General features: G+C 47.0%; 1 protein-coding gene across 2 annotated transcripts; it reads right to left on the bottom strand.

Moving 5' to 3' along the window:
* Positions 1-10,370: 10,370 nt before the first annotated feature.
* COPB1 (COPI coat complex subunit beta 1) lies at positions 10,371-52,523 on the bottom strand. 2 transcript variants are annotated; one of them, XM_068261416.1, is made up of 23 exons: positions 52,365-52,523; positions 50,235-50,381; positions 45,445-45,674; positions 44,059-44,228; positions 42,940-43,054; positions 42,706-42,798; positions 39,962-40,099; positions 38,464-38,583; positions 38,191-38,298; positions 37,954-38,100; positions 35,133-35,278; positions 34,952-35,048; positions 32,284-32,444; positions 27,027-27,147; positions 25,253-25,480; positions 21,015-21,194; positions 20,153-20,297; positions 17,714-17,833; positions 16,343-16,488; positions 13,398-13,487; positions 13,196-13,291; positions 11,627-11,782; positions 10,371-10,698 (listed from the first exon to the last, which is right to left on the bottom strand). In XM_068261416.1, the coding sequence occupies exons 2-23, from the start codon at positions 50,323-50,325 to the stop codon at positions 10,639-10,641; spliced, it is 2,958 nt and encodes a 985-aa protein (XP_068117517.1). In that variant the 5' UTR covers positions 50,326-50,381; positions 52,365-52,523; the 3' UTR covers positions 10,371-10,638. The 2 variants fall into 2 exon arrangements, with proteins under 2 accessions (XP_068117517.1, XP_068117518.1); XM_068261417.1 differs by lacking the exon at positions 13,196-13,291 and having other exon boundaries at positions 52,365-52,520.
* Between the last annotated feature and the right edge of the window lie 19,566 nt (positions 52,524-72,089).

Here is a 72,089-nt window from a genome sequence, read left to right on the forward strand (position 1 = left end):
GCCCTTAAAGGACTTCCGAGGTGAGGACAATAATCTATGTTTACTCACTTGGGGCTTCTTCCATCCCCCAGGAGCCGTTTCAGTCCCTCGCCCCAGCTCTGGTCCTCCTCAATGGTCCACTGGATGCCCATAATGATCGGCAACCCGCCAGTGGGCCACCTCTTCTGCGCCTGCACAGTACACACCAGATGACGTGGATGCTCTGCACGAGAGCCCGCGCAGGCGCAGAAGAGGCGACCCGCGATCATTACGGGCATCCAGTGGGATACCAAGGAGGACAGGGGCTGCGGCAAGGGACTTAGGCCTCTTCCATGAGCAGTTGATAGGCAGTGAAATGCGTTTCAAACTCTCACAACTGCTCACTGCTGCCTGGTAACTGCTTGCTGAGCACACAGTTGAACAGTCCATGGAAAAGAGGCCTTAAAGGGAACCTGAACTGAGTAAAATTATTTAAAATAAACAGATGATGTAGCTACAAATGAATATAACATACTTACCTCACCATCAGTACCTCTCAGAGGCTCACCATTTTCTTCTTACAGTGATCCCTTCCAGTTCTGACAATATTTTGTCAGAAATGAAATATACCAGTTGCTGTCAGTTATATATCAACTGCTGTCAGTTACAACTGAATGTGCAAGGTAATGTCTATGCTTCCCTATGGCTTAAGTGGGTGATATTACAGTTTAACAGCGTGCTGACCAGGAAGCGGTTATGGGGTAATGGCCATTTTCAAAATGGACGACAGAGAATTCCATCGATCACAGTGGACAAACAGGATGCAGGAGAGGAGATTGATGAGCAAACTACATGGGAGGTAAGAATGACCTGTGTGTGTTAATTTTACATTTTTGTTTTCAGTTCAGGTTCTCTTTAAACAGCTGCTAGAGGCTGGAAGAAGCCCCAGGTGAGTAAACAGATGGTTATCCTTGCCTCAGAAGTCCTTTAACCACTTCACTGCCATGTTGCTCTTTGCTGGGAGATGTTTGAAGTCTCTGTAAAGGCTGAAAGTCTATAAAGGCAGGAAGGTCAGCTTTATAGGAAAAGGTTACAGAGTCACTTCTGCTATGTCAGCTTTCATGTCAGACAAAGCAAAGGATGACATGAAATATTAAAAAGCTGCTGTACTTTTGGGGGTTTGCAAAGCATAAACTATTTGCCGATCCTCTGGGCAACGTCTTCTATGCATCCTGAAGCTTCCAGCGGCTTTTTGACCTCCATGTACGGCTGCTGGTGCTTCACCAGACCCAGACTTTTTGCCGCCTGAGGCAAAATTGTAAAAAGGCTCCCCCACAGTATAATAACCCCCCCGCCAGAATAGGTAGCCTGGATGGGGTAGCAAGCAGGAAGGGGGTATTGGGCACAGTGGCATGGAGGAGGGGGTCGGGGGGTCGTACCTCATCTGGGTCCCCCACCTGCGCTCATCCTCTGGCTATTAATTGCAGCAGCGAGCATAGCGGAGGAGGGAGGACTCACCTCTTCCGCGTTCCAGTGTGCGTTTCACTCTCGCCACTTCCTGCAACGCCGTCCACTTACAGTGCAGCAGGCAGCATTGCAGGAAGTGACGACAGTGGAATGCAAAAGAGGAGACCTCCCTCCCCACCCGCTGCCTGACAATAAACTAGTACGCTCGCTGCTACATTTAATAGCTGAAGGGGTAGCGCAGATCGGGGGACCCAGGTGAGGGAGTGGGGGGGTCCGACCCCTCTCCCCACCACTGTGCCCAATACCCCCTCCAGCTCGGCGGCCCCCCAACCCACGGCGGGTGCCACCCCCTGAATTTGTCGCCTGAGGAACCCGCCTCACTCCACCTCATGGGCGGACCGGCCCTGACCAGACCTGAAGCAAGTCAGGTGATATGTCAGGAGCCGTACCCAGAGGATGTTGGAAGGCGCTGGGAGCTGCAGGATGCGATAAAGATGGCGCCCAGAGGATTGGCAAGTAGTTTATGCCCTGCAAACACACTAATGTTCTGTCCCAGTTATCCCCTTAGGCTTGCCGGTTATTGGAGATTTACAGATAGCGGGGACTTTGCTGCATATCTATGCAATATTTGTAACCTGGGAGTCTAGATCACATACTGTTTAGACTGTGGATTGTTGATAGATGGGTGATTGATCAGTGCTCCACACACTGGGATATTCAGTAGATGTGGGCTGTCAATAAAAATACTGAGACTCTTCTTCACTCCACCAAGCTGACTTGTACAATCGAAAGAAATTTTCCATCCTGTTCAATTAGTGTATTTTCATTATGTGGCAGATATCGAATGTTTTGGATGACCTGCAAAATGTGAATCGTCGATTTAGTAACAGGATCAACTCTTTTGGTCGATTGAACACCAGAATTGATCAGCGTATGGCCACCTTTATGATATTCAGGCTTCCATTGTTATGCTATACAGCAGTGATCATTTGGATGTCAAAATTACTAATCTAAGGCCTCTTTCACATTGGGACGTTGCGTTTGATGTTAAAGTCGCACAACGTGCCCCTAACGCAGCGCATGTAGGTTATAAAATTAGACGTTATTTTGCACTGCGTTGTGTCTCTCTGTGTGCCGTTTTCGTTGCATACTGATGGAACGAAAACAGCGCATGCGTTACATTTAATAAAAAAAACACCTTACTGAGCATGTGCAACACACATAACGCAGCAAATGTATTGCTAAACGCACAGCATGCGGCACTTTCTAAATATTGCTACACGTTACACACAACGCAACGTGTGCACTGTGAATGGCGCACAGACTTACTATTGCTGTGCGTTAGTCTGCGTTATAAAATTTTCTACGGTGCGACTTTAACTTCACACTGTGAAAGAGGCCTTAATGGAACTAACTGTTGTTTAAAAGAACTCCATAAAGAACAGTGTGCAAAGAATTGCCCCCCCAGATGTCCTCTTAGGTGTATTGTCTGGTTTGCTTATGCCTAGAAACATCCCTGGGCTGCTAACTTGTATTCTGAACGGTAGGGATGATATATTCTAAGCAACAGCCCAAAGCACATCCATGCTTCTGGTCATGAGATCATCAGAATTTCAAAACAATATGTAACTGTACGACACACATTTCACACAGAAAGGTATGATCTGACTTGCTAAGTTACTAGATGGAATTTTTAGATCTGTGCTTGGAAATAAGTTGCGGGGTTAAATACTTACCTGTCCTGGCATCATTTTTTCAGACAGGTGATCACCTCCCAAGTTGGGCCTTGGCTCTGATCACGCCCACCTGTGTGGCCACGGTCCGCCTCTAGCTTAGCAGCAGTGGCCCAATTGGTGGCTGCCAAGCTGGGGGCAGCCATGCCGGCAGAGGTTTCTGAAAAGCTTTGGCAGTCTTCAGAAACATGGGCACCGCTGTACTGGCGAGGAGGTGGGTGGAGCATCGCCAGTGCCCTGCAGACAGCAGGATAAGTACGTATTTAACCCCGCTACTCCCCCATCCATCTGTATTAGGACAGAGCCGGTCATTGACAGGCTTTGTAATTTTTACCTTAAAGAGACTCTGTAACAAATTTTTCAGCCTTAGTTCTTCTATCCTATAAGTTCCTATGCCTGTTCTAATCTGCTCTGGCTTACTGCAGTCTTTCCTAACTGCACTGTCTCTGTAATAAATCAATGTATCTTTCCTCTGTCCTGTTTGTCGGGCTAAAGCTTGATTGTGTGGAATGTGCAGGGCTGCTTGTGATTGGTAGAAGCGATACACACCCTCTGCAGGCCCCCTGCATACTCTGAATGACTCACACACTATGCTTAGCTGAGCCTATTAGAAGCTGGTTAGTCTGTTTGTAAACACTGCCTAAAACTGTTAATTACAAGCCAGGATTGCAGCAGAGAGTGGCAGAAACAGCACAGAGGGGCACAGGAGAAAATAATGAATAGAATGGTATGCTTTTTATTGTAAGAATATTAGAGTACAGATTCTCTTTAAGTACTCTTTAACCACCTCGGCGTTCTGTTAAAATCGCCAGGGTGGCGTGCAGATAGATTTTTTTTTTCTGTGAATCATTGCAGCTAATTTTCAGTTAGCTACATGATTCACCACTAGAGGGCGCATCTGCCGATCGCCTCCGGCTTTTATAGCAAGCAGAAAATCCTGTTGTAAATGGGATTTTCTGCTTGGCTTCCCTCATCGCCATGGCGATGATCGGGATGACGTCATCGACGTCATGGCGTCAGGGGGTGTCTGATCCAGCCCCATAGCGCAGCCTGGCACTGATTGGCCAGGCTGTGCAAGGGGTCTGGGCGGGGGGGGGGGTTCCCACCGTTAGCGGCGAATCGCCGCGGAGCGGCAGCAATCAGACCCCACACGCAGCTTAGCAAAGTGCTAGCTGCGTGTATGAAAAAAAAATTATCAAAATCGGCCCACAGGGGCCGGAGATATCCACTGCAGCGGTAATGGACGAGCTGAGCTCGTCATTACCGCTAAGGTGGTTAAAGGGGAACTGAAGAGAGAGGTATATGGAGGCTGCCATGTTTATTTCCTTTTAAGCAATACCAGTTGCCTGGCAGCCCTGCTGATGCTCTGCCTCTAATACTATTAGCCATAGCCCCTGAACAAGCATGCAGCAGATCAGGTGTTCCAGACTTTAAAGTCAGATCTGACAAGACTAGCTGCATGCTGGTTTGTGGTGTTATTCAGATACTACTGCAGAGAAATAGACCAGCAGGGCTGCCAGGCAACTGGTATTGATTAAAAGGAAATAAATATGGCAGCCTCCGTATACCTCTTACTTCAGTTCCCCTTTAATTATCCTGGTTTCAGCACCAGAAACACTTCCTATATCTATATACTGCTTTAATAGTATACAGACTTTAAATCAGGGCTGGACTAGATTGATTGGACTAAATAATTTATAAAGTAATATTGTAAATAGTGATGAGTAGAAAGTACATCTATGCGTAATTCCGCATCATAATCGTAATGCGGAATGTTGGGGAAAATCGTAATTCATTTCACATGCAACTGTAATCATTCGTAACGTTGCGTAATTTTCATGTAATTTTGTGCCAACTTTAGCTAAAGTTATTCCGCCAAGCATGACTGGGTCATGCCCGGAATTGTTTTTGGCACAATACATCTGGCTTAGAGAAAAACATAGAGACATAGATGGATAGCAGCGAGCCATAGAGGCATCGGTTAGCGTGAGTTAGCATTTCATTTCATTGCAATTCCACTGCACATTGCATTGCTCCATGCAATTGTATTTCACTATACGTAGTAATGCATTTGCCTATAAATCCTTAAAGCATCACAGTCCCTAGTGTGACACCGCGATGGTTAGTCTGGTGGGTTGGTTGGTGTAGTTGAACGTTCTGCCATGGCACAGACCGCCCCGCAGCTCGTCCGGGCTTGCATTGATGGTAGTATGTGGAGGGAGTTGAGGAGGTTGACCGCCGAGGGGAAGAACGAGTTCCTGTGTCTCGTGGTCTTTGTGGAGATGGCCCGAAGCCTCTGGCCCAGTGGCAGCAGGCTGAAATAGCGGTGGCCTGGGTGAGAAGGATCATTGACAATCCTCAGAGCCCTGGACTTCAGTCTGTTGTTGTGTAGCAGGGCAAGAGAGGGGAGGGGGCACCCAACGATCCTCTCCGCTGACCTAATGACCCTCTGAAGTTTGTCCTTGTCATTTGCGGTGGCCCCAGCATACCAGATCAAGATGGAGGAGCAGAGGATTGACTCAATGGTGGCGGTGTAGAAGCTGGTTAGGATTTTTTGAGTCATGCCAAACTTTCTCAGCTGGCGGAGGAAGAAGAGTCTTTGCTGGGCTTTCCGTTGGGTGGCAGTGATGTTGGGCTTCCAGCTGAGATCACTGGAAATTATAGTACCCAGAAGCCGGGCACATGGCACCCTGGCTACCTCGGTGCCGTCAATATAAATAGGGGGCGGAGGGGGGGGGGGGGGGGCAGACTTCCTGAAGGCAATGATTAGCTCAACAGTTTTTGCAGTGTTAACCTTCCTGGCGAAGCCGCGCAGGAGGTTTTCTCCGGCCCTGCTCGGCGGATTTTCTTAATTTTTTTTTTGCTGGACGCAGCTAGCACACCGATCGCCGCCGCCCCGCGCCCGATCGCCGCTATCTGTTGCGGCACGCGCCCCCCCCCCTAGACCCCGAGCGCTGCCCGGCCAATCAGTGCCAGGCAGCGCCGAGGGGTGGATCGGGACTCCCAATGACGTCACGACGTCGGTGACGTCATCCCGCCCCGTCACCATGGTGACGGGGGAAGCCCTCAAGGAAATCCCGTTCTTTGAACGGGATTTCCTGATCGGAGATCGCAGAAGGCGATCGAAGCGGGCGGGGGGTGCCGCCAAGCAGCGGCTATCATGTAGCGAGCCCTGGGCTCGCTACATGATTTGACAAAAAAAAAAAAAAAAAAAAAAAGGGAAAAACTGCCGCGCTGCCTCCTGGCGGAATTTTTCATACCTCCAGGAGGGTTAAGCACCAGCCTGTTCTCCTTGCTCCAGTTGCAAATTCTCTCCACCTGTTGGCAGTACTCTTGGACGTTATCCCTGGTGACAAGGCCAATGATGGTGGTGTCATCGGCGAACTTGATGACCTTTACGGAGTCTGCCTCCGATCTGCAGTTGTTTGTGTAGAGGGAGAACAGCAGTGGTGACAGGACGCAGCCTTGGGGAGCACCTGTGTTCGTGATCGCTGCTTGTGAGTGGATATCGCCCAGTTTGACGACTTGGGATCTGTTGGTGAGAAAGTCTGTGATCCACAGTAGTAGGCTTGGGTGGAGTGCAGCAAGGTCCCGTTGCAGAATGCGTGGGCAGATGGTATTGAAGGCCGAGTTGAAGTCCAGGAGAAGTATTCTAGCATGCGTGTCCGGCCGGTCCAGGTGGTCGTTGGTGAGCTCCAAGCAGATATTGATCGCATCATCAGTGGACCGGTTTTCCCTGTAGGCAAACTGGTAGGGGTCTAGGACGGGTGAAGTGAAGAGCTTGAGGTAGGCTAGGACTGCCCACTCCAAGGTTTTCATGATTACAGACGTCAGGGCTACGGGTCTAAAGTTGTTGAGATTGGAGATCCCTTGTTTCTTAGGGACAGGTATGATGGTAGACCTCTTAAAGTAAGTGGGGACCTTGCCTTCCTCCAGGGACTTGGAGAAGATGGCGAAAAGGATGGGAGCAAGTTGCCGACAGCAGGTTTTCAGGCAGGCTGGAGACACTCCGTCGGGGCCGGAGGCTTTCCTGGCATTAAGTGTTGATAAGAGGCGCAGGACCTTGGCTTCGCTCACCACCGAGGGAGAGGGCAGGTTGTTGTTTGCCAGGCACAGGGGTGGGGTAGCCGGTGCCGGGTTTCCCTCCGGTACTCCCTGGTTCTCAAACCTGCAGTAGAATCTGCTGAGTTCTTCTGCTAGTGTCGGGCTGGGTGTTGCCTACTGGTGTTGGGGCTTGTAGTTAGTGGCGGCCTTTAGCCCCTTCCATACGGCACGTGAGTTGTTTGAGCAGATGTTGTGTTCCACTCTTTCAGCATACTCTTTTTTGGCAGCTCTCATTTCGTGATTGAGGTCGTTTCTTGCCCTTCTATAGTCCTCTCGGTTGCCGGACCTGTGCGCAATCTCCTTGCGCCTTCGCAGCTGCCGTAGCTTGTTGGTGAACCACGGCTGCTTGTTTGGGTACAGCTTGAAGGATTTTGCTGGTACACAAGAGTCCTCACAGAAACTGATGTATGAGGCAACGTTATCTGCCCATTCATCCAAGTTTGGCGCTTCCAGGGCCTTCCAATCGGTGCATTCAAAGCAGGCTTGTAGTTTCAGTTTTGCCTCGTTCGACCAGACCTTGGTGGACTTGATGGTTGGTTTAGCTGATTCCAGGCGTCTCCTGTAGGTTGGGATAAGGTGGATGAGACAGTGGTCCGACGAGCCCAGAGATGCTCGGGGGACTGCTTTGTATGCATCCTTCAGTGCCGTGTGGCAGTGGTCCAGGGTGTTCGGGCCCCTGGTGGGGCAGGTTACATGCTGGTGATAGCGCGGCATCTCCTGGCGCAGGTTGGCCTTGTTGAAGTCACCTGCGATGATGAACAGTGAATCCAGGAGGGATGTCTCCCACTGTGAGATGGTCTCGCTTAGGGCGAGAAGGGCAGATTTGATGTCTGCATCGGAAGGGATATACACTCCGGCAAGGACATAGGAGGAAAACTCCCTTGGTGCGTATGGCGGCCTACAATTGATTAGCAGTAGTTCCAGGTCTGGAGAGCACTTCCTAGCGAGTATCGTTGGAGGGGGGCACCATGAGGAGCTGATGTAGAAGCAGATGCCGCCCCCTCTCTTTTTCCCTGAGAGGACAGGGTCCCGATCTGTTTGTATGATGCTGAAGCCCGGGAGGAGGGCGCTCTCAGGGATGTCCTCATGCAGCCATGTTTCTGTGAGGCAGAGGGCCGGGGTGTTACTGACGAGGTCCCTCCTGTCGCAGAGGAGGCGCAGTTCATCCAGTTTGTTTGGGAGGGATTGGGCATTTGCCAGGAGGACTGAGGGGATGGCTGAGCGTAGGCCCTTCCTCTCCAGCCTCACGCGGGCACTAGCATGGCATCCTCTCCTAATTGGTAGCATGTATGGGGGATTTACTATTTACAGCTTAAGTTGGCACAACATTTCACATAATCGTAATTCACTGATTACCATCATCACTGATAGTAAAAAAAAAAATCTGTCATTTTATTCAGAATATTCAGTTAAGCTCCCGTTTAGACAGAGCATGCAGGCAGCGATGATTCTCAGCCCTGGTTCCAAGTTTCCATACAAATCTCCAATGACTTGAAACTGGGCCAATCCAATCAGTCAAACAGAGCAGCAGTGCCTCGATTACTTTGTCAGGGGAAATTTGCTCGGCAAGTCAGGATTGAAGTTCATCTCTTGTGTCAGACAGAAAACCGTAATTAACCTGGTGATAGCCCCGAGTCAGGCTTGACTCGGAGTAGCCACCGGAAGGTATGCAGAGACAGTGCAGCATTTCAACCCACCTCTCCCGGGATCCAGATGGCAGCCACTCTTCTTCCGTTCCTCTGAGGCTCTGGATCCCTGGGGTGATTTCACCGTTTACGACAGACAGCAATCTCACTAATGTGGTACAGCGCCACCTGGAGAACGGAGGGAGAATTGCAGCGCTGGATCCCAAGGAGGTAGGTGCAGGGCTGCTGCAGATCTCACTGTGGTATGTTTTTTTCCTGGATTTAGGGTCTAAAAGCATGTGAAAAAAATTGCACCACTTTTAGACCCTATAATCCAGAAATAATTATACCGCCAGAGAGGTTACAGTGGTCTGAAACCCAGCATTTCCTCTTTGCTCTAAAAGATTATTTTTACAGCATAAAATCTACTACTACTACAAAAAAAAAATTGTAGCAGAACAGCATTCAAACAGTTAAACACAGCACGTTATTTTTCAGTGGAAAGCTCCTTGCTTTCTGGCTATGAGGTGGTAACATTATCTTGTTTACATTCCTCTGTTGCTACAATTAGTATACAGTTAGCAGCTTGTGCTCACACTGAACTGTACTGAGGTGAGAAGCAGAGAGGTGAGAAATGATCACTAGATAGATTTTCATATACAAATACAGCTATGCAATAAAATGCAATGGCAGCTTTCAGAGCAGATAAGCTGTATTTTGGGAACATGTAATTTGTAAACCAGCAATATTACTTGAGCACAAAAGCAAACATGATAACTGTAAGGGTGATAGAAAGTAGGAAAACACATTTTTATAGACTGTCATGTCAGAGCTTTATCCCACTTTAAACTTGTGCTCCATTCTCGTTTTGCAGGTGGGAGGAGGAAGCAGAGGTAGAAAGACTGTTGCGATTAGAATAACAGACATGTGTTTAAGAAAGTGAAAAAAGCTTAAAATCCTTGCAATAGCGTTTACCTCCATAGGGATTTGTCAATGAGATGCAAGTAGTTTTCAGCTAAGTATGTCAGCAGGGCTGTGGAGTCGGTACAAAAATCATCCTACTCGTCAGTTTATGAAACCACTCACTCAGACTCCAGTTACCCAAAATTGCTCCTACTCCACATCCCTTGCAGGGCTATCCAGTGGGTACAAAAATCATCTGACTCCAACTCCTCAGTTTATGAAACCACAGACTCCAAGTACCTAAAAATTGCTCCGACTCCACAGCCCTGTATGCCAGAGCTATCAAAATGTATAATAGTGCATGACTGGCGAAGACAGAGTGTAAGCTCCTATGGTACAAAGACTGGCTGGAATGGAGTGTGTACAGCGCTGTGGACTATGTCAGATATATATGTATTTGCTTATATAATTTGTTTTTTTAGATAACCTTAACTTACAAAGTTTTATGAATGCCTCCAAGGTTAAGCGAGCGGAGGATAGCTCACCAAACAACAGATTAATTTCATTCTAAGTCTTAAAATTAATCAAAATTCATATTTATTGTTGAACGCCATGAACAGATATGAAATCTCGGTCTTTGTTAGTGAACAGCATGAATAGAACATATAGAGAAATATCTGGAACGATGAAAAGAATTATCCGCCAGGAATTCTAGCCTCTACAAAGCACACAGCGAGAGGACAGGTTAGTAAAATGGGGCCAAATCCTGATGAATGTAAAATTATGGCTGGCTCCTCGGGGGAGGGACTAGAGTCAAATAAAAACTGGAATTTTAGGTACAACTCTCTTTATACAGATGACTTCTTCTGGGACATATTTATCTTATCACCAAGGCTGAGGGCCATTCCCTGTGGAGGAAAGAAAAATAAAGTTAGAAAATGAGATATATATATATATATTTTACCACAATCCCTTAATTTCAAGGGCTGAAAAGTAAACCTCAGTAAAAGCCTCATCTCGCTGATTCACAGCTGTTTTAGCCTCTATTTACTTCTCTGGAAACTAGACTGAATTTGACAAGCTGTCGGCAAGCTCTTTTGCATAGATATCAACTCTAGTGTTTTTACCTCATGCTGTACCAAACAAGCATTTGTCCACATATATGTAAAACAAAAGTTTGCTTTCTTAAAACAAAGAATTTGTGATAATTCAGGTTGGAGTGAGCTCTGAGATGTCTCCCAGTGCATCACTGCTGAATATATGCAAATTAACTGGACTATTACATTGTGGTGAAGTGACCACTAAAATCTGAACTTGAACGTGAATGGCAATACTGAAAAAATGCTTTAAAGGGCAACAAAAGTGAGAGGTATATGGAGGCTGCCATATTTACTTTTAAGCAATACCAGGTGCCTGGCAGCACTGCTGAACCTCTGCCTCTAATACCTTAGGCCATAGCCCCTGAACAAGCATATGCATATCAGGTGGTGTTTCTGACATTACTGTCCGATCTGACAAGATTAGCTGCATGCTTGTTTATGGTGTTATTCAGACACTACTGCAGCCTAATGGATCAGCAGGGCTGCCAGGCACGGCCACTATAATCGCATAAAAGCACAAAGCAATTATATTTTAATGGATCTTTTCACATTGGTAGTTTTGCGTTGCGGCGAGTCCCGATGGAACAACGCACTGCCTGCAATGCAAGTCTATAAACTGTATGCGGCACTGTACATGCCATATTGCACTGAAACCAATGGATCTAGTGTGAAAGTAACCTGATGCAGACATCTCTCACTGTGTTACCCTTCCCATCAGGCCGCCATTTCCTCTTACCTGGCTCTTTGCTCTGATACGGATGTGGCCAGTCACTGGAGCATCAGGCCCCAGGTGAATTGGCTTCTCAATGCTGACATTAGCAAGGGCATCCTCGCCGAAAATGGAACGGGCGTAGAGATTGGCTGCCATGAAACCACAGGAACCAGACAAGGCCTGCAGGGAAATAACACTTAATCACTATAATTATGAAAAACATGACATACATGATGGTAAACGTCATTTAGAAAAACAAAAATGCTTCAGCAGACAGCTGTCATGAATAAAAAGTAAACGTGTGTAAGATGTTGTAATCCCGCATCAAAGGGAGCTAGGAGGAGGTTTTCCCTATATTTCCTGCCTATCTGCCAGTCTGAGTGAAGCCTTACTATCAAACCCGGGTTTACATCACAGGAGCCTGTATGCACAGATGTCCTGGTACCCTAAACTTCACCCTCCAGGAGCCACAAACCCCCACTGAACCGCACCGCAAGTGTGTTGGCTGGCCCAGCTGTCACTTCTTCCCTTACTTGTCATAGGTAGATACAGGTGTCCCTTAGCATTAGTTAGCCAGAAGTACCCTCAGTATTAAGTAGCTAGTGGTGTCCCCAACTGAAGAAGAGAGATCTCATCAGTGGAAGGACGAAAGCCAGGTGACTAAATTCTCATTTACACTGCTCGGGACACAGCATAGGGAAGGAGTGAGGCGCTAGGGGAGTGAGCCGCCCCTCCATCTTCAGGCGCCTGTAAGCACGTGCCTACAGTGCCTTATGGTAAATCTGGCCCTGCTTACTAGGATAACAAACTCCAAATGCATGCCTCTCCTGATAGGGTTTACATTAGATGTTGATATTGGCATATAGGGTGAGGCTTCTCTCTTGCTTCATTTGGATTTTCACACTCTTCACAGCTGCTTTAGCGACTGGAAATATGAACAAGCAGCATGAGTCGCTTCCATAAGTACTCAAGATAAGATAGGTGTGAAGCAAGGAAGCTGTCAGTAATTCTATAGCTGCTGGCTTACAAACACTTAACACATGTACACTTTACTGTAAATACAAATGAATTGTTTGCTGAAGGATTTTTATTGCCTGGAGTTCTGCTTAAAGTGAAACTGAACTCTTGCACAGGACAGATGAAACGAGAGAAATCCACCCTGTATGTATTTAGAGAGTTTAGCCTGTAATTCCTCCTCCTCTGACTAATCACAAGTGTAATTTGATCTCTCCGTTGTATCAGCTCAGGAATCTCGTCAGCCTCAGCAGAGCAGCTAATATGTAAACACAGAATGTTAACCCCATGTCTGCTTCCATGAAAGCAGGAGGAAAACACACTGCAGATTTACTGCAGGATATCTATAAGCTGTAAATAAAATGTTTTTCTTTCAAGGTTATTATGCTGTTGCTTATCTTTTAGAGCAGAGAGGAAGTTCTGAGTGCAGGTCCGCTTTAAAGCTGAACTAAACAATGTTCTTCATGAGTGATATCAAAATTCCTAATCTACAAATCCACAATCATCTTAACGCATTCAGATTTATTGCAAGTACAAGTTTCAAGTACTTAACAGAAAATATGCAGGATCTCCAATTACCAATGATAAATTCTGTTCTTGGGATGACATCTTGGCCGCACAGCCGATTTCCTGTTCGGCACTACTGAAGGATGCCGCAGGTGGTCTGCCCTCAGCCTGTGATATCATAGTGGTCATACCATGTGCCCAACAGTCTGACTGGATTGTGGGAAGGGAGGGGGGCGGGGATATGGGTGGGGGGGGGGGGGAGGTGGTCACTTACCTTCTCTGGTGTTAGACACTTCATGTTGGTAGACTTCTGAATGTGCAGTAAATACTCATTTAGATCTGCAATGTTTGTGTTCACAGTCACCTGCAGGGAGAAGAGATGAGGGTCAGTGCGCTGCAGTCACTCATTAACGCCGGTTCTACTACATACACCGTCCCATCTGGACTGCTAATACAAGGCATGCTTGCTCCATAGATTCATGAAGTGGTCACCAAGTTCTGACCCCACCATGTGTTTCTCTACAGCAGGGATGTCCAAATCCAGTCCGAGGGCCGAGGTCCTCACACATTTTTGGCACAGATTAAATTGATGGGACAATCAGAAAAGGAGTGGTTCATTTTTCAGTCTATCCTAAATATCTAACCCCAGTCTATCTGGCCGTTCTGGCAGCCTATCGGGCTTGCGCCTGCGCGGTAGCAGTGACATCACTCGCGCAGTGAAAGCCAATTCCATTCAGCTCCGTGCTACTGCGCAGGCGCAAGCAATGTGCGGCGGGGCTCCATCATCAAGGGCTAGCATTGGGGGGTTTCCACACTAAAATGGCAAAAGCCTCTTTAGGAACCAGTCTACTGAAGCAAGTACTGTCCTCCCCACTTGGCACTTTTTCCTCTTCAGGTACAAACAGTGACCAAGAATTGAACTTCATCCCAATCAGTAGCAGATGCCCCCTTTCCCATGAGAAATCTTTTCTTTTTCACAAACAGATCATCAGGGGGCTCTGTATGGCTGATATGGTGGGGGAAACCCATCCCACAGTGTGATGTCAGGATCATGGTTCTGACAGTTTCCTGTCTGTGAACCTCATTGCATTGTGTATAATAACAGCTGTTTACAGATGGGTCCAACTGCCAAAAAAAAAGCAAGCAGCATCTCCTTCCACTGAAATCATGTGCCAGCAGTAAAAATGTCATCAGAGTTACTCTTTAAATTAAAATGCCAGTCAGTTACCATGTAAGTTACTATAGCCTTTTAATCATCTCAATCCCTTCCGTAGATGCCATAAGTTGAATGAAGGGAAGGTGAGCACTGATAATGTGATCAGATGGACAGTCATTTAGTATAGATACGTACAGTAAGCTGCTGTACACAACTGGAATGTGCCGCTATGGATTAAAGGCTCTAAAGTGAACAATGTGGCCAGTGTAACTTGCATAGGGCTTCTAGCCCCCTGTAGTCATTCTGGTCCATCGCTGTCATTATCCCAGCAGCTGTGCTCCTCTGAAAGTTGTATGCACGCCCCGGCCATGCACCTCCTCAACCGTGTCCCTGTGGCTGGGTGCATTATACGCTTGCGCAGTTCCCAAAAAATTACAACTGCACATGCGTTGTCAAGGGAACGTGATCGAGGAGACGTTTGGCCCAGGGCTGCGGATTCCCGATGCACAGAAATTTTGGGTACCTGGAGTCGGAGGTTTCATAAACTGAGGAGCCCGAGTTGGCTGATTTTTGTACCAATTCCACAATCCTGGTGCGGCCAAGGGGCGTGCGTGAGCACTAGCTGGTGACTGGCTGAGTCAAACAGGTTTCAGGGGGGCACACCTGCTGAATGGAGCAGTGTGCTGACACAGGAGACCAGGGCTCGAATCTCGGCTCTGCCTGTTCAGTAAGCCAGCACCTATTCAGTACGAGACCTTGGGCAAGACTCCATAACATTGCTACTGCCTATAGAGCACGTCCGTGTGGCTGCAGCTCTGGCGCTTTGAGTCCGCCAGGAGAAAAGTGGGATATAAATGTTCTGTGTTTGTTTGTTGTGTGGAACGATAGTGAGGGACCAGAACGCCTACAGGGGGCTTGAAGAAGCCCTAGGTAAGTTAAAATGAGCATGTTTTATTCACTTTAGAGTTCCTTTAGAGACCCTTTAACCACTTTACCCCCACGCGTACGGATTTCTCCGCCCCTTTTTTCCCTCCTAAAAAAACAGGGACGGAGAAATCCGTACCTTCCGCGCTACCGCCGCTGTCCGCGCTCCCGCCGCTCGTGCGCGCGCACCCGCCGCTCGTGCACGCCGCCGCCCGCTCGCCCGGAGATCAATGAACGGGAAAATCCATTCCCGTTCGTTGATCTAAGCCCCCGCAATGATCTGCTGCTTCTTTCAGAAACAGCGAGATCATTGTGAGTCTACCAGCCTCCTACTGCTTCCTGTAAGCGTCCTTCCGGACGCTTACAGGTCGCATGTAAACAAACACTCTGTGGCCATCTTGTGGCCAAATAGTAAACTACACCCTAAAAGCATTTTACATATACAAACATTACATTTACACAATAAATTAACTCATTACCTCCCACACTCCCCAATTTTTTTTTTATTTTTTTTTTGTAATTAAAAAAAAAAAAAAAAAAAAAAAATACAATAAAAAAAAAAAAAAATAGTTACCTTAGGGACTGAACTTTTTAAATATTTATGTCAAGAGGGTATAGCACTGTTACTTTATAAACTGCGGGCTTGTAATTAGGGATGGATGCAAAACTGAAAAAATGCACCTTTATTTCCAAATAAAATATTGTCGCCAAACATTGTGATAGGGACATAATTTAAATGGTTTTATAACCGGGACAAATGGGTTAATACATTTCATGGGTTTTAATTACAGTAGCATGCTTTATTTAAAAACTATAATGGCCGAAAACTGAAAAATAATAATTTTTTCCCACATTTTTTCCTATTTCCCCATTAAAACACATTTAGAATAAAATAATTCTTGGCATAATGTCCCACCTAAAGAAAGCCTAATTGGTGGCGAAAAAAAACAAGATCTAGTTCATTTCATTGGGATAAGTAATAATAAAGTTATAGACGAATGAATGGAAGGAGCACTGAAAGGTGAAAACAGCATTCATTCTATGGATAACAGCAGCAATAGTCCCCCATAAATAGACGGGGGAGGGGGGGGGGGCAAGGGGGGGGGGAGTTGAGAAACACACTGCCACTAGGCACCCACCTTATTCTCCCACTCAAACTCTGCCCACATCTGCCTGAACTCTGTGTCTGTGCAGGAGGCTGGCTGGATGTAGTCCATGATGTCGATGTGGATGTCGCTGAGGACCACGCAGTTCCGGTCACTGGCAGCCCCCGACACGTCATACACTGAAGGGACACAACAGAGGAGGTATAAATAGGAAATGCACTGCACGCAAAAGAACAAGCACTTATTCATCAGCCTCATAATTATGATGCATGAAGGACTATTACAGTGGGAAAATCCCCTTTCTCCTTCCTCTCCATCAGTGTTGTCAGGGTGCTGAACACTCACTTTCATTTTTAAACTACCGCCCAAAACAATCTCCAAGGTTCGGTTTGCGAGTGAATAATAAGTCTGCACTTAGCGTAAAGGTAGTGCAGGAGAAGAAAAGGAGTGGGCCTGCACTAGAGGGCTGGCTGACCTGTAGAGGGTAAATGGTGCGTGAAGCTGTGCCTCCGGAAGGGTACCATTCAATATGGCTACAAAGAGGAAAACAGATTCTGGGCACCAGCTGCGTTCCAAAATGTCACCTTTATTCCATCCTCAAGAGATAGATATACGGCCTGACAGCCTGTTTTGCAGAAAAGATCTGCTTCTTCAGAGGCAAAACATATGATATGTTTTGCCTCTGAAGAAGCAGATATCTTCTGCGAAACAAGCCGTCAGGCCATATATCTATGCAACTTTGTAATGGAGGATGGAATAAAGGCAACGTTTTGAATGCAGCTGGTGCCCGGAATCTGTCTTCCTCTTTGATGCCGCTTAGCTTAAAAGGTGTGCAAGTGTGTACTGAAGCTGGTGAATTTACCACCTGTCAGCTGCTGTCACGCACCAGCCCAGCGCTTGTTAGCGCTCCATACCAGCGATGGACATACAGTCCCCCCAATGGAGTCACATCTGGCCGTAGCTGTGTTCAGACGCAACAGGTTGCGCTTCTCAGCCATGTAGTAACACCACTGCGTTTCAAGCACTGACACACGCGGTGTTACAAACATTTTTATTGCATCCGAATTGCGCTCGTGGGCAGCAGATGGGCCGTTAAACTGCCCAACAAGCACGCAGTTCAGTCTTATTTCTAAAAGAAGCCACAGGGATGTGTACTACGATTCATGGCAGTTTGCCGCCCCGGCATTATTAAGTCACAGCAACTCAGAGGGAAAAGTAATTTGGGGTTCCGGCGATTGCACAGGCCGCGCACTATAGTATTGTGATTATAGCCACGCCCAATTCAGGCACTACGTGGCGCGCACCATGCGGCAAGAGGCCCTGCCTCGTTGATACTAATGGGTAACTAGTTAGCTGCACACTGATGGACATATGAACAGTGTCAGGGATGGTTATCAGACTGACCAATGTTTCCAAAGATGATGCCATTCTCTGTAGATGCCACCTTCACATTGGCCTTGATGTTGGCAAAGTCGTGTGGGGCGAGAGTGAGGGGTGACGGTTTCTCCACCAGCTTCAGATCTCCTAAAAGGAAAACAAGACAATATTATCAGCATACAGCCAATCACTAGAAGGAGCAGAGAATCCAGAGCAGCCAATCAGGTGCGTCACCCACAGGAGAGGCCACCCTAGGAAGCTCGCTGTCTGCTGCAGAGGCCTCATGACAGGGAAATGCTGCCTGCTAACAGGAAGGTAAAATGAAGGTCAGTCAGAGACTCAATACCTAACTGCTGGCAGTGCGGGCCCCTTTCTCCTGGAGCTGCTCATATGCAGTAAATGGGGCCCAGTGCACTCAGCTTCCATTATACTAGTCATTCATCTGTGAATAGTTATACAGCTCTCCCTTCTGTAACAAGCTATAAAGAGTACAAGAAAGCATGGTGAACTACTGCCACCTGCTGTCAGTACAGAGTATCTGCAGTACACTCTGCATGCAGATGTATTTATGAGAACGCTGACCAGAAAGGCTTTGGCTGTTCCACACAAGAGGAGATATCAGCCATACTCTCTCAGAAACCCCCACCACATATATAAGTAGATAAATACTTGCTCCACTTACATACATCTGCCTGACTTGCCCACCCATCACTATAGAAAGTGCATTGTCTCGGCATAAGAAATATTGGCCAATCAGAGAGGAACAGATGTGTGGGAGGGGATAACAGGCGGGAAGGAGGCTGCAGCCAATCAGGCTGCATTAGTCAAGTCTGAGGGGAAGTAGAGAAGCAGAAAAGGACAACCCAGCATGCCCTGCAACTTTCTTTTTTGTGTACCAAATTTTGCGTGTACCAAATAAAAGTCAGGTAAACTAGGGAATGATCATTTATCAACAAGTAATAGGGATTTTAACTTTTGGATTGCCTGGTTAGCATCCTTATTACTTGTTTACTAGATAAAAATAAAGAATTAATTTTTGATTTTATGCCCGACAGTTACACTTTTTGCATAGAGCCTATCGGTGGATCTGTAAACTGTTACCAAAAGTAGTCAGGAAGATCATTTCAGGGACGTTAAAGAGAAACTCCAACCAAGAATTGAACTTTATCCCAATCAGTAGCTGATACCCCCTTTTACATGAGAAATATAATGCTTTTCACAAACAGACCATTAGGGGGCGCTGTATAACTGATTTTGTGCTGAAACACCTCCCACAAGAAGCTCTGGGTACCGCGGTACTCTGGGCAAACTGCCACAATGTAACAATGTTCACAGACAGGAATTAGCTGTTTACAGCTGTCTCTAACAGCCAAAACAGCTAGGAGCAGCTACATAACCTGCCCACAGTAAAATGTCACCATGTAATAAATATCAGAATGTAAATCGGGGAGAGGAAAGATTTTACAATGAGCAAAAACTGACTAAATCATTTATACATAAATATTGTAAAAATTAAGCACTTTTTTTATTACATTATTTTCACTGGAGTTCCTCTTTAAAGCGAGTCTGAAACCCCCCCAAAAAAATGACCTTTTTTTAATAGCCAGTACTGTTTCAGCAATAATGCCATAGCTGAGACGCCACATCCCTGCAGCAGAATGAGGTTCCATCCACCCAAAATCCTAGGGCAAAATTCCACAACTATATATGGAATAAAAACTTAACATTGTGTGCTGTGCAAGAGTTTGTGTCCACTTTAACTAATGAAATAACTGTAAAGTTCCTGATCTAAAGAAAGGGCTCTGCCCAAAACATGTCGTGTTCACTAATCTCCAATACAGCTCGTGCTGCAAACAGTCTCTGAGTGCCATGTCCTTGTTTAAACGCTATTTGACTACAGGATTGGTGTACCTGTCGGACGTCGGGCTCCGGCTAGCCGGATTATTGCCGGTTTCTCCAAAGGTTTGGAAGTTGTGCCTTTTCTTGTACCTGATCAAGAGCCCAGACACGTACCACAGAGTGGCTGTGCTACAGACTGCAGTTTACTCTGGGATACAGGCTGTGCCCTGCCCTCTTGCAGCCTGGACAATGCAGTCAAAGCAGCAGCAGCTCCACCCACAAAGCCAGAGACTGACCACCGTACTCCTCTGCTTCTGGTCATGTGATCAAAATTTCATGACAGGATATGTTTAGCTGCTTAAATCTAATTTCACTCAAAAAACTAACAAGTAACATTTTGGCATTTGGATCTCTAAGCTAATAAATGATGTATTTAGATCTGTGACTGGAGATGGGGTTTAACCAATCAGATGGATGGCAGTACAAGCATTACTGGCAAATCAATCAAGACAATCTGCTGACCCCCTCTCGACCCCCCCCCCCCCCCCCCCCCCAAAAAAAAACCCTCAGCTGCTTATGGTGCCTTAAAGACAGGTCACATGACACCCCTGTACACTGCACTCTTACCTAGTGTAGCAAGCTCCAGCGTGCAGTTCTGCAGAGTGTCGTTGGTCTGGTTGACGACTAACACGTCCAGGACAATATCGTACTGGTTCACATGTACATAAGCTTCTGCGTACACTGGATCCGAGAAACCGGTCAGCTGTGTCACCTAGAACAGAAACAAAGTGCATAGGTCTCAATATCTCCTACAACAGACATCTCAGCCGCCAGTCACCGGGCTTCCATTGGCTGGCGGGCAGGAGGAAGGGGTGGGACAGGAGAAGACATGGCCTCTATTCACTTCACTCCTGGAATTGGGGCTGCTTGAGAACTCCACTGAGAAGGATTTTGGGAATAATGGTACAATCTCCCGAACAATCAATAGGATACTGTTAATGTTGCTGATCAATGATGAATGATTGTTTTATTGATCACTCAGCGATCCAAATTTTAGATTCTATTTTTATTCTATCAGCCAGATCAGATTTGAATATTTTCCACTCCGTTTTTGTGTCTGAAAAATAGTTTCCAATCAATCGCAATGATCTGATGGTCAATCGTATGGGAGATTCAATTGTTAATGGGCAATTTTAGAAGTACTACTAGTTGGCACCATGTGGTACTAAATTTAAAATGGAACTAGAGAGGGAAAAAAAAAAGGCAGACACTTTATCCATTATACTATTGTATAAGTATCGCTTGTACTTTCCAGCCGTACTTATTGAAAAAATAAATAAAAAAAATCAATATGGCCACAGTTCTTGTGTTGGGATGAAAACAGGAGTTACTCTGATCCTACTCCTTGCATTGTCACCTGATGATGGCCAGTAGAGCTACAAACTGATGTGAACCACTGGGATTCATTATCACACCGCAGAGCTTTTACCTTATTAAGTTTGGACGCCAGGGGGTCCGCCGCCTCCTTCCTCTGGGTGGTGCCCATGGCTGCCAGCAGACTGAGCTGGAACTGATCCTCTTTAGACGCCAATTCACTTTTGGCGGTCAGCTGCATGAAGGAGATGGGATCGTCGGCCTGAATAGTCACACTGCGCTTCTCAGATTCCTTCTGCAGAGATAAAGAGGAGGGATTACACATACTGTCCCATAATGCAATGCACACCTACAGGAAAGATACCACAATACAATGCACCTAGAGAAGAGGAATGCACACGCCATCACATGCATTGTGACAATGCACACACCCGGAAAACAATAACACACACCATCCCACAATGCAATGCGCACACCTGGAGAGGAGAGATTACACACGCCACAATGCAATGCGCACACCTGGAGAGGAGAGATTACACACGCCACATTGCAATGCGCACACCTGGAGAGGAGAGATTACACACGCCACAATGCAATGCGCAAACCTGGAGAGGAGAGATTACACACGCCACAATGCAATGCGCACACCTGGAGAGGAGAGATTACACACGCCACAATGCAATGCGCACACCTGGAGAGGAGAGATTACACACGCCACAATGCAATGCGCACACCTGGAGAGGAGAGATTACACACGCCACAATGCAATGCGCAAACCTGGAGAGGAGAGATTACACACACTATCCCACAATGCAATGCACACACCTGGCGAGGAGAGATTACACACACTATCCCACAATGCAATGCACACACCTGGAGAGGAGAGATTACACACGCCACAATGCAATGCGCACACCTGGAGAGGAGAGATTACACACACCACAATGCAATGCGCACACCTGGAGAGGAGAGATTACACACACCACAATGCAATGCGCAGACCTGGAGAGGAGAGATTACACACACTATCCCACAATGCAATGCACACACCTGGAGAGGAGAGATTACACACGCCACAATGCAATGCGCACACCTGGTGAGGAGAGATTACACACGCCACAATGCAATGCGCACACCTGGAGAGGAGAGATTACACACGCCACATTGCAATGCGCACACCTGGAGAGGAGAGATTACACACGCCACAATGCAATGCGCAAACCTGGAGAGGAGAGATTACACACGCCACAATGCAATGCGCACACCTGGAGAGGAGAGATTACACACGCCACAATGCAATGCGCACACCTGGAGAGGAGAGATTACACACGCCACAATGCAATGCACACACCTGGAGAGGAGAGATTACACACGCCACAATGCAATGCGCACACCTGGAGAGGAGAGATTACACACACTATCCCACAATGCAATGCACACACCTGGCGAGGAGAGATTACACACACTATCCCACAATGCAATGCACACACCTGGCGAGGAGAGATTACACACACTATCCCACAATGCAATGCACACACCTGGAGAGGAGAGATTACACACGCCACAATGCAATGCGCAGACCTGGAGAGGAGAGATTACACACACTATCCCACAATGCAATGCACACACCTGGAGAGGAGAGATTACACACGCCACAATGCAATGCGCACACCTGGAGAGGAGAGATTACACACGCCACAATGCAATGCGCACACCTGGAGAGGAGAGATTACACACGCCACAATGCAATGCGCAAACCTGGAGAGGAGAGATTACACACACTATCCCACAATGCAATGCACACACCTGGCGAGGAGAGATTACACACACTATCCCACAATGCAATGCACACACCTGGAGAGGAGAGATTACACACGCCACAATGCAATGCGCACACCTGGAGAGGAGAGATTACACACACCACAATGCAATGCGCACACCTGGAGAGGAGAGATTACACACACCACAATGCAATGCGCAGACCTGGAGAGGAGAGATTACACACACTATCCCACAATGCAATGCACACACCTGGAGAGGAGAGATTACACACGCCACAATGCAATGCGCACACCTGGTGAGGAGAGATTACACACGCCACAATGCAATGCGCACACCTGGAGAGGAGAGATTACACACGCCACATTGCAATGCGCACACCTGGAGAGGAGAGATTACACACGCCACAATGCAATGCGCAAACCTGGAGAGGAGAGATTACACACGCCACAATGCAATGCGCACACCTGGAGAGGAGAGATTACACACGCCACAATGCAATGCGCACACCTGGAGAGGAGAGATTACACACGCCACAATGCAATGCGCAAACCTGGAGAGGAGAGATTACACACGCCACAATGCAATGCGCAAACCTGGAGAGGAGAGATTACACACGCCACAATGCAATGCGCAAACCTGGAGAGGAGAGATTACACACACTATCCCACAATGCAATGCACACACCTGGCGAGGAGAGATTACACACACTATCCCACAATGCAATGCACACACCTGGAGAGGAGAGATTACACACGCCACAATGCAATGCGCACACCTGGAGAGGAGAGATTACACACACCACAATGCAATGCGCACACCTGGAGAGGAGAGATTACACACACCACAATGCAATGCGCAGACCTGGAGAGGAGAGATTACACACACTATCCCACAATGCAATGCACACACCTGGAGAGGAGAGATTACACACGCCACAATGCAATGCGCACACCTGGTGAGGAGAGATTACACACGCCACAATGCAATGCGCACACCTGGAGAGGAGAGATTACACACGCCACATTGCAATGCGCACACCTGGAGAGGAGAGATTACACACGCCACAATGCAATGCGCAAACCTGGAGAGGAGAGATTACACACGCCACAATGCAATGCGCACACCTGGAGAGGAGAGATTACACACGCCACAATGCAATGCGCACACCTGGAGAGGAGAGATTACACACGCCACAATGCAATGCGCAAACCTGGAGAGGAGAGATTACACACGCCACAATGCAATGCGCAAACCTGGAGAGGAGAGATTACACACGCCACAATGCAATGCACACACCTGGAGAGGAGAGATTACACACACTATCCCACAATGCAATGCACACACCTGGCGAGGAGAGATTACACACACTATCCCACAATGCAATGCACACACCTGGCGAGGAGAGATTACACACACTATCCCACAATGCAATGCACACACCTGGAGAGGAGAGATTACACATGCCACAATGCAATGCGCACACCGGGAGAGGAAAGATTACACACACCACAATACAATGCGCACACTTGGAGAGGAGAGATTACACACGCCACAATGTAATGCGCACACCTGGAGAGGAGAGATTACACACGCCACAATGCAATGCGCACACCTGGAGAGGAGAGATTATACAAGCCACAATGCAATGCGCAAACCTGGAGAGGAGAGATTACACACTATCCCACAATGCAATGCACACACCTGGAGAGGAGAGATTACACACACTATCCCACAATGGAAGCAAAGAAGGGGTGTCCGCACGATATCCCTTAGATCAGGTTCCTTTATTATGGACGTATCCACACATATAGCGGACATGTTTCGAACCAAACGGTTCTAACTCATAGCCCACTCACTATCCCACAATGCACACACCTGGAGAGGAGAGATTACACACACTATCCCACAATGCAATGCACACACCTGGAGAGGAGAGATTACAAACACCACAGAAACCATGAAAAAAATGTCTTTGAGGAGCCATGACTGATAAATGAAAACTTTAGCAACAGGCAAAAATATAATAGGATTTCAGCTACGCTTTGTATATAATTTTTCGCACAGCTGCACTATGCTGGTCTCCTATGGAGTAGAAAGATGCTTTTCAATTCATGTCATATCAGTGGCAACAGGAAATGAGTAATTTCTCCTACAGACACAGCAAACAAACAATATTTTTTTTTCTTTTTAATGTTGGGGATTAATTCCTTCCCAAACGTTTACTGCAGTCAGTGTGCCTTTTTTACAAAGAAAATTATACATAAAAAAAAAATAAAAAAAAAACAAAACTGACAGACTCTTGCCCTTTCCTGCTTTAGCCAAGAAAATCTTTGGTTGTAGAACCAAGATATGTGTATACGGTGATCCGGCTACAACCCAACCCAACCGCAACTTTGGTCCCCATTGCAAGCTCTCATTCATGCTCCCCAAAGCACTGAATGGGCTAATCAGCAAAGAGCCCTGCTGCACCTCTGTTACTTGGTTAATGGTAAACGGTCACCCAAAGCAATCACAAAGAGTTTCAGGAGGGATTTCTGAATTTGTAACTGGGCTGGCGGATGGCTGGGTTACCTTCTGGGACAGCTTCTGCTCCTCCAGCTTGGCAGACAGCATGTTGGAGAGGGACTGGCGGCATTCCTTGTTGAAGATTTCACTCAATAGCGGAGAACATTCGGAGAGAACCTTCAGGCACAGCGAGATCCGGTCCACATCGTCGTCTGTGATTGGCTTCTTGGGCAGGGAAGATCTGCCGAGGTGCAGGATGGTCGCCATCAACAACATGGCTTCCGCTACGAAGGACTGTAAGAGGAGAGACTCGCTATTAGAGAAGAGAGAGCAGGCAAAGAATCCGCATCCTAAGGAAAGCCATACATCTAGCAATTTTGGGGGCCGATCACCCAAAAGACTGGTCGCTCTCTGATCTAATCTGATCAGAGAGAGAGATCTGTTGGCTGCCCATACACCACAGGTCGATTCCTGATTGATTTCAGCATGAAATCTTGTGGGAATCGTCCTTGTGATGCCACCAAGCTGCCCCGGCCGTTATCCCCTAATGTTTTATGCCCCCCCCCGCATCCTACGCAGTTACACTATGTCCGTGCTACCACTGAGGTGCAGACAAAGCGATGTCCATGCTACTGCGGTCCTCGTACTTCCACATTTGAGCCCCCACGTGGTTGCCGGCGTTATAGCATGTGGGGGTGGGGGGGAGGTTTGAGGTCACATATGCTAAAGGCCAGTAGTCACATGGGACCAGAATGTGGAAGTACAGCGGACACTATAGAGCGCCGTGACAGTGTAGGTATAACTACACTGGGACAGCAGCCGGGGGTTCAGTCGCGTTCGTGGTAATCACACGCCATTTCCACTACACATTCGATCGAGCACATCGCCGAGATTTTGCAGCATATCTAATCGATACATGCGACCAATTCAGGGCCGAAATTGGTTACATAGTCGACTGGGCATGCTTTTGGCAGCACAGTTTTTCATCCGATTAGATTATAATTATTAAATAGTCCATTGGCCGCTAAATTGAGTAATCTATGGGCACCTTAAGTGTTGTTAGATAAACGGTCTTGTTTGTTGAGACTGAATGTGAATCTGAAGTGAAGAAACTCATTCAAGTAATGGTGAGCACTCCTATAACTTAAAAGGACAGGTCCGACAAAAAAATAAAACCAAATCTACTTAGATCTCCAGCCCCTGGCAGCCGATACGCCCCTCGCTGCAGCTCCGGTGTCCCCTCCGCTGCAGATGTCGACCTCGCCAGGTCAGCATCTTCTGTGCCTGCACAAGCGCACAGCCATGCCACTCTCAGTCACGCTCCAGTGGCAGGGAGCGTTTTGCGCAGGTGCAGTAACTCTGTGCCTGCGCAGAGCACTCCAGGTCACATGAGCGCGATTAGAAGCGGCACGCCCGTGCAGAAGATGCTGACCTGGCGAGGTTGGCATCCATAACGGCGGGGATCCCGGGAAACACTGGAGCTGTGGCGAGGGACATATCAGCTGCCAGAGGCTGGAGGAAGCCCCGGGTAGGTTTTTTTTTTCCCCTCAGACCTGTCCTTTAAGAAGTGCTCACTACAATCTGGGGCCCCTGGTGTCAGTCCATCCCATTCTCTTTTTCAGCTTCCTTAACCATTTGATTGCCGAGCACTCTTAATTTGCACAGGAAGAGACTGCACCTGATAATGCACTGGGCATGCATGAGTTGCAAACGCATGGGTTCAGTAAACGTGAACTCATGCATTGGCGCTGAGCATACATTTTCTCCAAAGGTCGTCACTAAGCCTCAGCTTCAGGAAATCTGGTGGCAGAGCTGCATACTATAATATAATAACACTTACGTTCTGCCTCTTCTTTTCAGGCACCAGGGCCACATAGCGCAACGCAATCTTTGTGAGTGTGGTGGCAAGAGCGGCAGCGACAAAGAAATCTCCATCCAATAGGAATCCTCGGAGAGGCGGCCTACGGAGAGACAGAAGAGGATTCAGAGCTTTGGTTCAGTGTAAGTGTACATGCAATCATTAACCCTCTGCACTCAAAACACTCACAGCAAGCTAGAGCTCTAGTAATGATCAAACTAGATTGCAAAATTGTATTCGGTTGCAAAAATGGAGGATATTAGGTTCCAAAAATGGATTGCAAGCAACATTCTGAACTAGTCCCTTTCACCAGCGTTGAGGTTTCCTCTCTAGAAAGAGTCCATACTGATACACATACCAGTAAGCAAGCAAATATTTCATACTCTTCAACCTGAGTTTCATGCTGAAGCACTGTCAGGTTTCTACAAATATAGGGAACACATACATGAACATAAATCAGTCTAAAATCTCCAGGGAATTACACACCACACTATTTACACCATTAAATGCTTTCCCCTTTAAAATCTTGGTCCCAAAGCAGGGTGAACATAGCAACCCTTTCGACTGTGTAGGGGTTCAGGCTGACTGAATCTTAGCAGGCACCTGTCAGTTGCTGAAGATTTATGAACAGGTGCAGCAGGTAGCATCCATTTCTGTTTTGTTAAAAATGACAGTGCTTTCTGCAAAAAAAAATTTTTGGGTGCACAACATGTTCTGTTAAAGTGGGTTGAAACTCTAATGTCATGTATAGTCTAAAGCAGTGATGGCTAACCTTGGCACTCCAGCTGTGACAAAACTACAAATCCCATCATGCCTCTGCCTCCCCGAGTTATGCTTAGAGCTGTCAGAGTATTGCAATGCCTCATGGGACTTGTAGTTCCACCACAGCTGGAGTGCCAAGGTTAGCCATCACTGGTCTGAGGGCCTGTTTCCACTACACGCAGATTCTGCATGCAGAAAACTGACTCCAATAAATGTCTATGGGCCTGTTTCCACTGAACGCAATTTTTTTGATGCAGATTTCCTATAGGCATTCATTGGAGTCAGTTTTCTGCATGCAGAATCTGCGTGTAGTGGAAACAGGCCCTAAAGCATTAAACATGACATAAAACCAATAGCTAAAGACATATAATTGGCTTCCATGTTACTGGAAGGCTCGATACTCAAAGTTTTCACTTCGCTTAGAAGCTTATAAGCAAGATTGTGGTGCCAGAATTATCAGATTAACTTGAGCTGTACCAAGCTGATTAACCACTTGAGGATCATAGGCTTACACCCCCTTAGTGAGCGGGCTATTTTTTGCAATTCAGGGCTGTGCAGCTTTAATAGGCCGCTGCAGAGCCATGCAAATTGGCACACAAATGAATCCCCCCCTTCTCTGCCCACCAACAGAGATTTCCACCAACAGAGATTTCTGTTGGTGGGCTCTGATCGCTGCTGCAGGCAGTGTTGTGTTTTTTTTTTAATTTGTGTATTTTTATTTTTCTAAAACTGTATTTTTTTTGTTAATTTCTTTCTCCCTTCTCCCTCCCTCTGCCAGCCAATGACAGCGATCAGCTCTCATAGCCATCAGCCTCTGAGATCTGATTGCTTTGTGAGCCTCCCGAGGGGACAGCCGAGTGACATGGCTGTCCCCAGTACAGCGCTGCCGTAGAGTGCAGCGTTGTACAATGTAAACAGACGGCGGTTTCGCCGTCTAACAGTCTTCTAGCTGTGATCCATCCGTCACCCAAGCGAGGATGCACTCGATCCCCTGCAAAACCCGCCCCAGGACTTGACGCCTTTCAGCGTTAGGTGGTCCTGGGGCTGCCACCCTCCCGACTCCGATTGGCGTTAGGCGGTTGAGAGGGGGTTTAAACCATGTAGAAAAGTTTATGCCCTTTCTCTATAATATTCAACTCTGTATTTCATATATTGGTGTATACCATTGTCTGTATTACTTTGTACCCCATGTTTGTTTCTTTCTTTGCACAGCACCATTGAATAGGTTGGCGCTTTATAAATCAATAATAATTATAATCTGTGTTGTAGCTAGCAATGTTACCAGTTAGCTTCAGTGAAGTGTAAATATGCCTCCAACCACTGGCGTAACTATCGCCCCTGCAGGCCCAGCGGACGCAGTAGGGCCCGCGGGACTCAGGGGCCCGGTGCCCGCCCGTTTCTATGTATCAGCACACCGGTGGTCTATATACACACACACATTTAAATCCCGGTCAATTACTTGCCTGTGCCTAGATGGGCGCACAGGAAATAGACACGCAGAGGTAGAGCAGCATGCTTGGTGCTGCTGCCACTAATCACGTCACACTTGGCAGTCTTGTTTACTGCCCCGCCCCCTCACCCACATGGTGGTCCCGGGAAAAGAGAGAAGATGCAGGCACCTCCCTAGTGACAGCCTTCCCGAGCTGCCTGGAGGGAGACAGAGGGAGAGGGCTGCCTGCAGTCCTGGGACTGTGGGACAGATTGACTCCTGTGGAAGTATGTTGTTGTTTTTTTGCTCATTTGTGTAGCCTGCCACTGTGCCTTTCATGTTAATTGTAGTTGGGGACGAAAGGGGGAGGGTAGGAGCAGTTGTGAGGCAGGGGTCTTGGCTAAAAGAGCTGGGAATGGCTGGTTGTCAGGATTAGATATTAGACAGCGCAGGGTAAATTATAGCTTAGTGATGTTAAAAATGTAAAAACTGGGAAGCAGGCATGTGTAGGAAGCTCTCCTCTTGACCACCACTTTCCCCATTCTCTTCAGTTATCTTCTAAAGGCCTCAGACGCTACTTCTGAGTCGGCGAGCAGTGCGCAGGCGCTGCAGGGTGGCGTGCATCTTTGAATGCACAACGTCACAACTGTGTAGTGTGCAAGCAGAGTGCGCCTGGCCACGGGCACGTGATTAAGGACGTGGGTCATCGTGCAGCACCTGCGCACAGCTCTATGACCCGGCTGATACTGAAGTAGTTTCGGTGGCCTTTAGAAGATAACAGAAGCGGACAGAGGAGACCGGAGAGCAGTGGACATGAGGAGAGCTTCCTACGCATGCCCGACCCCCCCAGTGGGAAGGGGGCTGGAGTCCAGAATTACCTGGGGCTTCTTGCCCCCACTGTCCATCAGGTTTTATTTGCTGTAGTTTCAATTCCCTGCAGAGTGCTGCTGTCCACTCCAAAAGATGTGGCAACTGTGCATCTCCTTGTTCTGACTCCCATGGCCTGGAGCGTTCTGCACATGCACAGTTTTTGTAAGCTGCGCAAGCGCAGAATGCTCCCATCCCTGAGTGCGCAATCAAGGAGGCCTGTGGATGGCCCACATAGTAGACACAACCAGAATCTAGTCAAGGATGATTTGGAGGGGACAGTGGTACTCTGGAGGGGATCGGAGCCACAACAACGGACCGGATAGATAGGCTGCGCTCCTCTTCATGCATGAGTGCAGCCATACTGCTCCTGTGTGAGTTTGACCATGCCTGTGCATAAAGCCACAGCCATTCATCTTAATGCTCAGGCACGGCTGTACTTGCACAGAGGCAGTACAGCTGCACTCCTAAGAGAAGCGCAGTGTGAAATTCAGAGTCTCGGGCAGTGGCTGTAGTCTGAAATAGAACACAAAAAGCCTCTGGAGAATCCAGAGGCTTCTCTGTTGGATAATTATATGTTTGTTTTTTATCTGTTTTCGCTATTTGCCTTGGGTTTGAGTTAAACATTTGCTCAAAGTGGACCTGAACTCTTGCACAGGACAGAAGGAAATCAGAGAAATGCACCATGTATGTTTTTAGAGTTTAGCCCGTCTAATGCCCCCACATTTGCGACTAATCACAAGTTGTAATTTGATCTCTCCCCTTGTCAGGTGACTGCCACGGCAGAGATGGAAGATAGGCTCATTTGAAAGCACAGGATGTTAACAATATGTCTGCTTCCATGAAAGCAGGAGGTAGACACACTTAAGATTTATTGCAGGATTTGTATCAGCTGTAACAAATAAATGTTTTTTGTTTAAAGGTTAATATGCTGTTGTGTATCTTTTAGAGCAGAGAGGAAGTTCTGTATGCAGGTCCGTTTTAAAGGACAACTGGAGAGAGAGTGATATGGAGGCAGCCATATTTAATTCCTTTTAAGCAGCATCAGTTGCCCGGCAGTCAGGAGCAGATCAGGAGTTTCGGAAATATTCGTCAGATCTGACAAGACTAGCTGCATGCTTGTTTCTGGTGTTATTCAGACACTAATGCAGCCACATAGATCAGCAGGACAGCCGGGCAACTGATATTGTTTAAAAGGAAATATATATGGCAGCCTCCATATACTTCTCACTAGAGTTGTCTTTTAAAGGGACTCCGAGCAGTGCAGAAACTATGGAAAGATGCATATCATTTTAAAGCTCTCTTTCTCCTCTTTCCAATGATATATAAATCGTCGCCCTATGCCTTTTAGTTTTCGCTATTTTCGCAATTGAAATTGCCGCGGCTGCGATTTCGATCGCGAAAATAGAGAAAACTAAAAGGCGTAGGGCGCCGATTTAGGGGTCGTCAGAAAGAGGAGAAAGAGAGCTTTAAAGTGATATCCAGCTTTCCATAGTTACATTGTATTACACAGGGTGACTTTTTCTGCTGAATGCAGCTGCTGACTTTGAGGAAAAAAGTCGCCCTGTGTAATACAATGTAACTATGGAAAGATGGATATCATTTTAAAGTTCTCTTTCACCTCTTTCTGGACGACCCCTAAATCGTCGCCCTACGCCTTTTAGTTTTCTCTATTTTCGTGATCGAAATCGCAGCCGCGGCAATTTCAATCGCGAAAATAGAGAAAACTAAAAGGCGTAGGGCGACGATTTAGGGGTCATCAGAGGAGAAAGAGAGCTTTAAAATGATATCCATCTTTCCATAGTTTCTGCACTGCTCGGAGTCCCTTTAAGGCTTAGGCTTGTTTTATGGGGTTGAGGTTGTTGTTGATATTCTGGTGAAACAGAAGAAACCTGTGTGTGTGTAGTGGGGTGGGCTGCAGTTGGAAGGGGGGGGCATACAAGGTTTTTGCAGGAGGGCCCATTGATCTCTAGTTACGCCCCTGCCTCCAACTGTCATCACAGCAGCCTTCTACGTTTTCGTCTTTGTTTTTTACAGCGTTTATCATTATACAGCAAAAACTTACATTTTAAGTTTCATCGCACTAAATGCATATAAAACACAGTTCCCGATCTGGAGTTATAATGGCTGAGTGGATGATGCCCAGAAGCCCATACCCAGCGCTGCCCACTATAAACGCACCTTTCCTCCTCTTTCTTTGCAGGTCGGGAACTGCTGAGAGCACTCTGTGTGGCGTAGGTTCCCATCTCTGTCACCAGCCTCTGGGAGGGGCCGACAGTCACCTCTTCCTCCGGCTTCGTTTCTCCGGATTCCTTCTTTATCTCAGTCTCCACAATGGGAACCTGGAGGAGAACCATGCTTTAGGATATAAAGCTGAGCATACACACAGAGATTTTCCCATTCCATTCCCTGCAGATTCGATCACTCTGATCAAATTGGAGTCAACTGCTTTAAATGTCCAACTGATTGAATTTCAATCAGTTTTGACCAAAAATTTAGCTAAAGTATTGCTTGGACAGGATAGAAAATCTAGGTTGATTGGGGGCGGGGCAGAAGCAGCGGTAGCTTGAGAGCACATAGTATTGCATCATACATGGCAGCTTTGCGGTTCAATAGATTTCCAATAGATTTCCTGCTGAAATATATTAAAAACTGATGTGCAGTAAGGCCTAGTGCACACCAGAGCGGTTCGGCTGCGTTTTGCGATCTGCTTGTGGCTGCGGATACGCTTGGGTAATGTATTTCAATGGGCTGGTGCACACCAGAGCGGGAGGCGTTTTGCAGAAACGCATACTCCCGGGCTGCTGCAGATTTTGGATTGCGGATGCGTTTCTGCCTCAATGTTAAGTATAGGAAAAACGCAAACCGCTCTGAAAAACAGCACTTCAGAGTGGTTTGCCAGGCGTTTTTTGTTACAGTAGTTGTTCAGTAACAGCTTTACTGTAACAATACATGAAATCTACTACACCAAAAACGCTTCACAAAACCGCAAAATGCTAGCTGAAACGCTACAGAAAAAGAAAAAGCGTTTCAAAATCTGCTAGCATTTTGCGGATCTGCTAGCGGTTTTTGGTGTGCACCAGGCCTTAGTCAGGAATTGATTTCTTCTGAATGGATCCCTTTCAGAAAGGAATCAGTTAGGAACATTGGGTAGAAATCCATGATCCAGCTTCAAGCAGTCTAAGTGTAAAAATAAATTCCATGCCGTCAGTACAGTCCACTGAAGTTATAATAGAGTAGCATAAATGTTTAAAAACTGACCTTTTGTGCCAGGCTTTGTTTAGCCATAATGCTATCCTGAAAAACTGCCACGGCTGCTTTCTAACCTTGCATAGGTTGCTAAGCATACGAGAGGAATAGGCGCGGGACACTTGGGCGCAGGATACAGCCGGTATATGGCTGATCCTGCTGCTGCACAAGTCCCGGCCGTGTTAAATACTATTCCCCCTCCAGGCCGCAACGGATGGTGGGGAATGAAATAATTTCGGCTTCCAGAACTATTGCGTTTTAAAAGTAACTTCAGCTCTGTCTTCTGACGGCACCAAAGTTACTCCCTGTGCGTTCAAGTCTCCTGCGCTGGATTCACGGTGTCCGGGTGTCCCACATGCGGCATTTAGCACAGCGTTTGCACTTTGAAAAACGCTCTCATTCACTTGAATGAGAATCGTGGCAAAATGATTTTGCCGCAATATTTATTCAAGAGAAAGAGAGTGTTTTTCAAAAGGCAAATGCTGTGCAAAATGCTGCAAAAACGTCTCAGGCCTAAAAAGGGGAGCCATAGGAGGGCAGAATTGTAGCTTTCAGAGCAGCATGGGTGTGTCATGTGCCACTGAGGCAGCCAATCAAATAGATTGGAGAAGAGAAAAAGGCGTGTACTGCCAGCTACAGTATTCACAGTGGCAGAAGCACTATAGCGCATATCAGAGCGCCAATTACCTTTTGCTGCACATTGGGTACAAACAAAGAGTAAGAACTGTAGTCGTGTTATTATGATGTTTTTTTATTTTGGAATTTACTTTAAGTCCACTTTAAAGTATACCTGAACTCTTGCACAGGACAGAAGGAAAACATATAGAGAAATGCACCCTGTATGTATTTACAGAGTTTAGCCTGTCTAATTCCACCTCATCTGTGACTGACTAACTACTGTAATTTGATCTCTCAGCTGTGTTCGCTCAGGAATTTCCTCTGCTACAGCTAAGCTGCTAATTTGTAAACACAGGATGTCAACCCCATGTCTGCTTCTATGAAAGCAGGAAGAAGACACACTGCAGATTTATTGCAGTATTTACTGGTATATCAGCTGTAACAAAAAAAAATGGTTTTCCTTTAAAGGTTATGCTGTGGCGTATCTTTTAGAGCAGAGAGGAAGTTACAAGTACATGTCCGCTTTAAAGGTGCCCACGCGGTACAATAAACAGATCCAATTTTACGGCAATTAATATGATCGGAGCTTCCGGAAAAAAAAAAAGAAAGCTTTTTTTTCATTCGACTAAAAAATATGATCGGATTAGCCTTTTTTTTTTATTTTTAATCGATCCAGAATGCTGAAAATGTTTCTTCAATTTTTCCAAAGATTGTATTGTGTGTTAGATTGTCAATTTATTAACAAACACACCCTAGCAACTTTCTCAGAGTTTCTAATCATTTTTATCATAATTGGGGAAAAATTGAACATATGTGTGTGGTACATTGGTCATATTTTTTAAATGTTACAATCAGTCAGAAAAATTGATTGCAATTCTTAAATTGAACAGATATTTAAAAAAATTGTATGGTGTGTGGCCACCTTAAGGCCTGCGTTGACCTACAGCAGAATCCAGCTCCAAAACTGCTCTCAGATACACACCTCTCCCAGAGATCGCCGCACTTCTGTCATTACGCTCTGTATGTCGTCCTTTGTGCTGCAGAACTCTCCCAGAATCCAAAGCGCTCCGCGATATATCCTGAAACACAGACGCTCCTTATAATCTGTACTGACCAGGACAGCACTGTGAATTAGAAGGACACAAAGATGAAACGCAACTTACTTCACAGACTTTATTGCATGGAACACTTCCAGCATCTTCTCCACAATCAGCGTCCGCAGGTTGTCGAATCTCTGCACAGCTTCGCGCACAAACTCCAGCACGTCTGCGGCTGCCGCCTCGTTACTGTCACTCAGGAACTCCATGAGCTGTGAATATGGAGGGCGGGAATAATAACTGCTGTGCTTAAAGTGAACCGAGCACCTTTTTAGCACTCAGGACATTTCTATAGCACATGAAAAACGCAAGCCAACAATCTGTCTCATTATTAAAATAAACTTGTATTTTACCTTGTATTTTACAATCAAATGAGTTTTAATAGCCTGTTTCAGCAGCCTGACCGTCCGCAGAAATCTCAGGACACTAATTGTTTTATTGAGCTAATTACCCAGAAGAAAACAAAACACTCTTTTCAACAACAAAGGCGGTGGGTAATTAGGACTGTTTCTTTAAAATCATTGTCTGTTTCAAACAGTCCTAATTATCCACCCCCTTTGTTTTGTTTTCTTCTGGGTAATTAGCTCAATAAAACAATTAGTGTCCTGAGATTTCTGCGGACGGTCAGGCTGCTGAAACAGGCTATTAAAAAACTTCTTTGATTGTAAAATACAAGGTAAAATACAAGTTTATTTTAATAATGAAACAGATTGTTGGCTTGCATTTTTCATGTGCTATAGAAATGTCCTGAGTGTTAAAAAGGTGCTCGGTTCACTTTAAAAGGACACTCGAGGTGAAAATAAATTAATGAAACAAACCATTGTATCTATCCTTCTCTTAAAAAGGACTTAAGATATTCCACAGTTTTATTATTTAAAGGGAAGGTTCACGATGCACATAAAAAAAAAAAACAAAAAAAAAAACTGCACTCACCTGGGGCTTCTTTCAGCTCCTGGCAGCCGATCAGTGCCCTAGTAGCAGCTCCTCTCCTTCCCGGCGTCCAGCGGCGGGGGGGGGGGGGGGGGGGGTCGGAAATCACACGGTGTAGGCACGTCATCGGGTCTCTACTGCGCAGGCCCGATGCCTTGGTGACGTACACCAAGTGACCCGCGCCGTGGAACGCACATGACGCCGACCTGGCGAGGTCGGCTTCTTCACCGCTGGACGCCGGGAGGGAGAGGAGCTGCTACGAGGTCACCGTTCAACTGCCAGGAGCTGGAAGAAGCCCCAGGTGAGTGCAGGTTTTTTTTTTTATGTGCAGCGCGGATCTTCCCTTTAAATCTACTTTTTACGGTTATTGTTTTTGCTCAATGACACATTCATTGAAGTATGCCAGAGCTAAAAATCTATGAACTATTGACCCTTTTTATCTTTCCTGCTCTCAGAAGCGATTTTCTGCTAGGAAAGTGTTTTATAGTTGTCATTTCTTATCAGTGAGGGTCACACTGTAGTCTGACCCAGTCCTGACTCAGACAGGAACTGCCAATTACATACCTGATGTTTAACTCTTTCAGGCAGAGAAAGAGAAAAAAAAGGTACACAGCATAGCGATTTGTGTGCTAGGCACTGTACATACACATGTCTAGCTTATGTCACATGTCACATGTCACATCGGGTATCCTTTAAAGGATTTGAAAATCCATACAGGTAGGAGGGATTTCAAGTAGAGTGCCGAGTACTGCAGTGGGCATGTGTGTTGTCACAATGAAAGGCTGGGTAAAGCTTTGTTTCTACTGAATGTATTTAAAGAACACCTGAAGTGAGAGTAATATGGAAGCTGACTTTTTTTTAAATAATGCAGATTGCTTGGCTGACCTGCTGATCCTCTGCCTTTAATACTGTTTTACATAGACCCTAAACAAGCATGTTTCTGACTACATCGTGCACCTGGGAGCGAACTGCACATGGAGTCACGACTACGACATGCGCAGAGCGCTCCCGGACGTGGGTTTGCACATGAGGACATGCAGAGCCAGAGGCCAGCACCTGTGCACTAATGCTCGACTTCGGCGACCTGAAAGAGGCTGCCGGGGAGGGGGCTCTTAGGTAGGATCGGTGGGGCAGAGAGGAGAACGGGGGAGTGGTAGGCATCAGGACAGCTGCCATGACATAAAGAAGAATCCCAAACCCATTACAAGACACCTGAAGTGAGAGGAAAATGGAGGCTGCCATCTTCATGCCCTTAACAATGCCAGCTGTCTGTCATGTTGAGCTTTTGGCTTTAGTTGTTTGAGTCACACACCTGTAACAATCATGCAGTCAATGCAGTCAGACCAGAGTCAGAGCATCTGATCTGCATCCACATTCTGTGGCCAGCCTTCCCAGCCCAATCACCAACCCCCTCGCAAGTTAAAATGTATCTGAAGTGACTCACCTAAGAAGAGGAAAGCCTCTGGATTCGGAAGAGGCTTCCCACATCCTCCTGGCCCCCTAAAGTTGACTGGCATGGCTCCTCTTCATACACAAGGGCAGGCATACTGCACCTGTGAGAGTACAGCCACGGCTGTGCAGCAAGCCTCAGCCTCTCGTGCATTCAGAGGAGCGTGATCATGATCTTCAGGAACGTTACGGGCCGTGGTGGTAGGGGTGAGTAGGACACGGGAAGCCTCTGGATCATCTAGAGGCTTCCCTCTACCTATGTAAGTTTTTTGGCTAAGGTTCACCTCAGGTTTACTTTTAAATACCATTCCCCCTGATTTACCAATCCTCGCTCTAATGTAGCCTTCCAACCAAATAACCCTTTCCTTATAAAAACACAGCCAAATCTGGTGTGCGCTGGTGGACAAAATCCTGGGCTGAAATTTTTTTTTTATATCAGATCGTAAGGCTTTCCCATCCTACTATCCCATATATTGCAAATCCAGGTATAGTGAAATGTGGCACTCACCACAGGAATAACATTGGCCGCCATATCCGGGAAGCGGACACTGCAGGAATGAAGAGTACGGACCAGCAGCTGGCGGTACTTATCTGTGTCTTCATGTTCTGACGCATTGTTTGTCTTGATGACTTCTTTCTTCAGGACAATCACCAGCTGGAAAGAGAATGAGGAAAGTGGTGAAACCTCCAGTACCCTCCACTGAGAATGGAGACCATAGAGACCTCATCACTGAGGCCACCTCACCTCTTCCACATTCCGAGAAGACACCAAATCCAGAGCCAGCTGTAGAGTTTTCTTCCGAACCTCCAGATCCGGTGTGCTGAGAACCCTGAGGATGTCCATCACCAGATCCTGAAAGACGGGACAGTGCTTGGTGTTCATAGGAAGCATATAAAGCAACACACAGATGGCCGCCACAAGTAGCAGCTAACAACTGTCACAACCGCTTCAACAGAGTCACTGGCTCTAGCCCACCGCTCTACAGCCTGCAAATAAGCAGCAAACACCAGGACCCACCTGAAGGACACGTTCATGTGAGGGATGGTCCTTTAGCTCCACCAGGCGGTCCAGTACAATCAGTTTGACATTGTTATCGCTTTCCTTGATGATGAGGTCGATATAACACTGGGCAGCAGCCTAGACACAAGAGAAACAGTGACAATGACATGGCGCAAACACAGGTGCTCAAACATGATTGTAAAAGGTACTAAAAGAAGATGAAGCGCGCCATAGTGCATTAAATGTGTAGGAGTTTTTATTGACAATTAAAAGTTATACTCACAAACATGAGTGATAAAAATCGCATCTCAGCGGACTGCCAGCCGCTTGCCTCTGCAGTGGGGGATGACGCGCTGTGGCCAGCAGCGCGGTTTCCGATGACTGGGAATCCTCTCACTGGTGGGTGGGCGTCGCTGGAGTGTCAATCGGCGTGTGACGTCATTACGCGTTTCGGCGCTCAGCGCCTTCGTCAGATGACGTCTCACGCCTGTGGGGGGGAACTTATAGCGTCGCTCTAAAGGTCGCCTTGGCGACCAGGAAGCTAAAATAAACTTTATTGTCCAGCGGACAAAGGGGGGAGAGTAAGGGCGCAGTGGACAATAAAGTTTATTTTAGCTAGAGCGACGCTATAAGTTCCCCCCCACAGGCGTGAGACGTCATCTGACGAAGGCGCTGAGCGTCGAAACGCGTAATGACGTCACACGCCGATTGACACTCCAGCGACGCCCACCCACCAGTGAGAGGATTCCCAGTCATCGGAAACCGCGCTGCTGGCCACAGCGCGTCATCCCCCACTGCAGAGGCAAGCGGCTGGCAGTCCGCTGAGATGCGATTTTTATCACTCATGTTTGTGAGTATAACTTTTAATTGTCAATAAAAACTCCTACACATTTAATGCACTATGGCGCGCTTCATCTTCTTTTAGTACCTTTGCCAATCACCCTTGTCGGAGCGCTGCGGGGTGCTGAATGTGAAAGGAGAGCCATCCTTTGAGTGTACAGCAGTTACGTGGAGCGCAGGATATCTTCGTGCTTGCTTGTGAAAATGATTGTAAAAGGGCATAGCAACTTTGTCTTACGAGGTGATGCAGCAATTAAAAGGATACCGCAAAAAGACCCATTTATAAAGAAATTTATCAAAAACATTTTGAAAAACAGAACCTTAAAATCTATTTAAATATTTCTCGCTCTCTGGTACTTTTACAAATATGGTATAAAGTAAAAAGTGAGTAATTAGCTACATGTAAGTAGTTTGAATGGAGCGATTGGCTGTCATAGTTTGATATGAACGACTAATGGTGACTATCATCCAAACTGATGCGCTACGATGGATTGGTCTACATAGACAATAATCACTCTTCTGTTGTTGGGACACTTTTTTTGTATCAACACTTAGCCTACCAGTCTTTCCGCCTTCATTTTGAGCGATGGTGTGTGCATGGAGCTATAGACAAGCTGTAGATTTTAGTCTGCAGTGCGCTCACTGTCTGGCCAATAAGAGACAGAGAATAGTTTACCTTGATAGCGGTAGGTGCGCTAGAGAGAGTGACCAGAGTCCCAGCAGCCTCGTATTTCACAGCTGGGCTGGATGACTGGAGCAGATTGTAGATGCAGCGGATGAATCTGGCCCTTTCTGATGGGTTGGCATGACACACCTGGTAGAACACACAGAAAGAACACAATACGGTTATGGCCAAAGTAATTTCCTCAATCTCCAGGTACCATCTCTCCCAAAACCTTTGCTACTCCAAGGAGACCATCTTGTCCTCTAGCTTGGTCACCTCCCCTCACTCCAGCATCCAGGACTTCTCACGTGCATCACAAGACAAGACAGAACATTTATATTGCGCTTTTCTCCTGGCAAACTCAAAGCACCAGAGCTGCAGCCACTAGGGCACGCTCTACATGCAGTAGCAGTGTAAGGGAATCTTGCCCAAGGTCTACTTACTGAATAGCTCCTGGTTTTACTGAACAGAAAGAACGGAGATTCGAATCCTGGTCTCCTGTGCAGAGCCTTTCATCAATACACTATACAGCCACGGCTGCCACCATCACCTCTCCTTTAGAACGCTTTCCCACAGCCAGTCTGTCATGCTCCGAGCCCAGAAACCTTCACATGTACTCTCAAAACACACCTGTTCAGACAAGCCTATAATTTGCTATAGGTGGCATTGACGGTTTACCGTCTCATTGCCCAACCCATGTCTTCATCCCTAATATCTACAGCCCAATACCCTCTAGATAGTAAGTAAGTCTGCAAGGACAGGGACCTCCTCTTAGTGTTTCTTATTCTACTGTTATTTATCATAAGAACATGCACCAGTATTGATGTTACCTCAAACCACACATTAACCATGTATGTATTTGTATTGCTGGATGTCCTGATTGTAAAGGGTTGTGAACTTCTCATGTATCTATGCTCCCCGCCATTTGTTTTGTACTATGTTGCTGTGTGGCAGTAGTAGATCCCTCTTTGATCAGATTATGATCAGAGAAGAGATCTATCTAATGGTTGAATCTGGTAGCCATCTATAAGTAATAAAAGCACAAAACGGCACAGGGTAATTTGGGCACATCAGGTACTTCCTTAAGCAGTAATGTGAATTACGGCTATAGCGACGCTCAGACAGTAAGTCAAGTGCCGTCACAAGACGGAGCCCAAATTACAATAAACCAGTGTAATTTGCCCACCAGCATTGGCTGCCAGCCAAACACCATCTTTCCCCTGAGTCCAAGGTGGCCTGGAGGGGGAATAGTAATTAACGCTGCCAGGACTCTTGCAGGAACAGTTTTTCAGCTTCATTCCGCGCCTAAATTTCCCAGCGCCGTTTTTTGCATGTAGGTGCTATAAGTGTATGATATGAAATCAATGAATAATGCGCCAGTTACGCTTGGTTCACACATAAAAGGTGTCCAGTCCTGTCAGTTTGTGGCAGTTGGCATCAGTTTTGTATGAGTTTTTTATGGCAGTGTTCACACATAAATCTGTACATTTCCAGTCCAGTCGTCAGTTTTGTATGATTTTTCTACGGCTTATTTTACACATAAAAGGTGTACATTTCCGGTCCAGTCCTGATGGTTTTGTATCAGTTTTCTAGGATTGTGATCACACATGAGGTGTATAGTTCCAATCCTGTCAGGAAAAACTGATAGAAAACTGGTGCAAAAAAACTGACAGCACTGGACAAGTACATATTTATGTGTGAACACAGCCTTAATGAATTGGTTGTGCCTCAATTTCAATTTAATAAACTCTGTGCTAATTCTCAGTTCCTGTCAAAGCGGAATTTGCATATTCTGGCAATTTCTGAGCAGCATAGTGAAGAAAAACTAATAACGGTTGCAGAAAGGGAGGACCAGGTGGTTAGATAATAGATTAGATCCAGCAAACGGAGTAGCTATAGTGCTATGATTATAGACAACAGACTTGTTCAATTACCCACATACTCCCAGTTAATCTAATGCTGGGCATACAAGGCCCAGATTCTTCTTATCAATGGAGCCGCTGATGGCTTGATTGATATTTTCCAATCACCGTGTGATATGTCCAATCACCGTGTGATATGTCCAATCACCGTGTGGATCAATTCCCGGCTCGATCCCCGCAGGCGGACAATAGGCAAAAACAAAGCGCTGATAAGCGCTGAGAAGGAAGTGCCCGCGGGACGAGCAGGAATCGATCCGCGTGGACGAGCGGTGACGCGCTGGCTCGATTCCGGCGCATAAACGTGCCGTGTATGCCCAGCATAACATGAGGAGATATTTTGGGACTAATCTCTACCACTTACAAACTATAGAAAGTATTAGGATATAAGATTTTCTGTAAGATTTACCTGCCAGATAGATAATTTCCAACATGCTGGATTAACCATCTATCTGCCTAGCAATTAGGCATTGTTCTACTCAGCAGGAGATAACCAGAAGGCAATGCACCAGAGATATTGACCAGTCTCTACCAGTACTTTACAGAAAATAATCTAATTACAGAAAATCTTACAGAAAATTGTATGGTGTGTACTAGGCATTACGGTAGTAGGTCAGTAATGTTTGTGTGAGCTCCAAAGTAAATGTGCATGGGCTGATAGTGATCTAAGGTGACATCTGGTGGCAGATAAGTGGTAGTGCAGGTTAGAGAACTTGCATAACCGCAAACAAGACACGAAGTTGGAAGTAGCCCTGCATTCAGATGAAGACAGAACATGGCAATAGCCTCCAGATACAAAAGTGTACTAACAGCAATGATATTTCCTCAGTAACTAACCTTGTAAATGAGTTCCACAATCACCAGCTGTAGAATATCCCCGAAGTTGTGAACCTGGTCGATGCAGGTGCTGAGATAGTCCAGAGCGCGGTCCTGGAAGGGAGAGACCCAGGTTAACAGATATCACAAACCTGGCAGGATGCTTTAAATGCATTATCTCATGCAGCAGCACAACAGCACCTCCTAGAGGCTGAATGCGGTATTGTACAGGTAAAGTAATGTATAGGCAGCTACCTGATCTGCATGAATAAGCATCATGAAGGCATTCCTCTTGCAGCTGGCATCTTTCTCGTTCACCAGAAAGTCATGGATGAGTTCTGGGGCATCTGGGATAAGGTGTTCAAAGTTTCTGTAATAGTAGCAATTAAAAAAGTTAGCATACTTCAGTTTACTTAAAGGACTGAAGTGAGAGGATCTGTAAAAAAAAAAAAAAAACCCTCTGAGAGATACTTAACTCAGGAGGGGGAAGCCTCTGGATCCTAACGAGGCTTCCCCGTCCTCAGCGTGATCGGCTGTCATAGGCTTCAGCCCATGACAGCGGATTACTTTTCTGCCTCCCAGGGGTACAGCCGTGTCACACGGCTGTCCCCAGTACTGCACTGCCTTAGATCGCAGCGCTGTACAGTGTTATTAGACGGTGGTGTCGCGGTCTAACAATCCCTAGCAGTGATCGCCGCTGGGAGGCTGATGACAGATCGGAGCTCTGTCATTCAAGCGGGGATGCACACGCATCGGCGCGCGCGATCCCCTGCAATCTCCGCCCCCAACACTTCACGCCAATTTGCATGGAGTGGTCGTTAGGTAGTTAAAATAAAAAGCTTTAGTTCACCCTCTAGGAATATCCATGCTAATAAAGGTGAATAGGGCACTATACCATTACTCTCACACAATTTTCCTACTAGATGAAGCTGTTCTGTAGTATTTTTTTCTTTGGAAACTTTAGTCATATAAGAAATCGGTGCACAAAGTATGGAGCTGCCAGGAGAGGGAGTTTAATTGCCATGACAGGGCCATTACCTAACCCTACCCAGCTCCTCCCTCCGCTTCCACTGACAAGCAAACAAACAAAAGAGGTGGGCTGAGGTAGCCCAGGACTCACAGGCAAAGCTGGCTGGTGCCCTCTCAAAGCTCCTTTATGACTAACTCATTAGGGTAATGGGGGAGGAGTTTGGAAAGTTCATAGGCGGCTATTTTCTCAGGTATGAAGCATCTGACATCAGGGCAGGAAAACAGCTTGGCAAACCCAGGTAATCAGAAATGAATACACAAATATTTGGCCAGTAGACAAGATGTCTGATTTGCAGGCTGCCCTGCACCTGGGAGGAGTCAGACATCACTGGCCAATAAGCTCACCTGTATATGGTGTAAATGGCGAGCACGGCGTTCCTTCTAACGTAGCTGTGACGGTGTTCCAGGCATGCCCGGATGGCTGGCATCAGCGGCTCCAGCAGCTCAGCCTCCTTCAGCTTACAGAGGAAGCGCAGGGTGGAGCCGCGGATAAACTCGTTCGGATGTTGAAGATCCTGGAAAAGACAGAGATGGCTGATGAGTATATTCTGCAATACATGGGGCAGCTGGAGAGGAGATTCCAACAACCAGAGAAAGGTAACAAACCAAGGGAGGGGCCACAGCCATATCACCACACCCCCTAGAAACCAGATACACACCAGGGGAGGAGCTTCTTGCAGCCATATTACTACACCCCCCCCCAAAACCAGATACAGACTAGGGGGTGGTGCTTCTCGCAGCCATATTGCCACCCTTCCCCCCCCCCCCCCCCCTCCGGGAAGGGGCCACCCTAAACCAGATACAGACTAGGGGTGAGACTTCTCGCAGCCATATCTTCAAACCCATAGAAACCAGATACACACCAGGGGGTGGGACTTCTAACACCCAAATTACTATACCCATCCAAAGAACCAGATACACACCAGGGGGTGGGGCTTCTCGCAGCTATATTACCACCTCCCACCCACCCAGATACACACCAGGGGGTGGGGCTTCTCGCAGCCATATTACCACCCCCCACCCACCCAGATACACACCAGGGGGTGGGACTTCTCACAGCCATATCATCACACCCCTAGAAATCAGATACACACCAGTGGGATGGGCTTCTCATAGCCATAATCCACCCCCCCCCCCCCCTAGAAACCAGATACAGAGTAGGGGTTGGGACTTCCCATAGCTATATCAACCCCTTCTCTCCCCAAGAGATCCGATGCAGTTCAGAGGGTGGGACTTCTCACAGCTATGTCACCACACACCTGGGGGCGGGGCTTCCCACAGAAATTTAACTTTACCTCCTTTAGAAACAAGATACAGAGCAAGGGGTAGGGCTTCCCACAGTCATATATGCCTCTGCCTAGATCCTAGCGTGTGCATGGTGTCCCTTGATCCTCCCCAAAGAGTCAGTCAAAAAACAGCCTGTTGAATCATCTCGTCCAAGTGCTGGCCAGTCCTATTCTCCCTCCCACTACTCTATGTCATGCACCATGTGTTGTCCCTCCTTAGCAACAGAACATGATGCTAGCCAAGAGGCTAGCAACGTATTTGTTCAGCACTGGACCCGCACCGTCACCTGAGGGATCGAGTCTAGGTTTCTGCTAGGGACAGTACTCGTGCATGTGTATGTACCTTTACACAGGACAAGATCCAAGTTAGAGACATGGACGGGGCAGGGAGGGTTACTCTCCCACAGAACTAGAATCTGTGTGAAGGCAATATGGCAGCACACACCTTCCTGTAGGCGTCACAGACAAGGATCATCTCCTGCAGCAGTTTCCCATCTGGGGTGGTTTTGGGGACGATCTCCCAGAAGACCAGCAGCAGCTTCTTGATGGTGTGATCCTGAAGGGGGAGGACAAATCGGATGATGGTCATCAGCAGCCCCGGAAGCTTCTCTCCATTCAGAATCATGATGATGACTTTCTTTAGAGCCTCTGTCTTGGATTTCACATCTCCCTTTTCTGCAGGGCAACAGCAAAAGTGATAGTCTCAGATACATTCAGAAATATTTGAAGTGAGAAGATGCTTTCACAACGCATCACTTCCGAAAAGTGGCTGAATATGCAAATCATCTGTTTACATACTCGAAAAGCCAGACTTACACCCAGAACTGCTGCTTTATAATCAAAAGACAGGTCCACACGCAGTCTTATTCAGGAATGATACAAATCCTTTATTGTTCCAGCACAAGCGTTAAGACATCTGACAGTCACAGCCTACAAACATTCCGGGGCCACCAAGGTCCCCTTTGTCAAGGCATAGCAGACAAAAACATGTCTGCCTATGCCTTGACGAAGGGAAACTTGGTGGCCCCGAAAGGTACAAGACTGTGTGCGGACCCCTTTTGATTATCTGGATTCTACTGCTACTGGCATCCTGCACCAGCAACCACTGCCAACAGGTGTGCGACTATCGATTGGACTGCTGCTTTATAGCACACCTATAGTCTATACATTTTAAAGAACAACATAATCCTGCTTGCAGACAGCTGTTTCAAGCTATGTTGACTTAGTGCAAGGCATGGATTAATATAGCTCTATTGGTAGGGTGTCATGGAGTATCAGAAACACTTGAATTTGTGTAGAGAACCAAAATGAAACCAAAAAGTCACCATACTGAAACCGCTATGCTAAAAACAATTTTGCCTTCTTAAAACAGAAGCCATTAGCAAATATTCAGCTACATGTGAGCAGGAAAGTACTCCCATAATGCATTACTTCTGCTCAGTGAGTCAATATGCAAATCATTTCTTTATTTCAATAATAAAAAGCCAGGAATACATCCAAGGGCATTAGTGTGTAGTGTGCCTACAGCCTACTTTACAAAGTCATTTAAATCTAATGTGTAGACAGCTGACTATTTGGGTTTTCAACAGGGCAAGGCATGGATTAATATGACTATGGCAGGACTTGTAAGGTAGAGGTGTTTAGCTACCCAGCGGCGTACCTATGAAATAGCCGCCAAGAGATTTGGACACAGGATACAGCCGATATACGGCTTACCCTGCTCCTGCACAAGTCCCGGCAGTGTTACATAGTTACATAGTTATTTTGGTTGAAAAAAGACATATACGTCCATCAAGTTCAACCAGTACAAAGTACAACTCCAGCCTGCTCCCTCACATATCCCTGTTGATCCAGAGGAAGGCGAAAAAGCCCTTACAAGGCATGCTCCAATTAGCCCCAAAAGGGAATAATACCTTCCCGACTCCAGATGGCAATCAGATAAAATCCCTGGATCAACATCATTAGGCATTACCTAGTAATTGTAGCCATGGATGTCTTTCAATGCAAGGAAACCATCTAAGCCCCCTTTAAATGCAGGTATAGAGTTTGCCATAACGACTTCCTGTGGCAATGCATTCCACATCTTAATCACTCTTACTGTAAAGAACCCTTTCCTAAATAAATGGCTAAAACGTTTTTCCTCCATGCGCAGATCATGTCCTCTAGTTCTTTGAGAAGGCCTAGGGACAAAAAGCTCATCCGCCAAGCTATTATATTGCCCTCTGATGTATTTATACATGTTAATTAGATCCCCTCTAAGGCGTCTTTTCTCTAGACTAAATAAACCCAGTTTATCTAACCTTTCTTGGTAAGCGAGACCTTCCATCCCACGTATCAATTTTGTTGCTCGTCTCTGCACCTGCTCTAAAACTGAAATATCTTTTTTGTAATGTGGTGCCCAGAACTGAATTCCATATTCCAGATGTGGCCTTACTAGAGAGTTAAACAGGGGCAATATTATGCTAGCATCTCGAGTTTTTATTTCCCTTTTAATGCATCCCAAAATTTTGTTAGCTTTAGCTGCAGCTGCTTGGCATTGAGTACGATTGTTGTCAATGAGTACTCCTAAGTCCTTCTCCAAGTTTGATGTCCCCAACTGTATCCCATTTATTTTGTATGGTGCTAGACCATTAGTACGTCCAAAATGCATGACTTTACATCTTTCAACATTGAAAATTACTATTACCCTCCAGCCCACCATGGATGGTGGGGAATGTTGTAATTTAGCTTCCAGCTATTGCTGGCAGGGCTGTGGAGTCGGAGTTGGAGTCGAGGTAATTTTGGGCACCTGGAGTCGGAGTTAGAGTCGTGGTTTCAGAAACTGAGGAGTCGGAGTCGCATGATCTTTGTACAAAATCCACAGCCCTGTTAAGTATTAGACTAAGGAGTCGGAGTCGGAGCAATTTTGGGTACCCGGAGGCAGAGTTGGAGTCGGAGTCATGGTTTCAGAAACTGAGGAGTCTGAGTTGGAGTCGTAAGATTTTTGTACCGACTCCACAGCCCTGATTGCTGGCGAGCGAATTACGCCGTTTTAAAAGTAATTTGAGCTCCGTCTTTTGACGGCGCCCAAGTTACTCACTGAGCGCCGCTATAGCCATAATTCCTATTACGGCCTATGGTGGCGTCGGCTGCATCCAAATCTCCCAGCTTGGGCAAGGAAAACCAGAAACACTAGAATTTTTGCAATGAGCTAGAACAGGCATGGGCAAAGTTGGCCCTCCAGCTGTTACGGAACTACAAATCCCACAATGCATTTTCCTTTATGAGTCATGACTGTGGCTATCAGACTCCTGCAATGCACTGTGGGACTTCTAGTTCCTCAACAGCTGAAGGGCCAAATTTGCCCATGCCTGAGCTAGAAGGAACCTGGTACATTACTCTTCCTTTTCAAACTCCCACCCATGTAACAGGGGTATATTACAGTCCCTGCACAAAATGTGAGATAACGAGTACATTACATTTCCTGTCTGACAGCGAGATAACAGGGCATGTTGCACTTCCTGTCCACTCTTGATATCATTACCCTACCAGTTCTTATTACACTACATAAAAGATCACATGACACTGACAAACTCTCAGTACACTGGATATAAAGGATCACATGACATTGCTTACTACGTCAATCAACCCTTTAAACACTGAAGCTCATATACACAATCACTTTCCTAGACAGCAATAAAAACACAGTTAGCACTGTTTACAATGGGAGGTATAGATCACATGACTACAGAAATGTATTTACAATCACCAACATGTCAATCTTCTGCCTACTAATCTGTGAATCATACCTCTGCGGCAACATGCATTAGGATTGTTCAGGTGGCCACTACCGATACAATCTTTTTCATCTAATTTTACCAAATCTAAGTAGTATAAGGGTAAACTGAGTGAATACATTGAATGGATAATTTAGGCAGTTACCTTATAGTACATACAAATGGTAAGATTGGATGAAAAAGATTTTATCATTAGTGGCCAGCTTTATCCTTTTACAAAAGCAGGCAATATACATAGGCTAAAAGTAAGACAACAGGTATGAAAGTTCAGGCCAGGACTTCAAATGGATACTCACAATCATACAAGACTGTAGTTATTACATAGATTGAACTGAGGGAGGCGCTAAAGGGGTGTAACCACACTGATTTCATAAACAACTGAAATCAAAGCAAGGCCACTTTTTCATAGAAAAACATTCAGAGAGTCCTAGCAGTGTGACCTGGTGAAACGCCAGAGTGATCAGTTAAAGAGGAACGTTAACCTTGGATTGAACTTCATCCCAATCAGCAGCTAATACCCCCTGTACCATAAGAAATCTTTACCTTTTCTCAAATAAAGCATCAGAGACATATGTGTGGATAAACCCCTCTCTCATTGTGAGGTCATGACCATGGTCCTAAAAGTTTGCTGTCTGTAAACCTTGTTGCATTGTGGGAAATAAGGCTTTTTCCAACTACCAAGCAAGCATATTACTCTCAGTAATGAACATTCCCTACAGATCACCTGGCAGATGTCACCAGCAGTGATACATTTCAGAAAGTAAATCAGGGAGAGGGAAGGATTTTACAATAGGCCAACACTGACTAAATAATCTATAAATTAATATTGTAAAAAAAATAAAATAAAAAAAAAAAGCAATTTTATTTTATTTTCAATACAGTTCCCTTTTAAAAGGACCACTACTGAGAAAAAAGTAGCAAGTTAAAATATCTGACCAAACCTACAGGTTTTGGGCCACTCCATCTCCTCAAGGGGGATTCTCAAGGTTTTCTTTGTTTTCCACAGCATTTCCTGAACAGCAGTTGCAAAGTCTTACTGACAAAATAGTGTGCAAGTGAGTAGGGAGGCTGGCTGGTATCTATTTTGGCAGTTAAACTGCTGTTCAGGAAATGCTTTTGAAAACAAAGAAAACCCTGAGAATCACCCATAAGGAGATGGACCGGCCTAAAACCTGTCAGTTCTGTCAAATATTAACTGCCTACATTGTCCCCGATAGTGGTCCATTAAGTCTGTATAATGCAGCCTGTAAAAATTCTTGCAGGATATTGAGAAGAACTAAGGATCAAATTTCTTCTTAGGAAAAGTGGTGGAACACTTTCATTCTTCCCTGACTCTCCTCCATGGATTGCAGACACAATCACAGGTTTTATAAATGATTTATTTATGGCTCACAAGCTGTGTAGCCGAGTCCCAAGCAGGAGAGCAGAGGGCGCCACTAGCTCTGAAGGTAAAGCTTACCAAGGTCAGTCTTAAGGCTGATCTCTGATGGAGGCTCTGAGTCCATGGGGACATTGATGAGGGTGTAACAAACGTTCTCGGCTGCCGTCATGGCTGCTGCTTCTTAGTGCCGTCCTATAATGTTCAGTGTCAGGCAGGTAGGTGGCCCTGGAAGACAGACATAGTTCAGTGCGGGTAGTTGGCCATGCATAACACACATTGCTCAATGACAAGTAGGTAGAAAGGTGGACACTAGTCTAGTTTAGGGGACCCAGCAGGAAAGCTCATAGGGAAATTCTGCTAATGTGATTGGGTGGACAGCACCCTGTCAAACTGCTAGCTTTCCAATAGGTTGCCGTAAACAAAGCCCACACTATTCAGCCAATCACAACGCTTTGTGCTGTAAGAGGCTGCTGTGCTTGGAGAACTGTTCCCTCTGAGGTTTCCTGCTGGGTCCCCTGAACTAGAAAGGTGGCCCTAGATGATAGACAGACTCGAGATCTATCACAGCGCAGGATGACAGCTGAGCTTACAATCTGAGCCACACAACACACTGAGAGCTGCATACATTACAGTGTTCTCCCCAGGCTCTTTTAGCCGGGTGCTACACCCAGCTAGTTTTGTCGAGCACCCGGCTGTCATCGGCTCACCTCCTCTTCTGCTGTAAGCAAAGTTGTGCAGGGAAGCGCTGGCCATGCATTCTTTCATCTCGCCCCACCCGACTACTTCTTCATGCCACCCGGCTAGGAAAAAATTCTGGGAAGAACACTGCATTATATCACCCAGTGTGGTACTCTGTGTGCCAAAGTACAAATAGTAGATACATGTTCACGCTACAGGTTCTGGGGTTTCAAGGGATGGAGGGGAGATACATTTGCACAGCAGCATGGATAACCTAGTGACACTTGTTTCTACAAGATTCATTTTAATTACAATTTAATTTTAAGTACAATGAAAACCCAGAACCTGCAGTATTTTATGGAGTTGAATAAGACAAATGTTAACAACGCCTTCTACACAGGTCAGTTCCCTGCAGCAGGTGGTGCTGATACTTTCAGGCATCGCAGGTAATAAAATACCAGAAACATGAGAGAGTTGCACAGGACACCCGGTGCCTGAAACACAATCATAAAAAGTTGCCCAAGTAGGTGGAATGAAAAAAAAAAAGGTAAGAAAATGGCACATTGGCTGAATATTGCTCCCTGTGCAACAGAAGTAAATTGATAAGCAGTAAATGTGGGTTCCTTACAACCTCTAGACAGAGATGGGCATTCTTTTGAAAGTTGTAAAGAACACCTATTAAGAGATCTATGGATGTGGCCATGTTTCCCTTTTTCCAGGGAAAATATAACCTAGCTTTCTGGCTGTCATGCTGATCCTCCAGCTATAATACTATGGGTCACTGTTCTACAACAAGTAAATTAAGAGTCAAGCACCTAACCTGCATACTTGTGCCAGGGGAGAGGCTCAAAGTATTCTAGAGGTGCACAAGAGAAGGTATAAAGGTGGTGCCTGTAGGGATTACATTGCAAGTTCCTCTGAAGGACAAGTAGTGACTTAAGTATACGCACTATATAAAGCCTGACGGAAGATGTATATAAATACACATGGGTCAAATAATTTGTATGTTATTAGCAGTTCACTGTCCATTACTTTTGAGGGTAAAGTAGGTATCCTCAAAGTGCCCCACCACCCAGGGTGATTCCCTCAATCTCTCCAGTACAGGATGAGAGTAATCACACTTACAATGAGGATCCCACATGGTACAGAGTGGGGTATAGAGGTAACCCTAATTGTCAAGTGTACCCCAAGACTGATCAGCTCATCCCCTCTCTCTCTGTCCAGTTCAAGGAGGATCCCCCTCCCCTCTGTACAGAGTGGGGTATAGGGGTAACCCCAATAGTTCAGGAAGCCCCTCCCTCAGAGTAACCAGTATGGGAAGATATTATCACCCCCCCCCCCCCTTTTATATAGGATATATAATATATATAATGAGGGGTGGCCCCGGTGACAGGGGACCTTCCCTTTTCCCGGGTTACATAGTGTGTGCTGGAGAAGGGCAAGACCAATATTCCCATGCAACCCCCTGCCGGGCAGTACGGTGTATGGGCGAAGGGAACCCCCGGTGACACAAGGCCTCCCCTCCGCTACCTGCTCGGGGCTCCGGCCGGTATCAGCAGATGACGTGGAACAGCTCCGGACACATCAATGTACGGAAGTCGGGAGGTGCCAGAATGGCTCCGCCCCGAACTAGACGGAACACGTCACTGCGGAACGCAACATTCCCGGAAAAGGAACCGAGTTTGGAACGCAAATGCTTTGAAGAGAGGCTTTAGTAAGCTGCGCGCTGGAACGCAAAACCAGGAAGTGGTACCTCCGGCTCATTTGACGCTGGAAATGACGCTGGCAGGAAGTGAGTGGAGACTGGAGTGTGACAGCTAATGCCAGAAAGTTAGTTAGTGTCTGGTGTGATGTCAGCTTCTTCAGTCTTCTCGTAAAGAGCCTTCTACACATGTTTTACAATTGTTATCATGTATTAGTATAACTTTGCATTGGTCACATACTGTGCTGCAAATCAGCAGAGATGTATACCCTGCCTTCAACTTGCAGGGAAGCATAGCTCCCAACTGTCCCTCTTTTGGACTCTCTGGGAGCCCTGTCCCTCTTTCTATGTAAATATATATATTTCTCTACTAAAAATGTGTTTGATTGACTCTAAACTTAATTCCCATCTATTAAATTGATATATTATTAATTGTAAAATGTTAATATGAAGGAAAATGAACCAGGATAGAAAGGTCCAGTGTGGTTTGAATTATAAAACAACATACTTTTCTTATGAAATCTTTATGGTGAGCATGATTAGGGGTGTGATGAGGGTGTGATCATACTTAAGTCAAATAAAAAAAATGAGTTTTACTCACCTGGGGCTGCCCTCAGCCTCCTGCAGCTGTCCGTGCCCTCGCAGCATCGCTCCGATCCTCCTGTCCCCGCTGGCGGCCCCTTCTGGTTTCCGTCGTCAGGCTGGGAACGCGAGTGATTCTTCGCGTTCCCAGCCACAATAGTGCCCTCTATGCTGTTATTGTGGCAAGAATAACTGCAGAGGGCTGAGGGAAGCCCCAGGGGAGTAAAACTCATTTTTTTTATTTGATTTAAGTATCCCTTTAAGTGTCTCTCATCTCAAAAAGTTGGGAGGTATGGGGAAGCTCTACTGGACTGACAAATCTAAGTGCATTACAGGGGCTTTCACTGACCACCCCTAATTATTATTTCCCCAGGCTTTAACAAGACGAAGAGTCCTCTATATAGTATCAAAACTGCTCATCTTAAAGGGGACCTGAGGTGAGAGGGATATGGAGGCTGACATATTTTATTTCCTTTAACCACATAAGGACCACAGTCTTTTCCCTCCTTAAAGAGAACCTGAGGTGGGTTTGAAGAATATTATCTGCATACAGAGGCTGGATCTGCCTATACAGCCCAGCCTCTGTTGCTATCCCAAACCCCTCTAAGGTCCCCCTGCACTCTGCAATGCCTCATAAATCACAGCCACGCTGCTGACAAACAGCTTGTCAGAGCTGGCTGTGTTTATCTCTATAGTGTCAGTCTGCTGCTCTCCCCGCCTCCTGCAGAACTCCAGTCCCCGCCTGCATCCCTTCCCTCCCTGTTGATTGGAGGGAAGGGACGGGGGCAGGGACCGGAGCTATACAGGAGGCGGGGGAGCAGCGGAGACTGACACTACAGATGTAAGCACAGCCTCACAGCATGGCTGTGATTTATGAGGGATTGCAGAGTGCAGGGGGACCTTAGGGGGGTTTGGGATAGCAACAGAGGCTGGGCTGTATAGGCAGATCCAGCCTCTGTATGCAGATAACATTCTTTAAACACACCTCAGGTTCTCTTTAAGGACCAGAGCCGTTTTTTCCATTCAGACCACTGCAGCTTTAATGGTTTATTGCTCGGTCATACAACCTACCACCTAAATGAATTTTACCTCCTTTTCTTGTCACTAATACAGCTTTCTTTTGGTGCTATTTGATTGCTGCTGCAATTTTTAGTTTTTATTATATTCATCAAAAAAGATATGAATTTTGTCAAAAAAAATGATTTTTTTTAACTTTCTGCAAGCGTCCAGGAGCACCACACAATGCTCAAAAGTAACCAAACGATTGGTGTGCCCAGGTCCTCACCCCGGTACCTAGGGGGTCACAGCAAATTGTACTCCACAAAGGACCGGCACCACACTGAGTAAGTATAGCTCTTTAGGTTTTTATTAGTGCAGGCATGACACCAACAACAACAAACAGTTGTTTCGGCCTCCTCTGGCCTTTCTCAAGTTGTAAAAACGGTCATATACAGCATCACATGTCAAACAAACACATTTATAAGAGAGATCCACCCATCAGGTGAAGCCCTTGACCAATCATAGGAGACACACAGTGGAGGACCTGATGGGAGACTATTGCGTCCAACAAAAGGACCAATAGAAAACTGCACATTTCAAAAACAGTAAACTCACCAATCAGGTATGCAGGAGGAGACCCCGCTGTCAGCAGCCAGTGTGAGGGCGAACGAGCGCATTATAGCCGCATCTCCGCCGCCTCCTATACACGGAAGCGAGCGTTCCGGCCTCAGAGTCATGTGAGAAGGTCACATGACTTGGTCAGCTGATAGCAACAGCCAATCCTAGACGCCCCAGCCGTCACCCAGCACACAAACAGCCCACGCATCATCACAGTAGGTGGTGCTAAAGCGGCCGAGATATTGCCATAGCAACCCAGTCAACACATAGAAACACAGACCGCAGCACTCACCATACTGCTGCGTGGTTAAAGGGGAACTCCGCCTGCTCTCCAGATGCGTCCTAGGTTGGTCTGAAAAATAAAAACAAGGTCAATTAAAACCACCAAGTGCTACTACTATACTGCAAAGTTTAACATATACAGAAATACACCATCAAGTCACCCAAGGCTTAAACACAGAATCCCAAATCCAGCTCTCGATTCAGCCCTGCCCTCCCCATAGCATCCATACGCCTGATCCAGCCCGCCTCCCTACGTAGAAGTTCTTTGGTCCTGTCCCCTCCCCTCCAACTGGGGGGAACCCCATCTATAGCCATCACCCTAAGTTGGGAAACATTATGTCCGCAGGATTTAAAATGCTCAGCCACTGCCTGTCCCACCGTGCCATTTCTAATGGCAGATTTATGTGCAGAAATCCTCACCTTGAGACACTGTGTAGTCATACCAATGTAGACAAAGCTACATGGACATTAACTTTCTGTGATAAAAATTTGTCAAATAAAGTAAAATGTCTGTATACATTTTTGTCCAAATTTACTGTGCTACATGTCTTTGATAAAAAAAAAAAAAAAAACATTTAGTGTATATTTATTGGTTTGGGTAAAAGTTATAGCGTTTACAAACTATGGTGCAAAAAGTGAATTTTCCCATTTTGAAGCATCTCTGACTTTTCTGAGCACCTGCCATGTTTCATGAGGTGCTAGAATTCCAGGATAGTATAAATACCCCCCAAATGACCCCATTTTGGAAAGAAGACATCCCAAAGTATTCACTGAGAGGCATGGTGAGTTCATAGAAGATTTTATTTGTTGTCACAAGTTAGTGGAAAATGACACTTTGTGACAAAAAAAAAGGTTTCCATTTCTGCTATCTTGCGACAAAAAAAAAAAAAAATGAAATCTGCCACGGACTCACCATGCTCCTCTCTGAACACCTTGAAGTGTCTACTTTCCAAAATGGGGTCATTTGTGGGGTGTGTTTACTGTTCTGGCATGCCTAATTGTAAGCACCCCTGTAAATTGATTTTTATTGTTTTTTTTTTCACAAAGTGTCATTTTCCGCTAACTTGTGACAAAAAATATAATCTTTTATGAACTCCTAGCGGATTACCTTGGGGTGTCTTCTTTCTAAAATGGGGTCATTTGTGGGGTTCCTATACTGCCCTGGCATTTTAGGGGTCCTAAACCGTGAGGAGTAGTCTTGAAACCAAATGTCTCAAAATGACCTGTGAAATCCTAAAGGTACTCATTGGACGTTGGGCCCCTTAGCCCACCTAGGCTGCAAAAAAAGTGTCACACATGTGGTATTGCCGTACTCAGGAGAAGTAGTATAATGTGTTTTGGGGTGTATTTTTACACATACCCATGCTGGGTGGGAGAAATCTATCTGTAAATGGACAATTGTGTGTAAAAAAAATAAAAAAAAAATCTAATTTACAGAGATATTTCTCCCACCCAGCATGGGTATGTGTAAAAATACACCCCAAAACACATTACACTACTTCTCCTGAGTATGGAAATACCACATGTGTGGCACTTTTATTGCGGCTTAACTGCTAAGGGGCCCAAAGTCCAATGAGTACCTTTAGGCTTTACAGGTGTGCTTACAATTTAGCACCCCCCCCCCCCCCCCCACTTGCCAGGACAGTTAACAAACCCCACAAATGACCCCATTTTTTAAAGAATACACGCCAAGGTATTCCATGAGGGGAATGGTGAGTTCATAGTAAATTTTATTTTTTGTCACAAGTTAGCGGACAATGACACTTTGTGAAAAAAACAACAACAACAATTTCTGCTAACTTGGGACAAAAAATAAAATCTATGAACTCACCATGCACCTCATGGAATACTTTGGGGTGTCCTCTTTCCAAAATGGCATCATTCGTGGGGTCTGTCCTGGCATTTTAGGGTCTCTGCAATCATTACATGTATGGCCAGTATTAGGAGTTTCTGCTATATATCCTTATATTGGGCATATGGGTAATGCACTCTGGGCTGAAAGGAACAATGAACGTCAAACAATCAATTAATCAATCAATGTGGATGAAAAAATATCTGCCAAAAATTGTGAAAAAAAAGAGGGGAAGGCATCTGCCAGGACATAGAAGCTGCCACCCAAAAACGTCCAAACCCACTCAGCTCGTATGCCCTGGCAAACCCGATTTCTCCATTCACACCGATCGATGTGGATGAACAAATCATTGCCAGAGTTCTTTTTTGATACAAAGTGCTTGCCAAAGCATAGGAACTCCAACACCGCCCCTCAGCTCATATGCCTCGGCAAACGTATCTTTTTTACTGCAGAGGAGAAATCTCGTCCTGCAGCGCTGCATGCACCGACTTGTGTGTAATCTGACAGACGCACAATGCTTATGTCAGGATGCACCATCAGTGCTGCAGCTGGTTGGTCGGTCGCTCGGTCCACCTGAAGGGGTTATGGATGGAAAAAAAGAGAAAAAAAAAAAAAACAAGCAAGCAGCAAAGCAAAAACGTCATTACCATTTGTAAACTTTTCCAAACAAAACCTTAGCATTGTGAACCAAACATTAACTTTTTTGCTCACCTGGTTTTTTTTTTGTTTTTGTTTTTTTTTAAAAAAAGCTCCGTCATTGCTAGACTCTGGTACTGAGAGGATTATCTCCAGGCCATTGTAGCTTCAGCAAGTGCATTTTTGTGTTAAAAACCTAGCGTTTTTACTCCTAACAGTGCTCTTATACTACACTTGTATTCAGTTAACTAGCCAGTGAGTCATTGCTGTAGTCAGTGTAGTCAGAGTGCGCTGGTGGTGATGATTAGTGTGTGTAGTGCAGGCAGGGTCAGAGTGTACTGCTCACTTGTATTCAGCTAGCCAGTGATACACTTCAGCTACTGCTTACAGACAGTCACACTGCCAGTGCAGTTTATTTAGTAAGTGACATTGAGTACTTTGCTCACTGGTATTAATCATCTCATTACCCAGTGATACCCTTCACGTAGGTTGTACTACTGTGTTCACTGCTCAATGGTATTAATAATCTCATTACCCAGTGACATGGGCGTAGCAATGGGGGGTGCAGAGGTTGCAACCGCATCGGGGCCCTTGGACCATAGGGGCCCCAAAGGGCCCTCCCTCAACTACAGTATTAGCTCTCTATTGGTCCTTTGCTCATAATAATCACTTCTATAAATATTTTGAATAGTGGTAATCATTAACTAGCTGTTCCCCATCCCCTTCTTGCACCTCTGACACTGTAGTTGCCGTTGGCAGGTTTTGGTGTGCCGCCATATAAATTGTTATGTACAGAGTGCTTGGGGGGCCCCATTGTAAAACTTGCATCGGGGCCCACAGCTCTTTAGCTACGCCACTGCCCAGTGATACCCTTCACATAGGTTGTACTACTGTGCTCACTGGTATTAATCATCTCATTAGCCAGTGATTCATTAGCAACATGTCTGGCAGGGTTCGTGGTGTCAGGAAAGGGAGTTCCATTGCCTCAGCCACTTCTGGGACTGCTCCACGGCCAGGGAGAGGACGCCCAGCTGTACGGGGTCGTGATGCAGCAGAAAGGGCAGCACAGCCTGGGCCGAGTCAGCAGACGCAGTTTTCACAATATTTTAAAGTTTCTGGTCCCCGTGTGGTGGTTGAGCAGATGGAACCTGAGGTGTTGATGGACATCATGACTGCATCCCAGACCTCTACTGTGAGCAGCACTCCAAGCAGCAGCAGCCAACGCCCCACGCTTGATGTGACATCCACCCCAGCACCCAGTGGTCAGCAGCCCTCCCAGGATGACAGCGTTCTGTCCCTCAGTCCGGCATCTGGGAACATACTGATGGAAGAAGCTCAGGACATACTGGGGACTGATATGGCAGAGATTGAGCTCGGGCCACAATCACAACTGTTATTAGATGATGTTGATGAAGAGGGGTCTGTGTCTGGGGTAGAGATGTAGCGAACGGTTCGCCGCCTGCGAACAGTTCCAGGCGAACTTTGGGGGTTCGCGCGAACTTTTGCGGAAGTTCGATTCGCCCCATAATGCACTATGAGGGTCAACTTTTACCCTCTGCATCAGTCAGCAGGCACATTGTAGCCATTCAGGCTACACTAAGCCCTGGAGCCCCACCCCCCCTTATATAAGGCAGGCTCGCTGGCCATGACACTCACTCGTGTGCCTGCTGCAAATAGACAGACTAGGGAGAACTGCTGCAGATTTTTTCTCCTAGGGAAAGATTAGTTAGGCTCTTGGCTTGCTCCTGGCTGATTGTTGGGACACCTACCTATGCCTACCTACCTATACTGGGTCTCCTACCTATGCCTAGCTAACTACTGAGGCACCTACCTATGCCTACCTACCTATACTGGGACTCCTACCTATGCCTACCTACCTATACTGGGTCTCCTACCTATGCCTAGCTAACTACTGAGGCACCTACCTACCTATACTGGGACTCCTACCTATGCCTAGCTAACTACTGAGGCACCTACCTATGCCTACCTACCTACCTATACTGGGTCTCCTACCTATGCCTAGATAACTACTGAGGCACCTACCTATGCCTACCTACCTACCTATACTGGGTCTCCTACCTATGCCTAGATAACTACTGAGGCACCTACCTATGCCTACCTACCTATACTGGGTCTCCTACCTATGCCTACCTACCTATACTGGGTCTCCTACCTATGCCTAGCTAACTACTGAGGCACCTACCTATGCCTACTTACCTATACTGGGACTCCTACCTATGCCTACCTACATACAAGAAGATAATAAGGTCGTTGCTTCATTGTGGACAGACCAAATTTGATCAGCTGGACAGTCACTGTTGCTCTATCATTGAGCTACCACAGCCCGGCGACCATATGGGCTGGAAAACTGCCACGGCCTGCACTCTGGCCATGTTGCGCATCAGTCCAGCACGGCCGTCACTACGCAAACAGCTGTTTGCGGTGCGTTACACAGTGAGTTTGGTGTATCAGTGTGAAGCAGAACTCTAATTACACTCCCTGATTGATGTATACACATGCAAGATGTTTGAAAGCACGTTAGGCCTGCAATTTAGCATTCAATGTGATTTCTGCCCTTAAAACGCTGCTTTGCGTCACATCCAGATTTTTCCCCGGGACTTTGGGCATGTATCCCACTCCGCCATGCCCCCCTCCAGGTGTTAGACCCCTTGAAACATCTTTTCCATCACTTTTGTGGCCAGCATAATTTTTTCTATTTTTCAAAGTTCGCATCCCCATTGAAGTCTATTGCGGTTCGCGAACTTTTACGCAAACCGAACCTTCCGCGAAGGTTCGCGAACCGAAAATCGGAGGTTCGTGACATCTCTAGTCTGGGGATGTAGGGGCGGAAGAGGAGGCGGGGGAGTCAGAGGAAGAGCTTGTTTATGATGATGATGACCATGATGCTGATGATGACATTGTGGTGGACCCTCCGTATGTGCAGCCTGAGTCCGGGGAAGAATGGTCGGAGCAGGATGACAAGTCACCTAGGCCTAGGCAAGGATATCGCCATATGTCAGGCAAGGGCAGGTGCAGCAGTGGGTGTGGAGGTAGTAGACAGGACACTGCTTCAGCGGGAACCACCACCATGCAACCCCCAACTAGCACACATTGTTCCGCTGCACCCTCTGCTAGCGGGGGCCACAGTAAATTAAAGTCACCGGTATGGAAGTATTTTGAGGTGGTCAGCCATGACAAAAAATATGCGGTGTGCAAGTTATGCAGCAAAAAATTAAGCCGTGGGAAAAATACAGTGATGTGAAAAACTATTTGCCCCCTTCCTGATTTCTTATTCTTTTGCATGTTTGTCACACTTAAATGTTTCTGCTCATCAAAAAACGTTAACTATTAGTCAAAGATAACATAATTGAACACAAAATTCAGTTTTAAATGATGGTTTTTATTATTTAGTGAGAAAAAAACCTTCAAATCTACATGGCCCTGTGTGAAAAAGTGATTGCCCCCCCTTGTTAAAAAATAACTTAACTGTGGTTTATCACACCTGAGTTCAATTTCTGTAGTCACCCCCAGGCCTGATTACTGCCACACCTGTTTCAATCAAGAAATCACATAAATAGGAGCTATCTGACACAGAGAAGTAGACCAAAAGCACCTCAAAAGCTAGACATCATGCCAAGATCCAAAGAAATTCAGGAACAAATGAGAACAAAAGTAATTGAGATCTATCAGCTATGGTAAAGGTTATAAAGCCATTTCTAAAGCTTTGGGACTCCAGCGAACCACAGTGAGAGCCATTATCCACAAATGGCAAAAACATGGAACAGTGATGAACCTTCCCAGGAGTGGCCGGCCGACCAAAATTACCCCAAGAGCGCAGAGAAAACTCATCCGAGAGGCCACAAAAGACCCCAGGACAACATCTAAAGAACTGAATTAAGGTCAGTGTTCACGACTCCACCATAAGAAAGAGACTGGGCAAAAATGGCCTGCATGGCAGATATCCAAGGCGCAAACCACTTTTAAGCAAAAAGAACATTAAGGCTTGTCTCAATTTTGCTAAAAAACATCTCAATGATTGCCAAGACTTTTGGGAAAATACCTTGTGGACCGACGAGACAAAAGTTGAACTTTTCGGAAGGTGCATGTCCCGTTACATCTGGCGTAGAAGTAACACAGCATTTCAGCAAAAGAACATCATACTAACAGTAAAATATGGTGGTGGTAGTGTGATGGTCTGGGGTTGTTTTGCTGCTTCAGGACCTGGAAGGCTTGCTGTGATAGATGGAACCATGAATTCTACTGTCTACCAAACAATCCTGAAGGAGAATGTCCGGCCATCTGTTCGTCAACTCAAGCTGAAGCAATCTTGGGTGCTGCAGCAGGACAATGACCCAAAACACACCAGCAAATCCACCTCTGAATGGCTGAAGAAAAACAAAATGAAGACTTTGGAGTGGCCTAGTCAAAGTCCTGACCTGAATCCTACTGAGATGTTGTGGCATGACCTTAAAAAGGCGGTTCATGCTAGAAAACCCTCAAATAAAGCTGAATTACAACAATTCTGCAAAGATGAGTGGGCCAAAATTCCTCCAGAGCGCTGTAAAAGACTCGTTGCAAGTTATCGCAAACGCTTGATTGCAGTTATTGCTGCTAAGGGTGGCCCAACAAGTTATTACGTTCAGGGGGCAATTTCTTTTTCACACAGGGCCATGTAGATTTGGAGTTTTTTTCTCACTAAATAATAAAAACCATCATTTAAAACTGCATTTTGTGTTCAATTATGTTATCTTTAACTAATAGTTAACGGTTTTTGATGAGCAGAAACATTTAAGTGTGACAAACATGCAAAAGAATAAGAAATCAGGAAGGGGGCAAATAGTTTTTCACATCACTGTATGTCCAAGATGGGTACCTCATCCCTCCAGGGCCACCTGAAGAGCTGCCACTGCCATCATTATCAGGAGTTTAAGAGGAGGCAGGCACTGCAAGCAGGGGGTGCTGAGAGCACAAGGCCCACCACCACAGCAGCATCATCCCTCCCTCAGGGTCGTGAATCAGCAGCAGTACTAGCACGCAAGCGCTCATCCACCTCGGCTACTCAGGACACAGACATTGAGGCTGGCAGTCAGTTGTCTCTCTCCTCTGTCTCCCCTGCATCACATCGTCGTCAGACCCTGCTGAGCGACACCTTTCAGGGTCTGACCAAGCCTCTGCCTCCAAGCCACAGGCGGATCCGCAAACTAAATGGCTTGCTGGCCCGGGCCAGGGCATCACAGCTCCTTCCCTACTCCCTGGTGCAGGAGGGGAGCAATATACGGACGCTGCTCCAATTTGGCATCCCCGAGTGGCAAATCCCCAAACATCACTATTTCAGCAGGAACGCCATCCCAGCACTCCACAAGTTTGTGGTGGAAAACGTGGCCCGTTTGCTCGACTACTCTGTGGGCGAGCAGGTCCACGTCACCATGGACTCGTGGAGTAGCCAATTTGGGACAGGTTGCTACCTGTGCTTTACGGCCCACTGGGTGACACTGGTGGAAGGAAGGGAGGACAAGAGTGCAGCAGCCCAGTTAGTAGTGCCACCATGCGGGATCAGGGTGGATGCAGCAGGATCCTCTCATCCCACTCCTTCAACACCTGAAAAAGAAAGCCCGCCTCGGCAGCAGCAGCGCCAAGCCTCAGCACTGCCAAGTGCTGCTAAAATTGGTGACCCTGGGGAAGGAGAGGCTTACGACCGCCAACGTCCTGGCCGCCCTCAGGAAGCAGGAGCGGAGGTGGCTGACCCCCAGAGGCCTGGAAGTGGGGTATGTGGCAGCCGATAACGGGGCCAACCTGGTGGCCGCAGTGCAGCAGGGAAACCTCCAGCACATCCCCTGCTTGGCCCACATGCTGAATCTTGTGGTGCAACGCTTCCTGCGCACCTACGAGTGGATGAGCGACCTGCTGCAAGATGCCCAGGCGGTGGTACGCTTTTTCCGCCTCTCAGCCACTGCCTCTGCACTCCTGTCCACCTTACAGCAGCAATATGGCAAGCCACACCACCTGATTATTGACATGCCAACTCGGAGGAGTTCAACTCTGGCCATGGTGGATCGGCTGTGTCAGCACAGGCGCATTCTTAGGGCCTACATGCTAGACCCAAGTGTCCCCAGCAACCAGCAAGTCCCCATCATCACTGCAAATCAGTAGACACTGATGCAGCAAAGGCCCACTTGTTTCCCATGGGTTTGCACATGTTGCACTGACTTCGCAGGGACCCCCGGGTGATCCAGATGCATTCAAGGGAGGACATCTGGATCATCTTGATGCTGGACCCACGTCTGAAGGGGAAGCTGTGAGACTTCATGACGCCATCCACCACCGAGCCAACGCACAAGGGAGTTGCAGGAGGCCCTTGTGCGCAGACTACTGGAAGCATTCCCCCAGCCTTCCACCCCCACTGTAACTGCTCTGCCAACCCAGCAACAGGTGCCTGACATCGCCACCAGCAGCACAACAACTACCAGCAGCAGCAGCACATGGCGCCCCGGAGATCTGAAGAGCCTAAGTAAGAGCCTGTATGCAGTGCAGCAGCCCACAGCAGAGGTGCCAGCCACAGCATCCACCTCCAACCAGAACCAGCAGCGAATAACCAGCATGGTGGCTGACTACATGAGGTCATTCAGCGGGCTCAATGACACCAACAGCCCCGTGGACCCCTTGAAATACTGGGTCAAGATACTGGACATCTGGAGGGAGCTTGCCCAGTACGCCCTCGAACTCCTGTCCGAGAGATGCTTCAGTGTGGCCGGTGGCGTGGTCACCGATAAGCGCTCTCGGCTCTCCCACGCCAATGTGGACAAACTCACCTTCCTGAAAATCAACCAGGCTTGGGTGGAAGGTGAGTTCCTGGCCCTATTGTCGGACACAGGGGGACATGAAGTAGCTGCTGCAATGTGTTAACCATGCCTGCCTTGCCTTTGAACTGACCATCCGCTTTGTCCTCCTGACTCAGTCGCTGCTACTACACTCTGCGTTCACTCTGCCCGGGTCACGGGACGCATCTAATTTTTTGGGCAGCACTATTACACTGTGGCACTACTACCAGTGAGTTGCCATGGTCCTTCTGTGCTGCTGAACTGACCGGCCGCTTTGTCCTCCTGACTCAGTCGCTACTACACTCTGCGTTCACTCTGCCCGGGTCCACTGACAACTCTGCTGTTATGTCATTGCTAATCGCTGCAAAAAAAAACCCAACAAATTACAAAAACCTCTCTGGGCCTTTTTGGCGTCAGTCAGCCACTCATCCTCCTCCAGTGGTACCATCACTGCCAAGTGCCATTGGAAGTTACCTTCAGCTCTGTGATTGCTAAACGTGTATTCCCCTGTTTAAAACCACGTATTACCAATGAATAGCCCCATTTCAAGTGTTGATTTCACTTTAATATACCAATTTTCTCAAAAAAATATATATATTTTTGGAATGTTTTATGTTGAAGTTGTAGCCCCTTATCACCTTGATAATCCATGCAATTTGGGGGATTGTAGCATGTATGGGGGCTTTGCTATTAACGTTAAAAGAAAATCCGGACGTGGATCCCGCCGTGAATGACGCGATCCGCGTCCTGCCGTGGAAGCATATCGAAATCCGGATCCAATCACGGATTTTTTTTGGCCGATGGCCGTGGTCGCCGAATTTGTGGATCGAGACATCCGAGCATCACTGATCATAATGTATTAGTGTCTCTTGCTTAATTATGCTGAGGTAATTTTGAAGGTAAGACATTACTTAATGGATTAGAAGATGACCGGTAGGGACAATGGTATTGACGCTGAAGGAAAGAAAACGCACAGAGTGATGTAAATGTACTAGGTGCACCATTTTGTAATAACTTTTAGGTTATTTTTTTTCCCAATTAAAGGAGACCTGTAATGCAGTAAAAATAAAAAGTTGAACTTACCTGGGGCTACTACCGGCCCCCTGCAGATGTCCTGTGCCGTGCCTAGACAAAATTATCCTCTCGGGTATGCCAAGTAAAAAAAGGAAGGTAAAAATAAGTAGAAAAGAAAAAAAAATGAACACTTATAGCAGCATATATTAGTGGTACAAATTGTGCCACATATCAAAAACAAAAACTATGAAGGATATAACTGTACAAAAACAGTTTACCAAGAAACTGCAAAAATGTGGAAAAGTGCAAAAAACTGATAAGCCACACTGCTATGGATGGGTAAAGTGTATTAAAGGGGTTTTGTGGAGTTAGAAAAATAACACAAACAGACACTTACCTGGGGCTTCTATCAGCCCCCTGTAGCTGTCGTGTCCCGCCGCGCTGTCCTCCCCCGATCACCTGTTTCCCGCCGCTGGCACCGGTCAATTAATCGTCTAATAAGACGAATAGTGTGCGCTCTATTTCTCGTACTGCGCCTGTGCAGTAAACTCCGGAAGACTTGAGCGGGAGCGAGTACATGCTGCGGCACGCGCGTGTTGCAGCGACAGGTCGCCCGTGAGTATGAGGCGTGCACGGGCGTGCACCCCGAACCGTCGCTTATCGCTGATGTCGCCAGGCGATTGGCACGGTCAATCGCCTGGTGACAGTTGCCGCCGCAACTGTCGCTAGTCCGTGTGGGTATGCGGACTAGCGACAGCAACAATCAGGGAATACATTGAGCTTCCGGCGGGGGGAGGAACAACAGCGACAGCTTCCGTCGCATCAGTTGACAGGTCCCTCCGCCGTGTGTATGCGGAGGGACCTGGCGACGAGCTGTCGCCGGCCTGTCGCGCACATGCTCCCGTGTGCTAGCGACAGGCCAGAAATGTTGCCCGTGAGTATGGGCCATGACACAAGGCTGCAGCAGCCCTCCTGGAGTCTAAGGACTGTCTAAATCTTTTCAACCTGTGTAATACATACCTCCCAACTTTTTGAGATAAAAAAAAAAGAGGGACACTTCTGCCATGCCCCTGCCACACCCCTGATCACTCCCCCGTCACACCCCTAGTCACGCATACCATACAGATTTCATAAGGAAAATATGTTGTTTTATAATTCAAACCACACTGGTCCTTTCTATCCTGGGTCATTTTCCTTCATATTAACATTTTAAAATTAGTAATATATCAATGTAAAGGATGGGAATAAAGTTTACAGTCAAACACATTTTTAGTAGAGATATATATATATTGTCACAGGAGCCCTGGTGGTCAGCCTGCAATTGGCCTTCTAAACGGTGCCAGCGCACGGATCGTGCGAACTCTGGTCGCAGTCAATGCGCAGGAACCGTTGGGAATTAGCCGCAGACAAACCAGAAGGGAGCCTGTGAGATATGGGTAATTACAACCCACACACGATTCCAGGGTATCTGCCACCACCACTGGTATAGGCCAGTGGACCCGATTTACTGACTGACTGGTCCTGCGAATAAAAACGGTTAAAACACGCTATATTCTGTCTAGCCAACAACAAACAATAGTAACGTCTCTTCAGAGGTCTGGTTCAGTTGTGTGCATGCTGAATAGTAGGGTAGCTAGAACAACAACTGACGATAGCGTCGGTTTATTGAAAGCAATATAAATAATTCATATATACAGACAATTATTAAAATCAACAATTATTAAAACAGTAATAGCCAGTATAAAAAATAAAAGGGAGAAAATACTTAGGGTTTGTGGAAATATGTCCTTTTGTGGGAAAATCATCAAGTCCAAGCAAAACGGTTTCAAGTTCGCAAAGTTCTTTGTTCCAGAGATGAACTCAAAGTTCAGCAAGATTTAAAATCCACACAACATGGAGGATGTCCTTTGTTCCGTTCCGGCAAGATGGCCACCACTTGTTCCTCACGGTGGCCGGGTGTTCAGGAAGATGGAAAATGGAGGAATAATTTGCCCGGGCAGCTCATTCACTTTTAATGGAGCTGAGTTCAGAGGCGGGCTTCCAGAGTCGGCCCCCACGCCGGACTATGGTAATCACATCTGGGGCAGGGGCCTCCACAAGCCCTCATAACCCTGACACTTCTCTAGACAGACCTGCGCGGCCGGCACACAAAAAATAATTACATATTCTCGATCCCCAGAACCTACCGATTAATATGATATCAAACTTAGGCATGTTTGCATGCCCGGTTAAAAAACGGTGGAATTCCCAGAGTTCTGGTTATGCCAGTGGCCCAAATTTAATATCAAAATACTCACAAGATCCGGACCAGCAGAATGATATAACTTTCACATTTCTCACCTGAACGGTATTGCTTAAACATGCTCAAAATCCTAAACTCCATGCTGTCTTATTCTGCCTATATGGCTCCGGCCAGTCTAGGGCAAAGCAGGTTTTTGAATAGCCCCCTGCTGTGAGCTCATCCTGTCTTTTCCCAAAAGGCAGAGTGGGCTCTTTGCTGGCTAATTAACATCTAGGTGTCACCTGGTTCCCAGAACAGAAAGGGGAGTTAATGCCTCCAGGTTATTCTGCCTTCCACAGGGAATATGTCCAAGCTAATTAACACCTCCCCCCAGGCTTTTACTCAGCTAAGACAAGTCCCCCAGCTATTCCTAGGCAGAGGGATACTACACATCAAATCTTGGTTTAACGATTTGTGTCGCTAACCGACCGCAATCGCGTTTTGGCCGACTGGGCGTCGCCCGGCGTCACACCTCCCCCTCCTGACACTGTGTAGGGGGGTGTCACCAAGACATCCTCCGTAGCAGCCATTGGCGCTGTTGGGTCTAGTTCCCCCTGACACCGGGACAGCCCATCGGCGTTTTGGTGTCGGCTGCCCACTTTGGGTCGGCCAACCTGGCTGACGGGTCTCGAGCTGCCGGCACGGCGGGAAAACCCATTGGCGCCTGCGGCTCGGTTCCCCTGGACAGGTCGCGGTCTGCTACCCTCAGGTTTGACCCGACCTGGACCGTTCTGGACAGGGCGTTTGTGCCACTGTGGTCGGATGTGGTGTCTGCCAGGACTGCTGACAACTGGCAGTGGTTTGGGTAGGTCAACAGCCAGCCCGCGCAGAGGTTCCCTGCGAAGTGGCTGTGGACCTAAGGGAACCCCGCGGGAATCCCTGGACCTCCCCCGCTCCTGACAGACAGCACATGCTTTGCAGTATTTGGCTACATCCCTGTTCATCCCGGGCCAATGAAACTGTTTCCGAATACAGGCAAGTGTCCTGCAGACACCTGAGTGCCCTGTCAGAGGATTAGCATGTGCGGATTTCAGCACATGTCCCCTGAACGCACTCGGGACCACAAGCCATCTGGTATTCGCATGTGATCTACCTGTAGGGGGCTGTACAGACTCGCTGTACAGTCTTCCACCTTCCCAGTACACCTTGAAAGCGGCCCCGTCTGCAAGGGGCTCAGCGGCTTGCTGCCTGAGCACCTCCAGGCTTGGGTCGCTTTGTAGTGCTGCTGTGAGGACGCTGTCAGTTTCAGCCAACTTGCTCATGTCACACGGGGCCAGCGGCTGAAAGGTCTCATCCCTGCGGTCAGAGGAGGGGGAGGAGGCCGGAGCCCCCTCCACCTGTTCTGAGCCCGGGTTCTGAGCGGTACAGCTGCGCGGTACTGCTAGCACAGGTACACCTTCCGAAGGGGCAAGGTATAAACATTTTTTCATTACAGACAGGTTGTACAGTAAACTCAGGTACAGTTACATCATCATCACAACAGACAGTCTGTACATCAAACTCAGGTGCCTTTGAAGCAGGCACTATTGAACCGGGTACCCTTGAACTGGGCACATTCAACCCACCTCCTCCTGGTGCTCCCCCAAGTGTATAAAGTACCTGGTGGTGGGTGGAGAGTCCGTCTCCTTCCGTGAGCGACAAGGCTGTTGTGGCAGGTTCGTAGTAGGACACAAGCTTGCCCAAATCAGTCCTCAGCAACACAGGGACTGGGAGATCCTTCACCACCCCAACAACCCTTTCTTGGACCCCTCCTCCCCAATCCAGCTTCACTCTCGCGTGGGCTATGTGAAAAAGGGTGCCCTCTACTCCAGTAAGGGCAAGGGATCGGCTGGAGCTGATGCTCTCCTTTGGCACAAGGTGTGAGTGAACTAACGTGATGTCAGCTCCGGTGTCCCGGAATCCGGTGACAACTTTGTCGTTCACTCTAACAAGTTGCTGCTGGTCGGTTCGGTCGCGGATTTCCTTTCCGCGGGCAAACAGGACAAAATCTGATGATCCAGGCTGTGGTTCGCTGGCTGGTTGCCTCTGCTGTGGGTGAGATACAGGTGCTGCAGGTGCTGGTGGTGTCTGTCTCCGCTCCGGACAGTCGAATTTCATGTGTCCGGGCTGGCGGCAGTAGTGACAGGTGACCTCTCCAGGGGCTGCAGGCCTGGGTGCAGCAGCTGTGCTGAGTGGCCTCTGTGGCTGACGGCTCACAGGGGCAGGAGAGTCTGCCGAGGTATTGGACTGACCTCCCCTCCAGCTGGATGGTGCAGTTCTGCGTGCATCACACACCCGGGTAGTAGTGTTGGGCGAACACCTGGATGTTCGGGTTCGCGAACGTTCGCCAAACATGGCCGCGATGTTCGGGTGTTCGCGCCAAACTCCGAACATAATGGAAGTCAATGGGGACCCGAACTTTCGTGTTTTTTAAATCCTCCTTACATGCTACATACCCCAAATTTACAGGGTATGTGCACCTTGGGAGTGGGTACAAGAAGAAAAAAAATTAGCAAAAAGAGCTTATAGTTTTTGAGAAAATCGATTTTAAAGTTTCAAAGGGAAAACTGTCTTTTAAATGCGGGAAATGTCTGTTTTCTTTGCACAGGTAACATGCTTTTTGTCGGCATGCAGTCATAAATGTAATACATATAAGAGGTTCCAGGAAAAGGGACCGGTAACGCTAACCCAGCAGCAGCACACGTGATGGAACAGGAGGAGGCGCAGGAGGAGAAGGCCACGCTTTGAGACACAACAACCCAGGCCTTGCAGGCGGACAAGAAGCGTGCGGATAGCAATTTGCTTTTTGTCGGCATGCAGTCATAAATGTAATACAGATAAGAGGTTCCAGGAAAAGGGACAGGTGACGCTAACCCAGCAGCAGCACACGTGATGGAACAGGAGGAGGCGCAGGAGGGGAAGGCCACGCTTTGAGACACAACAACCCAGGCCTTGCATGCGGACAAGAAGCGTGCGGATAGCAATTTGCTTTTTGTCGGCATGCAGTCATAAATGTAATACAGATGAGAGGTTCAATAAACAGGGACCGGAAACGCTAACCCATCACAGATGTTCATTGTTCATGTTACTTGGTTGGGGTCCGGGAGTGTTGCGTAGTCGTTTCCAATCCAGGATTGATTCATTTTAATTTGAGTCAGACGGTCTGCATTTTCTGTGGAGAGGCGGATACGCCGATCTGTGACGATGCCTCCGGCAGCACTGAAACAGCGTTCCGACATAACGCTGGCTGCCGGGCAAGCCAGCACCTCTATTGCGTACATTGCCAGTTCGTGCCAGGTGTCTAGCTTCGATACCCAATAGTTGAAGGGTGCAGATGGATTGTTCAACACAGCTACGCCATCTGACATGTAGTCCTTGACCATCTTCTCCAGGCGATCGGTGTTGGAGGTGGATCTGCACGCTTGCTGTTCTGTGGGCTGCTGCATGGGTGTCAGAAAATTTTCCCACTCCAAGGACACTGCCGATACCATTCCCTTTTGGGCACTAGCTGCGGCTTGTGTTGTTTGCTGGCCTCCTGGTCGTCCTGGGTTTGCGGAAGTCAGTCTGTCGGCGTACAACTGGCTAGAGGAGGGGGAGGATGTCAATCTCCTCTCTAAAGTCTCCACAAGGGCCTGCTGGTATTCTTCCATTTTGACATGTCTGACTCTTTCTTCAAGCAGTTTTGGAACATTGTGTTTGTACCGTGGATCCAGAAGGGTATAAACCCAGTAATTGGTGTTGTCCAGAATGCGCACAATGCGTGGGTCGCGTTCAATGCAGTCTAGCATGAATTGAGCCATGTGTGCCAGAGTCCTGCCAGAATCCTCATCATCAGGCACGTGCACAGGGGGGTGCTCTGGGTGCCCAGGCACCCCCCCCCTTTTTAGAATCTTCAAAAAAGGCCCCTCTCGCTGCGCAAAATAAGCTCCGCCCCCGACCGCGATAAGCCCCGCCCACCCGCTGGAAGCTCCGCCCCTGCCTGGGACACTTTCAAGTGAAGAGGCCCAGACAGGAATCCTAGTGTGGCATACTAACCTCTCCCTCCACCTAGGACCCATACTGACCTCTACCTCCCCCAGCACCCATAGTGACCTCTCCCTCCACCTAGTACCCAGTGACCACTCCCTTCCCTAGCACTCACAGTGACCTCTCCCTCCACCTAGGACCCATACTGACCTCTCCCTCCCCAGCACCCACAGGGACCTCTCCCTCCATCTAGCACCCATAGAGACCTCTCCCTCCACCTAGCACCCACAGTGACCTCTATCTTACCCAGCAGCCACAGTGACCTCTTCCTCCACCTAGCACCCACAGTGACCTCTCCCTCCACCTGGGACCCATAGTGACCTCTCCCTCCCCCAGCACCCACAGTGACCTCTCCCTCCATCTAGCACCCACAGTGACCTAGACACCCAGCATCCACTCCTTCCTCCAGTAACCACACTGACTTCCCCCAGCACCCACACTGACCTCTGCCTCCCGAGACCCACAG

The sequence above is a fragment of the Hyperolius riggenbachi genome, chromosome 11 (assembly GCF_040937935.1).
Source record: "Hyperolius riggenbachi isolate aHypRig1 chromosome 11, aHypRig1.pri, whole genome shotgun sequence".
Taxonomy (NCBI): domain Eukaryota; kingdom Metazoa; phylum Chordata; class Amphibia; order Anura; family Hyperoliidae; genus Hyperolius; species Hyperolius riggenbachi.

Coding starts and splice junctions, on each gene's coding strand:
- COPB1 (XM_068261416.1), bottom strand. CDS start 50,325: ATGACGGCAGCCGAGAACGTTTGTTACACCCTCATCAATGTCCCCATG. Junction 40,100..42,705: donor TTGTGGAACTCATTTACAAG/GTTAGTTACTGA, acceptor GTGTTCTACCAG/GTGTGTCATGCCAACCCATC. Junction 13,292..13,397: donor AGTGTCTAACACCAGAGAAG/GTAAGTGACCAC, acceptor ATGATATCACAG/GCTGAGGGCAGACCACCTGC.